Here is a 72,089-nt window from a genome sequence, read left to right as displayed (position 1 = left end):
TTTGATCGCTTGCTATTGCACTTTTTGTGATGTAAGGTGACCAAAAATGTTTTTTTTTTTCACCGTTTTTATAAAAAATAAAATTGTTCACCTGAGGGGTTAGGTCATGTAATATTTTTATAGATCAGGTTCTTACGGACGAGGCAATACCTTCCTTATATTTTTTATTTACTTAATTTTTACACAATAACAGCATTTAAAAGAAAACAAAAACAATGTTTTAGTGTCTCCATATTCTGAGCCATAGTTTTTTTTATTTTTTGGGTGATTGTCTTAGGTAGGGGCAAATTTTTTGCGGGATGAGGTGACAGTTATATTAGTTCTATTTTGGCAGGCATACACCTTTTTGATTGCTTGGTGTTGTACTTTTAGTGATGTAAGGTGACTAAAATATTGTTTATTTAGCACATTTTTTGTTTTTTTTACGGTTTTCATCTGAGAGGTTAGTTCATGTGATATTTTTATAGAGCCGGTCTAGATGGACGCAGCGATGCCTAACATGACTACTTTTCATTTTTTTCCCTAATTTTTTACAAATTTTTTGTACCTTATTTGAGAAAATGAAGTTGTTGTTGTTTTTTTACTTGAAACTTACATTTTTTTGGGGCGAAAACTTTATTTTTTTAACTTTTCTTCACTTTATTTTTTTAACTTTTCTTCACTTTATTTTTTGTCCCACTTTGGGACTTCAACTTTTGGGGGTCTGATCCCCTTTACAATGCATTCTAATACTTCTGTATTGGAATGCATTGGCTGTATGAGTAATACAGTGTGTATTACTCATACAGCTTCCTGCCTGTGAGATTCAGGGGGCTGGATCTCACAGGCTCTCCACCGGAAGGCAGCCCTAATGCTTAAGGAAGGCATCGGGCTGCCTTCCATGCTATCATGTCCCCGTCACAGCAGTACGGGGACCCGATGGCAGCGCCGATCCCCGCCCGACATCGCACGTGCCTTGGTCAGCGCTGACCGTGGCACATGAAGGGTTAATGCGATGGCATCGGTGATTTCACCAATGCTGGCTCATGCAGCAGGGGTCCGGTTGTCAGTGACTGCTGGACCCCTGCCGCTGATCAGGCGGGCGTAGCTCCTGCACCCGCCCAATCCCCATGAAGTACATGTACGTCATGGGTCTTTAAGTCCTGCAAAGAAATGACGTACATGTACGTCATGGGTCCTTAAGGGGTTAAATGTGTTGTTTATAATGTACTGAATACACTGTTCCTCTTCCATCATATCAACATGCTTATTCTTTGCATATAATGCCTTCGCATATATATTCCCTTTACATATAATGTTTTACAGGGTCAGCTCAGCTGCAGGCCCTCGTATATAATTTTTTAGAGGGTCAGCTCACCAGCAGGCCCCCACCTACAATGTTTTATGGGGTCAGCTCACCAGCAGGCCCTCGCATATAATTTTTTAGAGGGTCAGCTCACCAGCAGGCTCTTACCTACAATGTTTTACAGGGTCAGCTAATTAAATATGAGATTCCAAGAGGGAATAGCGGAAGGGAGCTAAAATGTAACCTTTACTTATAATTAGTAAAATATGATAGGAGCACCAAAACATATAAACAATACTCATAGACACAGACTCCCCATTAAAAGAAAATTTGCTCAAGGTAAAATGGAACTTCCTAGCCAGTTCAGACGTACCCCAAGAACGGCAGACCAGGCATAATTTAAGTTCAGAGTGGCCTGTCAGATGCCTGTCAGATTTTCTTTTAATTGGGAGTCTGTGTCTGAGTATCGTTTGTATGTTTTGGTTCTCCTATCATATTTTACTAATTATAAGTAAAGGTTATATTTTAGCTCCCTTCAGCTATTCCCTCTTGGGATCTCATATTTATAGTCTTGACTCTGGGAGTATAATTGCTATTTATTTTCAGTATAGTTTGACAGCGTCAGCTCACCAGCAGGCCCTCGCATATATTTTTTTACAGGGTCAGCTCACCAGCAGGCCTTTACCTTCAATCTTTTACAGGGTCAGCTCACCTGCAGGCCCGCACCTAAAATCTTATACAGGGTCAGCTCACCTGCAGGCCCGCACCTAAAATCTTTTACAGGGTCAGCTCACCTGCAGACCCACACCTAAAATCTTTAACATGGTCAGCTCACCTGCAGGCCCTCACCTAATTATACTTAATAGGTAATTTGCACACATGCTGCCTTGCTTGGATGTGGTAGCTGTAGCTCTCTCTCCGGAATCGAACCCTGATTCCCTGTTACCCGTGGTCACCATGGTTTGCGTTGAAAATAACCGAAAGTTGATAAGGCAGACATCCGAATAGATTGTCACCATCACGGGAACGTGCGATCGGCCCCAGGTTATCTAGAGTCACCAAAGCGGCAGCAGGCCCTCACCCATAATGTCAGATCAGCAGGCCCTCGCCCATAATGTTTTAGATGGTCAGATCAGTAGGCCCTTGCTCCAAATCTTTTTGAGGGTCATTAGCAGGCCATCAATCATAATATTTCAAGGCTGTGTATGATGCCTTCCTTTATGTGTAACAAAGGGTGTATTGGAGTGGTGGTTCCTTGTAATTTTTGGCAGCCCGTTCACTTAGTGCATAGGCTTTATGAGTGTAGGAGTCCCACTACATGAACAATTGTACCACAATGTGAATAAGGCCCTCCTTTATGTGATATACAGGTTGTATTGGAGTGCCTCTTCCTTGTAATTTTTGGCAGTACTTGCACTTTATATACAAGTAAATATACAGGAAAGAATATTTCCTATCAATTTTTCCTCTAAAATCTATTTTATCTTCGGTTTTGTGCGTATTATTGTCAGTATTTAATAGTAACATACTACTCGGACAACATCGTTCTCAGCAGCGACCTGGGAGCCCAAGATGCATCCAGACATCCTCCCCATGCTGTTCCTGAGCCATATTCTGCGGTTTTCCATCCAATTTCTGATCTTTTCCTATGAACCAGGCACCCTCCCCTCTTTAAAGCAGGGGGTGCCTGGTTTAATGCTCGTGTTCTCCCATTGACTTCCATTATACTCAGGTGCTCGGTAGAGCACCAGAGCATCCTGATGTGTTCTGCCAGAGCACCCAAGCAGTTTGGTGCTCGATCAACACTAATAATAAGATGTCTGGTAAGGTGAACAGAAAAATGTATGGTAAAGTCCTGGAAGGGGTGTATATCACACCTAGCTTCCAACTGGGTGAGGTAAATAAAATCCAGAAGTTTAAAATGGTCTCAGCAATGTGTAGGTTGCTGAGACAGTTCTGTTAAATTTATGGGCTGGATTATATTGGACTTTGAGAAGGTAGGATTGGTAGAGGGACCTCCCCAGTCCACCCCATTTCGGGACAGATTTTCCCCTAGCCTGAGGGATCCCAGCTGAAGCCAGCTGGGATCATCAAGGGAAAATAAAGCACAGTCCAGGCTGTCAGTCGAGAAGAGTGAGGCCTGGAGAAAGTCTGGGAAGCTGGCTGCCCTTCTGGCTAGAGAAGCCGAGTTCCCTGTGTGAACTGTGTTCAATAGGTGAGTTAGGAACTTAACTGTATCAACCAGAGCCCAGACGGGCAGGTGTTTATTTTGGTTTTTGTTTTGTGGTGCTGGACCTTCAGCATACCCAGTGAAATATAACTGAGGTGCCTGTATTGCTGGAGTGTGATAAATAAAGCAACATTTGGACTTTAACCCTGTGGTCTGCAAGAGAATCTGTCATCGATGCTCCCTACATGAGAGTGTAACCCCTTACAATAGGCAATTAGATAACATAAGACAATTACAACTGTTAAAACCTAAACCATACCCATTAAAAATGACAGGCAGTTCAAAAGATATTACTATCATGTAGTAGCGATCCTGGTCAGAGGAGAAAAAAGTAAGTCATAAAAAATCATAAAAAAGAGGTAAATCTGTTACCTTCATTCAATCCTAACGGTGTGATGGTATGCAACAGGAATATTGAAGATGGTATGCAACAGGGTATTAAACCATACGCGTTTCGGGGTTCTTTGAATGACCCCTTCCTCAGTGAGGAAGGGGTCATTCAAAGAACCCCGAAACGCGTATGGTTTAATACCCTGTACCGGCATGCTGGAAAAATAGCTCCCCTGGACTTTTAAGAACTCATCAGCTGTAACTAAGAGCGACGAACACCGGAGGAATCCTAATAAAGCCACGGACATTGCTTCGGTGAGTAGGATATCCAGGTGACACCGCGCTCACAGCGAATTTCCACAGATCCGGACGTAGGAGAAAAAATGACTACTGGCCAGGTAAAACTTAGCAACAGAGTTGCTCAAATCGGTGGGACGCCACCGCTGTGCAAATTCAGCATTATCGAAACCAAAGAAGCGCTTATAAGACTCTGCTATTAATTACGGTTTTTCTGCGTTTTCCTTGTTTTCTGAAACCCAACGACTTCAGTATCTACAAGCCACATATGTCCAACGCTGCTTTATATCAATTAATGCATATGTCTATTGCTGCTATCTAGTGCACATGTCCTATATTGCTGCTATTACGGTTTAAAGTGTTTTATAGTGTTTTATTAGTGATTTTTATTGGGGAATTTTATTGTTATATTTTACTGTCTTTGTGGGAATAAATATCCTTATCAATTTACTCCATACTTGAGTGCCTGGTTTATCCTATATCATTTCTCAGTATTTAACTAATGCTTCACGAACGTCTCTCCATCTTGTGTTGAATCCAGTGATGAATCGTATGTCTTCCTTCTCATCTTTTTTCTCCTTTTTGTGGAGTAAGTCTAATCTTCTGGATCTGCTGGCTCTCTATATCCCGCTTCTATTGATCATGTGCTGTAGCCCCTCTCATAGAATCTCTGGCGGAATTTCTCAGCCTGAAATTCAATGGCTCGTTCAGTTGAATAAATTCTCCTCACTCTCAAGAACTGACCACCAGAATACTATTAATAAGATTACCTGGGTGGGCTGACTTTGCATGTAATAGAGCATTCACTGAAGTATGTCTTCTATAAAAATTTGTCATAATCCGACCATCACCATCGACATGAAAGCACACATCCAAGAAATCCAAGCAGGTCCAACTTGTCTTGTAGGTTAGTGTTATATTATATACTTTCAATCAGGGTGGATTTGATTTAAATCAAACCGATTTAAATCACGATTTAAATCACTAGTCAGTAAGGCTTGATTTAAATCATATTTTTTTACATAAGGATTCATATTTGGACAATTTTTCTGTTGTACTTAGGAAGGAGAAAAATAATCATTAACTTAATAATAACAATTTAAATAGGATTTATTCAACTGAAACAATAACATTACAGCATGTTATTTGCTTAAAGAGGACCTTTCACCAATTTTTACACTGTGAACGAAGTATACAGACATGTAGAGCGGCACCCGGGGATCTCACTGCACTTACTATTATCTCCGGGCGCCGCTCCGTTCTCCTGCTATTCCCTCTGGTATCTCCGCTCACTAAGTTATAGTAGGCGGAGTCTGCCCTTGTTCTTCTGTAGCGCTGGCCAATCGCATTGCAGAGCTCACAGCCTGGGAGAAAATAACCTCCCAGGCTGTGAGCTCTGCGCTGCGATTGGCCAGCGCTAGAGCAGAACAAGGGCAGACTCGGCCTAATATAACTTTGGGACTGAAATCTCTGCCTACTATAACTTAGTGAGCAGAGATACCGGAAGGGAATAGCAGGAGAACGGAGCGGCGCCTGGGGATAATAGTAAATGCAGTGAGATCCCCGGGCGCCGCTCTACATGTCTGTATACTTAGTTCACAGTGTAAAAATCGGTGAAAGGTCCTCTTTAAACATCCACGTTTGTTAACTAATTTGGTTGAAGAAAATATATATATATATGTTAAGAAACTTAGACTGTCAGCCCAGCCTACACAAGAAAAGCTTAATAATGTCATCTGTAGCTCACTCGCCATCTTCATCTTCTTCTTTGTTCATAATCTGGAAAAGAAAAACAAGCTTTCCTGCTTTATCGGGACCCAAACAATTTCTCAATTTAGAATGAACGAGTCCAAAGAAAGAGAATATTCTTTCAACACCCGCAGAAGAAGCTACTGCTGTTAAAAGTGAAATCATTACTTGAACAGTCTCTAAATCCAATTGCTTAAGTGACTTCCACCAGTTCACTGGTGTGACTTTCTTTAAAACATCTTCAGCAAACATATATTTCTATTCACTGAACTTTAAACTTAGCACTGAAGGGGTTGATTCTGTATTTATAGGTTTATAGTTAGGATTAAGATCTTTTTCTCAACTCTTTTCATGTTATAAATTCAGTTTTGAGAACTCCAAAATTAAACCAAGCATCTGTGATAATATCTTGTAGGCAGAGAAACTACCCAGTAATCTTACAAAAACCTCTGGAAGAGCATGACATTGTGAATGGATTAATGGAATTTAACAAAAAATTAAACATATACAGCCTTATTCTACATAATTAAAAAAGTAATCTTTATTTCATAATGAAATAACCTTTGGATGGTAATATATTTTCCTCAAAAAGCATTTTATATAATAAAATCTGATTTAAATCGAAAAAATCTGATTTAAATTAAAAAAATACGATTTAAATAAAAAAATACGATTTAAATAAAAAAATCGGATTTTTTCGATTTTTTAAAAAAATTCATTGATTTTTATCCACCCTGCTTTCAATAAAGTTGTTGTATGAACGACCCAAACTCCCCTTCTGTGCCCTGCCAAATGATCAAAAGGTCATCAATATAACGTCCCCAATATTGTACTTTATTAGCCATTGGCAGGGGATCCGTCTGTAGGATCTCCTTCTCCCACAGCCCCAGGGACATATTAGCATATGAGGGCGCACATGACACCTCCATTGTGGCTCCCTGGAGCTAAAGGAAGAAAGACTAAGATCAAGTAGAGACATAATAAACGTAGGTTTGTTGTTATCCATGTTGGTAGTCTGTAAGAAGAAATTTGCAGCCTTCAAGCATCATGATATCTGATTAAAGTATACAGTGACTCTACATCACACGTTGTGATAATCATATCAGGTTTGAGATTAATCTCCTCCACTTTCTTCAGTATATCTGTAGTGTCATTTGGATATGATGGAAGACCGTTCACTATAGGATCTAAGAAATACTCAACATATTTGCAGATTGGATCATTCAAACCATTGATGCCTGATAGTATCGGCCTCCCTGGGGGTTGTTTAATATTTGTATGTACCTTTGGAAGAAACTACAATGTAGGGGTTACTGGATGTTCCAACATTAAGTATGAGTATTGTTTTGTAGATATTATACCCTCATAAACTCCTTGACAGAGGATGAGATCAAGTTTTTTAGTAAATTTCACTGTCGGGTTGAAGGTAAAAATTTTTTATAGCAGTTTGAACCATTTAATTGCCTCCATGTCTTCTTTTCGTACATATCTGGTGACTTTCCTAAGATTCTAATAACAAGATCCTCTAAATTTCCGGCATTATCCCTATTCCCAAGTATCAAACTATTTGTCTGATTGGTGTGTGGGGAACTGTATAGGATCCCTGATACAGTAGTAAATGATAACTGTACATTAGGAGGGAGAAGGGGACTTAAGGAAATGAAGGCTTGAGCAGATGTAGTGATAAAATCTGCGGCTAAAGGGAGCAATATTGTTATATGGCCTAGGTCAATGTACGAAAAGAAGGCCTGGAGGCAATTAAATTGTTAAAACTGCTATAAAAATTGACTTTCAACCCTACAGCGAAATTTACTAAACAACTTGATCTCATCCTATGTCAAGGAGTTTATGAGGGTATAATGTCTACAAATCAATACTCATACTTAATGTTGGAACATCCAGTAACCCCTACCCTGTACTTTCTTTCAAAGGTACAAAAAAATATTGAACAACCCCCAGGGAGGTCAATAGCATCAGGCATCAATGGTTTGAATGATCCAATCTGCAAATATGTTGAGTATTTCTTACATGCTTTAGTGGAGGGTCTTTCATCATATCTAAAGGACACTACGGATATACTGAAGAAAGTGGAGGACAGCCAACTTGAACCTGATATGATTATCACAACATGTAATGTAGAGTCACTGTATACCGCAATCAGATATTATGATGCTTGAAGGCTGCAAATTTCTTCTTACAGGCTATCAACATGGATAACAACAAACGTAAGTTTATTATGTCTCTACTTGAATTTGTCCTGACTCATAAATTCTTTGTTTGGGGGGGTCTTTCTTCCTGCAGCTCCAGGGAACCGCAATGGGGGCGTCATGTGCGCCCTCATATGCTAAATTGTTCCTGAGGCTGTGGGAGAGGGAGATCCTCCAGACGGATCCCCTGCCAATGGCTAATACAATACTGGGGGTGTTATATTGATGACCTTTTTATCATTTGGCAGGGCACAGAATGGGAGTTTGGGTCGTTAATACAACAACTTAATTGAAATTATATGAATATTAACCTTACCTACAAGAAAAGTCGGACCTGATTGGATTTCTTGGATGTGTGCTTTCATGTTGACGGTGGTGGTCGGATTATGACCGATCTTTATAGAAAATATACTTTAGTGAATGCTCTATTACATGCGAATATTACAAGAAAATTTAGACTGGCATATTCTTATTCATGATCATAGTCATGGGTGCACATGTTCGTGAAGCATTAGGTAAATACTGGGAAATACAGAGGACTGATCCACAATTGGGTAAAATAATATCACCCTATCCATCGATTACCTATTGGAGAGGAAAAAATTTGAGAGAACATCTAGTCAAAAGCTTTTATGTTATCAAGAAACCTGGGATGTTTAACACAAAGGGTGCCCCTAGGGGGAGTAAAGAATGCTGCAAATGTGTCGTATGTACCAATATAGAAACATAGAAACATAGAATGTGTCGGCAGATAAGAACCATTTGGCCCATCTAGTCTGCCCAATATACTGAATACTATGGATAGCCCCTGGCCCTATCTTATATGAAGGATGGCCTTATGCCTATCCCATGCATGCTTAAACTCCTCCACTGTATTTGCAGCTACCACTTCTGCAGGAAGGCTATTCCATGCATCCACTACTCTCTCAGTAAAGTAATACTTCCGGGTATTACTTTTAAACCTTTGCCCCTCTAATTTAAAACTATGTCCTCTTGTAGCAGTTTTTCTTCTTTTAAATATTCTCTCCTCTTTTATCTTGTTGATTCCCTTTATGCATTTAAAAGTTTCTATCATATCCCCTCTGTCTCATCTTTCTTCCAAGCTATACATGTTAAGGTCCTTTAATCTTTCCTGGTAAGTTTTATCCTGCAATTCATGTACCAGTTTTGTAGCTCGTCTCTGAACTCTCTCCAAAGTATCAATATCCTTCTGGAGATATGGTCTCCAGTACTGAGCACAATACTCCAAATGAGGTCTCACTAGTGCTCTGTAGAGCGGCATGAGCACCTCCCTCTTTCTACTGGTAATGCCTCTCCCTATACCCCCAAGAATTCTGCTAGCATTTCCTACTGTTCTATGACATTGTCTGCCTACCTTTAAGTCTTCTGAAATAATGATCCCTAAATCCCTTTCCTCAGATACTGAGGTTAGGACTGTATCACTGATTTTATATTCTGCTCTTGGGTTTTTACGCCCCAGGTGCATTATCTTGCACTTATCAACATAAAATTTTAGTTGCCAGATTTTTAACCATTCCTCTAGTTTTCTTCTTTTCCATTTGGTGTATCCCTCCAGGAACATCAACCCTGTTACAAATCTTTGTGTCATCACTAAAAAGACACACCTTACCATTGAAGTCTTCTGTAATTTCACTGATAAAGATATTAAACAATATGGGTCCCAGAACAGATCCCTGAGGTACCCCACTGGTAACAAGACTCTGGTCTAAATATACTCCATTGACTACAACCCTCTGTTGCCTGCCCCTCAGCCACTGCCTAATCCATTCAACAATATGGGAGTCCAAGCCCAAAGACTGCAATTTATTGATAAGCCTTCTATGTGGGACAGTATCAAAAGCCTTACTACAGTCTAGATAAGCGATGCCTACTGCACCTCCGCCATCTATTATTTTAATCACCCAATCAAAAAAATCAATAAGGGACTTTATTTTAGATGTTCCACAATCCTCTTCTTAAGTATGGTTTCCATTAATTTCCCAACTACTGATGTCAGGCTTACTGGTCTATAGTTGCCCGATTCCTCCCTACTACCTTTCTTGTGAATGGGCACAATATTTTCCAATCTTCTGGGACGTCTCCTGTTGCCAGTGATTGGTTAAATAAATCTGTTATGGTTTTGCTAGTTCACCACTGAGCTCTTTTAGTTTCAAAAATCATTTATTTGAAGTTTTGTGATTCGAGAAAGAAAAATTACAGTAGATTAGTACAATACAAATCAATACCGCATTAGGAAGCATTAGCAGTATGTTTTGTCAGAAAAAAACTAACAATAAACACAACTCGGATCAATCATTACCAGAGAAAGACAAGTACAATGAGCGACTGTACATTCTTGCAATCATCATGTTATAGCGTGAAGGTGTATCTAAGGTCCACAGAAAAAGTGGATGACAGCCACGGTTCCCAAACCTTCTCAAAAATAGTTATCATATCCGACCTGATTGCTGTGAGTCCTTTCACAAAGGAGCAACTTGTTAACCCTATCTCTAACCGCTTGTCTGCTAAGTGAGGGTGTGCGCAATTTGAAAGCGATGTGAATTCTCGCAGCTAGCAAGATAAATTGCGACAATTTGAAATTGGGCATGGATAACCCTGAGGGCTTGTCACCTAATAGGCAATGGGGGATCGTAGCAGAAAAGCTACAGCCTAAGGCAGTGGCGATTAGTGAACAGGTCTGATCCCAGAAACGCTTCACCACAGGGCAGCTCCACCAAATGTGTAGCATCGTACCATCCGCATCACATCCCCTAAAACATTTCGGAGAAACCTCAGGATACATAAGATGTAGTCTGGTCGGTACCATGTATGTCCTATGCAGGATTTTTATAGAGGTTTCTGCCAGCGTAACTTGCCAGGAACCCTTCGTAAGCGTTTGTGACCGTTGGAACCATGTGGGGACAGAGGATTCTAATCCCATGTCATTTTCCCAAGCCAACATATAAGGAAGTTTTACCCCTTCTGGATGAACATCAAGAAATCCATATATTCTAGAAAGTAGACCCTGCTTATATAGGGAATACGTGATCATTCTTTCAAAATGGGCAAAATCTAGCTTTTGGGCTGGCCCAACCAATGACCTTAGAAAGGAGAAAATCCTGTTAACATTAAAATGTTCTCCTACAAGAGGAGAATGTTTCCCCAAAAAGTCGCCCTTGGATTCTAGAACACCCCTACGAAGGAATTTATGTAGAGAGCATAGGTTCTTCCACCAGTGGAAGGACGGGAAATGAAAACCCGGGCGAAACAACGGATTACCAAAAACCGGGGTCAGCGGAGATGGCACGGATTGTAGCTTATATTTGAAGCGCACTGACCTCCAGAGTATCAATGAGTTATGCGATAGGAGGGATGTGGTGCGGATGGTCGACGGCAGGGAGGGAACCATCCATATCAAGGCTGTCCAAGTATAGGGTACCATGTTAGTTGTCTCTAGATAGACCCATAGTGGCTGTTTTTTCTTATCTAAGTGTGTTAGAAATAGTTGGGCCAGTCTTGCTGCTCTGTAATATTTCAAGAAGTCTGGGATAGATAAAACCCCCTGGGACTTGTGTTTACACATAGTGGACTTAGAGATACGTGGTCTTTTGTTAGCCCATATGAACTTCATAACGTCCCTCTGTAGGGATTTTAGGTCAGCCGAGGGTACTGGAACTGGGAGGGTCCTAAACAGGTACAGAAGTCTTGGAAGAACTACCATTTTAATTATATGGATTCTGCCAACCCATGAAACCGGTAATGAGGCCCAGGATTTCAAATCTTGTCTAATTTTACTGTACATTGAGCGGAAGTTAAATTTGTAGACTAGCTCAGTTTTGGTCGGCAATAGCGTCCCTATATAGGAAATGTATTGTGGCTTATGCTGGAGGGGAAAATTACATAACTGCTGATCTTTCTGCTGGGGGGAACATTGCAGAGACCCGAGACTTCCGAAAAGGTTTTTAGCAGCTGCATCAAATTGGGGAGGGACACTGTGGGATTAGTGACGGACATCAACAAGTCATCAGCAAATAGGCTCAGTTTGTACTCTGTCCCACCTACAGTCAATCCATTGATGTCAGGGTTGCTCCTAATATGGATGGCCAAGGGCTCCATTGCCATAGCAACACCACTGAGCTCTTTTAATAGCTTTGGGTGTATCCCATCAGGCCCCTGTGACTTATTTGTATTAATTTTAGACAGCTGACTTAGAACCTCTTCCTCTGTAAAGACACATGCATCAAAAGATTCATTAGTCTTCTTTCCTAACTGAGGTCCTTCTCCTTCATTTTCCTTTGTAAAAAATGAACAGAAGTATTCATTGAGGCAGTCGGCTAGTTCTTTATCTTCTTCTATATACCTTCCTTCTTTTGTTTTTAATTTGGTAATTCCTTGTTTTAGTTTCCTTTTTTCATTTATGTATCTGAAGAATGCCTTATCGCCTTTTTTCCCTGACTGAGCTAATTTCTCTTCTGCCTGTGCTTTAGAAGCTCTTATAACTTGTTTGGCCTCTCTCTGCCTAATCTTATAAATTTGCCTGTCATCCTTTTTTTTTTTTTAAATATAATTCCTAAATGCTATCTTTTTGTTTTTAAGGATTTTGGCCACTTCTGCTGAGTACCACAGTGGTCTCTTCCTTGTTTTGCTTTTACTGACAAGCCTAATGCAATTTTCTGTTGCCTTCAATAGTGCCACTTTTAAGTAGTCCCATTTCTCCTGGACTCCAATGAAACTGTTCCAATCTGATAGGGACTCGTGTACCACTAATCTAATTTTAGAAAAGTCAGTTTTTCTAAAATCTAAAACTTGTTTTTGTGTGGTGTGACTCAGTCACTGTACTTATAGTAAACCACACTGACTGGTGATCACTAGATCCCAAGCTTTCCCCTACAGTAATATCAGATACCAAATTTCCATTTGTGAATACTAAATCTAAAATGGCCTCCTTCCGGGTTGGCTCCTCCACTACTTGCTGTAGAGATAATTCCAGTAGGAAATTTATAATATCAATGTGGGGGGTTCAATCCGCACAACCCTATGCAGGTGCACATTGCTATGGCGAAATACAGATACAAACGCAAAAACACAAATGCAATCGCACTCTGCAAACCAGCACTCTGCCCTGCCTCTATGCTGGATGTTGAATGAGGCATTGGTGTACATTTTGGCCAAAGCATAATAAGCCACTCACCACGTCAAGGTCACCTCCATGAGTGGTCCCTAACACTAGTTCCTACCTGTTATGGGCCATGACAGCCACACAAAGTCCAGGGAGTGCAGGTACAGCACGCACGCCAAGCACACTCTGCTTTTAACCCCGTCCGGTGCCATTATAGCTTTCATCGGATCCAGGGATGCAAGTACCAACATGCACGCTGAGCCCACTATACAGGGAGTACAGAATTATTAGGCAAATGAGTATTTTGACCACATCATCCTCTTTATGCATGTTGTCTTACTCCAAGCTGTATAGGCTTGAAAGCCTACTACCAATTAAGCATATTAGGTGATGTGCATCTCTGTAATGAGAAGGGGTGTGGTCTAATGACATCAACACCCTATATCAGGTGTGCATATTTATCAGGCAACTTCCTTTCCTTTGGCAAAATGGGTCAAAAGAAGGACTTGACAAGCTCAGAAAAGTCCAAAATAGTGAGATATATTGCAGAGGGATGCAGCACTCTTAAAATTGCAAAGCTTCTGAAGCGTGATCATCGAACAATCAAGCGTTTCATTCAAAATAGTGAACAGGGTCGCAAGAAGCGTGTGGAAAAACCAAGGCGCAAAATAACTGCCCATGAACTGAGAAAAGTCAAGCGTGCAGCTGCCAAGATGCCACTTGCCACCAGTTTGGCCATATTTCAGAGCTGCAACATCACTGGAGTGCCCAAAAGCACAAGGTGTGCAATACTCAGAGACATGGCCAAGGTAAGAAAGGCTGAAAGACGACCACCACTGAACAAGACACACAAGCTGAAACGTCATGACTGGGCCAAGAAATATCTCAAGACTGATTTTTCTAAGGTTTTATGGACTGATGAAATGAGAGTGAGTCTTGATGGGCCAGATGGATGGGCCCGTGGCTGGATTGGTAAAGGGCAGAGAGCTCCAGTCCGACTCAGACGCCAGCAAGGTGGAGGTGGAGTACTGGTTTGGGCTGGTATCATCAAAGATGAGCTTGTGGGGCCTTTTCGGGTTGAGGATGGAGTCAAGCTCAACTCCCAGTCCTACTGCCAGTTTCTGGAAGACAACTTCTTCAAGCAGTGGTACAGGAAGAAGTCTGCATCCTTCAAGAAAAACATGATTTTCATGCAGGACAATGCTCCATCACACGCGTCCAAGTACTCCACAGCGTGGCTGGCAAGAAAGGGTATAAAAGAAGAGAATCTAATGACATGGCCTCCTTGTTCACCTGATCTGAACCCCATTGAGAACCTGTGGTCCATCATCAAATGTGAGATTTACAAGGAGGGAAAACAGTACACCTCTCTGAACAGTGTCTGGGAGGCTGTGGTTGCTGCTGCACGCAATGTTGATGGTGAACAGATCAAAACACTGACAGAATCCATGGATGGCAGGCTTTTGAATGTCCTTTCAAAGAAAGGTGGCTATATTGGTCACTGATTTGTTTTTGTTTTGTTTTTGAATGTCAAAAATGTATATTTGTGAATGTTGAGATGTTATATTGGTTTCACTGGTAAAAATAAATAATTGAAATGGGTATATATTTGTTTTTTGTTAAGTTGCCTAATAAATATGCACAGTAATAGTCACCTGCACACACAGATATCCCCCTAAAATAGCTAAAACTAAAAACAAACTAAAAACTACTTCCAAAAATATTCAGCTTTGATATTAATGAGTTTTTTGGGTTCATTGAGAACATGGTTGTTGTTCAATAATAAAATTAATCCTCAAAAATACAACTTGCCTTATAATTCTGCACTCCCTGTATACTTCTCCTGGAGCCAAATGGCTACTGGTAGTTGCTATATAAGCAGACTCAGTTTTTTAATGACTTTAAAACCAGCCTCCAGGGAAGACTAACTGGTCAGGTGTGCATGACTGCTTGGAGATCGCCACGCCTGCAATATATACTACAAAGAAAAAAATGTGGGGGGTTCAGTCCGCACAACCCTATGCAGGTGCACATTGCTATGGCGAAATACAGATACAAATGCAAAAACACAAATGCAATCGCACTCTGCAAAACAGCCCTCTGCCCTGCCTCTATGCTGGATGTTGAATGAGGCATTGGTGTACATTTTGGCCAAAGCTTAATAAGCCACTCACCACGTCAAGGTCGCCTCCATGAGTGGTCCCTAACACTAGTTCCTACCTGTTATGGGCCATGACAGCCACACAAAGTCCAGGGAGCGCAGGTACAGCACGCACACCAAGCACACTCTGCTTTAGATTTAGAATATCTGTACTCCTGGCAGAACTAGCTATTTTGGTTTTCCAGTTTACATCTGGAAGATTGAAGTCTCCCATAATGATAACTTCCCCCTTCAATGTCATTTTAGCTATTTCCTCAACTAGTAGATCATCTAATTCTTTGACTTGGCTAGGTGGTCTATATATCATACCTACACGAGTTACCTTATGATTATCAAGCTGCAAGGTAACCCAAACTGACTCTAAATTGTTCTCGCTAACTTGGATCAAATTAGATTTAATGCTATCTTTGACATACAGGGCCACCCCTCCCCCCTTCTTGCCTTCTCTGTCTTTCCTGTATAGAGAGAACCCTGGTATTGATATATCCCAGTCATTACTCCCCTTGAACCACGTCTCAGTAACAGCCACTACATCTATATTCTCAGATGCCATTATAGCCTCAAGTTCATTGATCTTATTCCCTAAACTGCGAGCATTTGTAGACAAGACTCTGAGCTTGTCATTTCTTAACCTTTGTGCTACTGGCATTTTCTAGCATTGTTCCGGGGGCAGTCGGACAGGGCTGAATATTTTGGGGACTCCTCATGTAGGAAACAATATAAAATCACACATTCAATAACTTGTACAACCATTGGAGTTATGTATTAGGCTGTATGGCCATGTGGCTTGATTTATATAGGGATGACATTGCCTCAATTAAAAAGGGGAATTAGAGAACATACACTGGCAATACAAGCTGCCAAGGATTTGGAAGATACAGAGGGCTTACAATTACAAACCATCCCAAGACATTTTAAAGAGAAACATAACTCTGATGGTTCTCTTCTTCAATTTAGGGGTATTGACCATGTGATAGCTTCCCCTAGAGGTGGTAACTGGGAAAAACTTCTCTGCCAAAATGAAACACGATGGATATTCCTGTTGCATACCATCACACCGTTAGGATTGAATGAAGGTAACAGCTTTGCCTCTTTTTAATGATTTTTTTAATGACTTTTTGTTTTTCCTCCTCTGACCAGGATCGCTACTACATGATAGTAATATCTTGTTAACTGCCTGTCATTTTTAATGGGTATGGTTTAGGTTTTAACAGTTGTAATTGTCTTATGTTGCCTGATTGCCTATCTTATTATCATTTCAGAACAAATTTCCCTCCGTATTCAATGAAGATCATCATATGGGATGACTGTGGAAGATACTGACCCATAGACGCATTGGCAATAAGGAATTCAAGGATCTTGATGGCATCCAATTTTGTACTCATATAATTCTTACTCCTTTTTTATAAGGTGCTAAGACATGTAATTGTGATAGCTGTAAGGTGATGGAAAACATCTGGCATTTTTTTATTATATTTATATCGGGCTGCCACAAAAAATTGGGGCATATACCCAATTTAAATCATTATAGGGGATGATGGTGCAATAGATTGAGATATAGATGCATAGGCCGGATGATCATATGGTGAATGGTAGTTTTCAGCCTAATTTTTATGAATTTTTTTGTTTAATCTATTTATGTGTGGATATATTGTACAGTGATGGTTGATAACTTATGGGAATATTCTTAAAATATATCTGTAGTATGTTGTCTGTTGATATTAGAGACAAAGGAGTCATGCTCCCATGTAGCACGTCGTTCACGGGCAAACTAAAGTATATTTAGTATGGTCATCAAACGGTTTTTGAATGATAAATTTTTTCACATGAACTCATTTTTTGCATGGTTTGACACATTTTTCACTTGAGCACTCCTTGCATTTTTGCACTTTTTACTTTCTTTCACTAATGAGTGATGGATGACAATTACAGGGCTGGATTTGGTTATCATGTTTTTTTTTCATTCTCACATTTTGAATCATGGGCAAAATTTTTAGGATCATGTACCCCTTGTCTAAATTCACGTATGAATTATTTATGTGTATTTCTTATAGATAATATGTGATGGTAGTCTGGCAGATTTGTATTTTTATATATTTGCATTAGTGAGGGGCCATGGATAGGCATTTTTTCATACAAAGCCATATTATGTAATGAGTATAAACTATACTGAAATCAAAAAAAGGGGAGCAGGAACATTATAAAACTTAGCTTTTAATTATACTAGGTAAAAACTCCCATAAACTGGTAGAAAGGAACCCCTTACAAACATAAACAGACAAACAGGTGCAGGACCTAAAAAATTGTGCTCCGCGACAGTCAATCAGCGACACACTAGATTAGGTTCCACCTCACCCTGATCTAGGATACTTTATAAGGCCCTACAGAGAATTCTCAAGAGGCTAAACTGGATACCTGATCAGGGCAATGGTAAAATACATATAATAAATTGGCCGCAAAGTATTCACGTGTCTCAACGCGTTTCATCAAATGAACATATCAGGAGAACAATTTGTTCATACTGAAAAACCCCATGAATCATCAGGGGACACGGGGCTGACTACTGACTGCCATCTGGATACTGACGACTGATAACAGTCCGCATGCCCCAGTGATGCCGATACGCCCGTACGTCACTGAGGCTGCGCCTAGTGATGGCAGTACTGGCGCTTCTCCGGCCACTTGTACTTGCCCTTTGCAGGTTCGGGCTGCACCACTGTTGACCTTATCACGTGATGTGGTGGGGTGAGGCAGGCTGACAGCACTCCATGCGCACGTGCATGGGCCGGCCTCCTTCCCCTTCCTTTAAATATCATTAGCTCGCCAAAAAACGCTGCCAGACTAGTGCATGATAGTGGGACATGGCCATGTTCCATGCCCACTTCCCTGGACATTGCCACACACCCCGCCAGAAGTACTGTAAGTACTTTTCCTCTCTTGTTATCTAGTGCACGCCGTGCAGGATCGGTTTCCTGATTGGGTCAGTCCCTGTATTTTTATGTATGTTTCAGGTGATACTTTGGAGCAACGCCATACGCCTCGCTGCAGTTATAACCAGATTAGCTTTATTCTGCGGAGTTGTGCCATATGCCTCCTTCCAGCAGTTAGGCAGTCAGTAGTCAGTCCAATTTTAAGCCCCGTGTCCCCTGACGATTCATGGGGTTTTTCAGTATGAACAGATTGTTTTCCTAATATGTTCATTTGATGAAACGCGTTGAGCCTCGTGAATATTTTGCGGCCAATTTATTATATGTATTTTACCATTGCCCTGATCAGGTATCCAGTTTAGCCTCTTGAGAATTCCCTGTAGGGCCTTATAGGGATCCTAGATCAGGGTGAAGTTCCGGATAGGGCCCCGTATTAGGAGGTTACTAGGGCTTGATAGGTCAAGTAGGGTGCAACAGGGACAGATTTCTCTCCCTGAGGCCTCCCTACTGCCAAGACTGATCATATGAGTACTTGATGCCTACATTATCCTTTTCCATCTGGACATCTGGTATCTAAAGCCCGCAAGCCTGAAGTGACCGCTTTCTCTACTGACACTCCGCGCTTTGTGAATAGTGAGGTTCTGTACCGAAACTGGTAAGACCATTCCTTGTTTCGATAAAGCGTCCTGCTTGACACAGTATTATTTTACGGGATCCGGATGTAGGGACCCAACCTAGTGTGTGACCTTGATTTACCACTGCGGAACACAGATCTGGAGTATTGCTTCTTGTTAGACCCAGTACTAGTGTTTGGGTCTCTTACGTTGGAACCTAATCTAGTGTGTCACTGATTGACTGTCGCGAAGCACAATTTTTTAGGTCCTGCACTTGTTTGTCTGTTTATGTTTTTAAGGGGTTCCTCTCTCCCGGTTTATGGGAGTTTTTACCTAGTATAATTAAAAGCTAAGTTTTATTATGTTACTGCTCCCTTTTTTTTTTTTTTTTTTTTGTAAATTACACTTTTGAGCAGTACCCAGGGAGAGGTGCGAACACACTATTCTCTCCTGGAGGGACAGCCCTTCTTTAATATAAACTATACTTGCCATCATGTTATTTATTTGATATGGGCACCGCACCCTTTCTAAAGATGGCGGACATCTCTTCATGGGTGTGGGAATTGTTGTTATTATACTTCAATCTCCGCCCTCTGATATGTATGTGTCATATGGGTTTTATAACAATCAAATTCTGTGTTATTGGACTCTGGAGAGATGCAACTCATAGTTATATGGCCGTTTATCTATTGCTCTCCTGTTATTTAGATCGGAGATTAGATCAGCTTGATATGGGCATATTGCCCTATTCAAAGATGGAGCCCGTTTGACTATGGAGTTGGAACCGCTATTACAGTATGTCTAATGCGGTGCGGTAATTGATTCTCCTCCCCCTATTGGTGCGCATGCGCAGGGTCGGGAGAATGTTGGCGGATTAGTTCGGTGGCTGCCGCAAGATTTGGCCAATATAGGCTTGGCCTCTCATGGTTAAACTCACGATACTTTGCGATATCTCGCTGCCATCACACAAGACGCCACCTGCGTTAAACAGTACCCATTGTCTTTACAACACAGGTCAATATCTGATGGCTAACTGAGTAGAAGGGAACAACTGGATGGAATGGGGTATATAGGTAGGGGTAACAATCAGTCTGAGACGTCCCCAGAGTAAGCACAGCGAAACGTACGTTGGGGTTCATTTGTCCCCCCAGCTCCTTGTATGTATGTCTTACCTTTTTTTCAGTGCCTGTCTATTACTATACTTAGTATGCTATGTGGCCTCTACTCTAGGTCCTCTTTAGGACCAAGATAGATGTAGGTTACCCCCATTACTGTGATATACAGTGCCTTGCAAAAGTATTCACCCCCTTGACTTTTTTCGTATTTTGTTACATTACAGCCTTAAGTTCAATAATTTGTTAATCTGAATTTTATGTGATGGATCAAAACACAATAGTCTAAGTTGGTGAAGTGAAATGAGAAAAATATATAAATAAAATTATTGTTTAGAAATAGAAAACAGAAAATTTGCATGTGCGTATGTATTCACCCCCTTTGTTAGGAAGCCCATAAACAGCCATGGTGCAACAAATTGCCTTCAGAAGTCACATAATTAGTGAAATGATGTCCACCTGTGAGCAATCTAAGTGTCACATGATCTGTCATTACATATACACACCTTTTTTGAAAGGCCCCAGAGGCTGCAACACCTAAGCAAGAAGCATCACTAACCAAACACTGCCATGAAGACCAAGGCATTTTCCAAACAAGTAAGGGACAATGTTGTTGAGAAGTACAAGTCAGGGTTAGGTTGTAAAAAAAAATCCAAATCTTTGATGATCCCCAGGAGCACCATCAAATCTATCATAACCAAAGAGAAAGAACATGGCACAACAGCAAACCTGCCAAGAGACGGCCGCCCACCAAAACTCACGGATCGGGCAAGGAGGGCATTAATGAGAGAGGCATCAAAGAGACCTAAGGTAACCCTGGAGGAGCTGCAGAGTTCCACAGCAGAGACTGGTGTATCTGTACATAGGACGACAATAAGCCGTACGCTCTATAGAGTTGGGCTTTATGGCAGAGTGGCCAGAAGAAAGCCATTTCTTTCAGCTAAAAACAAAAAGGCATGTTGTGAGTTTGCGAAAAGGCACGTGGGTGACTCCCAAAATGTATGGAGGAAGGTGCTCTGGTCTGATGAGACTAAAATTAAACTTTTGGCCATCAAAGAAAACGCTATGTCTTGCGCAAACCCAACACATCACATCACCCAAATAACACCATCCCCACAGTGAAACATGGTTGTGGCAGCATCATGCTGTGGGGATGTTTTTCAGCAGCCAGGACTGGGAAACTGGTCAGAATTGAGGGGAAGATGGATGGTGCTAAATATAGGGATATTGTTGATCAAAACCTGTACCACTCTGTGCGTGATTTGAGGCTAGGACGGAGGTTCACCTTCCAGCAGGACAATGACCCCAAACACACTGCTAAAGCAACACTTAAGTGGTTTAAGGAGAAATATGTAAATTTGTTGGAATGGCCTAGTCAAAGCCCAGATCTCAATCCTATTGAAAATCTGTGGTTAGACTTAAAGACTGCTGTTCACAAGTGCAAACCATCCAACTTGAAGGAGCTGGAGCAGTTCTGCAAGGAGTAATGGGCAAAAATCCCAGTGGTAAGATGTGGCAAGCTCATAGAGACTTATCCAAAGAGACTTGGAGCTGTAATTGCCGCAAAAAGTGGCTCTACAAAGTATTGACTTTAGGGGGGTGAATAGTTATGCACATTGACTTTTTCTGTTATTTTGTCCTATTTGTTGTTTGCTTCACAATAAAATAAAAAAATCTTCAAAGTTGTGGGCATGTTCTGTAAATTAAATGATGCAAATCCTCAAACAATCCATGTTAATGTGAGGCAACAAAATACAAAAAAAAAGTCAAGGGGGGGGGGGGTGAATACTTTTTCAAGGCACTGTATATTTGTATGTGTTATACATTAGGGTATGTACCTTAATATCATGAATTTGTAGACAGGATACTTATAATGGTGGGGTATTTTATGTATACCTCAGCAGTGGGGACTTTATCTCCAACTACAGTAATGATATATTGATAAGTAGGTGACATATGAGGATCTCGAGACTCGGGGGTATCACTCTCTCAGCATCTATCTGCATAGATTTTATTATGGATTTTAGATATTTCTATGCTGTATGTCTTTGAATGAGACACATTAAAGATGTTTTTGTATTACATATGTGGGGTTTGTAATTTGGTACAAAAGTCAGCAGCTGGACCTTTTGACTTTAGAGATAAGGATCACGACAACAGGTGAGTTGTATAAACCTACACAATCACACGCCATCATCACTGTCTCACCCTCCCATTTTCACTGTCTCGTCCGCCCATCATCACTGTCTCACCCTCCCATTTTCACTGTCTCGTCCGCCTATCATCACTGTCTCACCCTCCCACTTTTTCAGGAATGTGGACTAAGTAAGTTAGTTCACTATCACTTTCACACCAGTGTGTGGCTGTCTGGCTGGAAGGTTCATACGCGGCCATAAAGGTTAGTTGTCACCGGTCAGGATTATTTTCTAGGCAAGAGGTGTGTGAACAGGGGTGAGGTGCTGTTTCTGTAGACTGTGCTCAGACCAGTGTAGGGTGACATGGAGCGTGTATGTATTAGAGGGAGTGCTGCAGGTTATACAGTGTATAGACCTGGAGCCCTATTTGGGTGAGTAATATCCCTCCCACCACAGACTCTGGCACTGACCTGTGTGTATAATGGGACCTAGAAACTTCGCTGAATGGAAGAGTGAGGACATAAGTACAGTATGTCAGTGCCTCCACCAGGTTAGAGCCTCTGGATTACAGGGAGGATCTCTTCCTGGGACTTACATATGAAGTATAGTTAGCACTGCAGCCTTAACAAGGATTACTGTACTAATCTCACAATCTGAAAAATGCATATAGATACCACATAAGGTAATAGCAGTAACTTTATAAGGGTAAGAATGATAATAGTACATGCAGTATACTGAGAACGCAGCCAGCAGTATTGCAATAACCAGAGATCCTGCAACAATCTTAAATCATATACCCGGGTATATATATATATAACTGTAAAGCAGAGCAGCACTCCAAAATTACAGTAAAAAATAATGTGTTTATTCACCCATAAGTGACATTTCGGCTCCAACATGAAGCCTTTCTCAAGCAATGTGAACAATGCAAAATTAAAGGGGTTGGCCACTCTCCATGTATTTTCAGCAACTGTGTGGGAGGCAGGGAAAAAAGAAAATTCCTAATATATGTCTTTAAGAAGATATGCCTATATATGCCCCAGTCCGTCCATGGCTGCACGAGACATGGAGAAGCTCTGTCCATGACTACTGTGTAAATGCGCATGCCCAGTCAGCACCTGTGTGAAGTTGGCAACCCATGTTCTTAAATTTCAAAAATAAATACACTCGTTTGTGCTGCGTTTGTGCTGGTTTGTGCTGCAAAAATGAACGTTTGCGCCGCTTTGGTTTCCGAGATATTGCGCGCTTGATTTGCTGAAACCCCACCCACTTTCCACCCCATGTTTTTTAAATTTCAAAAAGAAATACACCATTCGTTTGTGCTGGTTTGTGCTGTAAAAATTAACGTTTGCGCCGCTTTGGTTTCCGAGATATTGCGCGCTTGATTTGCTGAAACCCCGCCCACTTTCCACCCCATGTTTTAAAATTTCAAAAAGAAATACACCATTCGTTTGTGCTGGTTTGTGCCGCAAAAATGAACGTTTGCGCCGCTTTGGTTTCCAAGATATTGCCACTTGATTTGCTGAAACCCCGCCCACTTTCCACCCCATGTTTTTAAATTTCAAAAATAAATACACCGTTCGTTTGTGCTGCGTTTGTGCTTGTGTTACAGGTATTTTGTGTGCCTGGGGCAAGGTCCCTGTGGTAATCGTGACGCCAGTGCCTTTGGACGGTGGCACGCCGTTTGGTGGTTGGAATGATGGAGGTACACAAGTATACAGTGAACCAAACGTAACTTTACTGAACAATTCAACTTTGTACAGCAGGTAGGAGTACAGTCTTTGTATTACAGTTCCACAAGGGGGCTTATCCACACGATGGCAGGTAATAGTCATGCAAGATACGCAGAGGGTAAATTCACAAGCACTCAGCAGCAGGTTGTACCTTTCCTCAGAATCAATGTACACTGTCCTTTCTAGAACTCCTGCTCTGGCTTTATATCTCCCAAGGCCCGGATGCCTAAAAGGGTGGCTTAAATCCTTGGTTACTTTCTTCCTCAGGTATTAGATTCTTGCTGCACTTTTTAGTGTAATCTGCCCATCAGGGTTACTTAGCTTACCCTGGGTCGCCTTCCCCTATAAGGTGGATAACTGCGGGTTTTCTCCCAGGAGGTTGGGTCCTGCAACTGGGGTGTCTCTACTGAGCTAATCCTAGCCTCAGGAGCTTCAGGTGGACGAAGTGACTCCTCTAGTCCCCTAGAATGAACTAACACTTCCCTGCCTGGGCCTTCCTATATAAAACTAGGGCTCTCTAGCTCCCTCTAACGTCTGGGAGGCTAAACTACACCCTGACAGGCCTGACACCCAGATAATACAGGGAAAACAAACGCATGATATTTAATGCAATGGAACACATTAACCTGTGCAGTGCCCACCTTTACCTAGTAGGACACTACATACCCCCACGCTATAACGTTGCCCGTCCTCGGCGCAACATGGAGGATCCGCCCATCTGGAACGCAACCTGAAAGACAGGCGAGAACATGCATATAACAGTATTCACCACATTTAACAACATAACAGTGGGCAATATGGATCACTGAAAGGAGTGGTGACAAGGGGCGTCGTTCTCTTCTCTCAGGATAGTGTGAGGGAACAGGGGCGCTGACCTGGCACAGCGTATCAATAAACCAGGATAGTCCATATAAAAGTAAATAAACATAAGTCCTTGGAGGCTCAAAGAACAACATGAGTCCGTACCCAGGCTTGTAATGGTTAAACAGGGGTTTCCCGTGAGGGGCTACCTGGGCCCATAACGTAGTCCACAAACCTCACAGGTCGGTGCCCCCTGGTAGAACGGGTAGACCTCCTTTCATAAGGTCCCACACAAGTTTCCCGCTAACACCCAGAGTGGGGGGACATTCTGGGGGTTGAATACGGGAATCTCGCCCCTCGTACACACGAAACTTGTAAGTGCACCCTGAGGTACTCTCACAAAGTTTGTACAGCTTCACGCCATACCTCGCCAGCTTAGAGGGAACATACTGGCGGATAATGAGTCTCCCCTTGAAAGCAATGAGAGACTCATCAACCGCGACTTCCCTTCCAGGTACATAAACCTGCACAAATTTGGCCCCAAAGTGATCGATGACTGACCTGATTTGGTACAGGCGGTAATAGGCAGGATCACCTTGGGGGGGACATGCTGCATTATCTGCATAATTGTAAAGTGGGGTCTGGTATAGGACGTCCCCACTCCAGTAATGCCCGACACTAGGTTTCTTGACTAGGCCCATATGCAGCACGAGGCCCCAAAACGTTCTCATCTTGGCTACACAGACCGGAGTCCAGCCACCGGGCCTAGCCAAAAAGGAGCCCGGATGTTGAGCAATGAACTGTGGGGCGTACAGGTTCGCCTGCTCCAACATCAGATTCTCAAAGGGGTCACTGAAAAAAAGACTAAAGTAGTCGCATTCAGTGAAGCCCACTGTGGAAATCTGGATTCCTGGTTGGCCTACAAAATCAGGAATCACGGGCTCAAAACGCTCTGGGGTATACCAGACACGTTCACCGGTAGGGGGCTCCGCTGGTCTTAACTGGTGGGCCGGAAAACTAGTACGAGCCCCAGAGCTTCTCGTACTAGTGTGGGCCACAGGGTCCCTAGCATGGCGGTCTCCTTGCTCCACCTGGCGGCGTCTCCGCCGCCTTGGGGTCTCATCATCATTGCTAGATGATGAGGAGGACGCGGATGACAAAAGGAAAGTGGGGTTATCCTCGTCCTCACTGGGGCTCTCGGACTCGGAGGCAAGCTGGGCATATGCCGCCTAGAACATCCGGCAGGCCATAGGGGAGTGTGTGTGTGTGATAAACTTTATTTGGTGTGCGTGTGTGTGGGGGGATGGGTGTTCGGGAACTTACCCTAAACCTTACAGACAAAAAAAATAAAAAAAGGCCCAAAAATGTGATTTTTTTTTTAAAATTCAAACTCGCTGATCAACCGTCCGAAGTTGATCAGCGGTGGGGCGTGCGATGCGCTAACAGTGACGCTAAGAGTCCCGGCCACAGTCAGCGTATGCAAAAAAATATATAAAATATGCTTGTGCCCCAAAAAAAAGTTGTGAAAGGGGGCGGGAGGGGGGCAAGTTGCAGCACACCTGGGGGGTCTAGAGTCAGGGTTAAAAACATGGAGTGGAAAGTGGGAGGGGTTTCATCAAATCAAGAACGCAATATCTCGGAAACCAAAGCGGCGCAAACGTTCATTTTTGCAGCACAAACCAGCACAAACGCAGCACAAACGAACGGTGTATTTCTTTATGAAATTTAAAAACATGGGGTGGAAAGTGGGCGGGGTTTCAGCAAATCAAGTGGCAATATCTCGGAAACCAAAGCGGCGCAAACGTTCATTTTTGCGGCACAAACCAGCACAAGCTAATGGTGTATTTATTTTTGAAATTTAAAAACATGGGGTGGAAAGTGGGCGGGGTTTCAGCAAATCGAGCGCAATATCTCGGAAACCAAAGCGGCGCAAACATTAATTTTTGCTGCACAAACCAGCACAAACGAATGGTGTATTTATTTTTGAAATTTAAAAACATGGGGTGGAAAGTAGGCGGGGTTTCAGCAAATCAAGCGCTCAATATCTCGGAAACGAAAGCTGCGCAAATGTTAATTTTTGCAGCACAAACCAGCACAAACGCAGCACAAACGAATGGTGTATTTATTTTTGAAATTTAAGAACATGGGGTGGAAAGTGGGCGGGGTTTCAGCAAATCGAGCTCAATATCTCGGAAACCAAAGCGGCGCAAACGTAAATTTTTGCAGCACAAACCAGCACAAACGCAGCACAAACGAATGGTGTATTTATTTTTGAAATTTAAGAACATGGGGTGGAAAATGGGCGGGGCTTCATAAAAATCTAACGCGCAATATCTCAGGAACCGAACCGGCACAAACGTTCATTTTTGCGGCACAAACCAGCACAAACGCAGCACAAACGAATGGTGTATTTCTTTTTGAAATTTAAAAACATGGGGTGGAAAGTGGGCGGGTTTCAGCAAATCAAATGCGCAATATTTCGGAAACCAAAGCTGCGCAAATGTTAATTTTTGCAGCACAAACGCAGCACAAACGAACGGTGTATTTCTTTTAGAAATTTAAGAACATGGGGTGGAAAGTGGGCGGGGTTTCAGCAAATCGAGCGCAATATCTTGGAAACCAAAGCGGCGCAAACGTTAATTTTTGCTGCACAAACCAGCACAAACAAATGGTGTATTTCTTTTTGAAATTTAAAAACGCGGGGTGGAAAGTGAGCGGGGTTTCAGCAAATCAAGCGCGCAATATTTAGGAAACCAAAGCGGCGCAAACGTTCATTTTTGCAGCACAAACGAATGGTGTGTTTCTTTTTGAAATTTAGGAACATGGGGTGGAAAGTGGGCGGGGTTTCAGCAAATCAAGCGCAATATCTCTAAATCCAAAGCGGCGCAAACGTTAATTTTTGCAGCACAAACGCAGCACAAACGAATGGTGTATTTCTTTTTGAAATTTAAGAACATGGGGTGGAAAATGGGCGGGGCTTCATAAAAATCTAACGCGCAATATCTCAGGAACCGAACTGGCACAAACGTTCATTTTTGCGGCACAAACCAGCACAAACGCAGCACAAACGAATGGTGTATTTATTTTTGAAATTTAAGAACATGGGGTGGAAAATGGGCGGGGTTTCAGAAAATCAAGCACGCAATATCTCGGAAACCAAAGCGGCGCAAACGTTAATTTTTGCAGCACAAACGCAGCACAAACGAATGGTGTATTTCGTTTTGAAATTTAAGAACATGGGGTGGAAAGTGGGCGGGGCTTCATAAAAATCTAACGCGCTATATCTCAGGAACCGAACCGGCACAAACGTTCATTTTTGCGGCACAAACCAGCACAAACGAATAGTGTATTTCTTTTTGAAATTTAAGAACATGGGGTGCCAACTTCACACAGGTCCAGTCAGCCCCTGCCACAGGCGCGGTCCCTGCTCCTACTCTGCTTGTTTCTGTCAGACTTCTGAGCGGGAACCAGGCGGATCCCCTGTGAGGTAGAGGAACTGTGCCAGTACCGTCCTACCTACTAGTGATGGGAAGTTCGGATCTTTCAGATGAATCGGTTCATTTGAATTAGCTCATTCAAATGAACCGATTCATGAATCGGATCTTCGGTTCACTTGCTGAGTCACTGACTGCTGAGCTGACTCGCAAGTGAACCGAAGACTCTAGGTGGTGCGCATGCGCGGATGCTATCGATTCGATTCACTTGCTGACTCAGTCGGCTCTTGGTACATTGTCTGACTGAGTGAGTCAGGAAGAGTGATTATACTTATAGTGATAGTGAAGGGATTCAAGGGAAGCGGACGCCGGACAGGAGGACTCAGGAGCTGTCATGTGTGGTGTGACTGTGCATTGTTGTCTGTTGTGCATGCAATGCATTGTCACCCACAGTGACAGCAGTCCAACCAAGTGAATGCACAGGGAAAACTGTATGTGCTAAGCTGATAACAGTATTACAATAACACTGGCTGATAATAAAATAGTCCCCACAATCATCACTCAGGAAAATAAGGCTACTTTCACACTTGCAGCAGGACGGATCCGACAGGCTGTTCACTATGTCGGATCCGTCCTGCCGCTATTTCGCCGTGCCGCCGCTCCGTCCCCATTGACTATAATGGGGACAATGGCAGCGCTGTACGGCAGTGCACGGCGAAAGGCCGCCGGACTAAAAGTCCTGCATGTCAGACTTTTTAGTCCGGCGGCCTTTAGCCGCGAACTGCCGAACTGCGCCGGAGCGCCGCCCCGTCCCTATTATAGTCAATGGGGACAGAGCGGTGGTACAGCGAAACAGCGGAAGGACGGGGGACTGTGTAATATTGTGTGCAGGGGGGCCGAGTAATATTGTATGGTGGGGACTATGTCGTATTGTGTGCAGGGGGCCGAGTAATATTGTATGGGGGACGACGACTGAGTAGTATTGTCTGCAGGGGGGCCGAGTAATATTGTATGGGGGGGACTGTGTAGTATTGTCTGCAGGGGGGCCGAATAATATTTTATGGGGGGGGGACTGTGTAGTATAGTGTGCAGGGGGGCCGAGTAATATTGTATGGTGGGGACTATGTAGTATTGTATGAGGGGGGACTGTGTAATATTGTATGCGGGGGGGGGGGGGGGCGAGTAATATTTTGTGTAATTTTGTATGCATGGGGGGGGGGGTGCAGTGTAATTTTGTATGCAGAGGGGGGTGCAGTGTGATTTTGTATGCAGAGGTGAGGTGCAGTGTGATTTTGTATGGGGGTGTGTGCAGTGTGATTTTGTATGGGGGTGTGTGCAGTGTGATTTTGTATGCGGGGGTGGTGCAGTGTGATTTTGTATTCAGAGGGGGGTGCAGTGTGATTTTGTATGGGGGAGGTGCAGTGTGATTTTGTATGCGGGGGGAGGTGCAGTGTGATTTTGTATGCGGGGGGTGCAGTGTGATTTTGTATGCGGGGGAGGTGCAGTGTGATTTTGTATGCGGGGGGGGGTGCATTGTGATTTTGTATGCGGGGAGGGTGCAGTGTGATTTTGCATGCGGGGGAGGTGCAGTGCAATTTTGTATGTGGGGGAGATGCAGTGTGATTTTGTATGCGGGGGGAGATGCAGTGTGATTTTGTATGCGGGGGGGTGCATTGTGATTTTGTATGCCGGGAGGGTGCAGTGCAATTTTGCATGCGGGGGAAGTGCAGTGTGATTTTGCATGCGGGGGGAGGTGCAGTGTGATTTTGCATGCGGGGGGAGGTGCAGTGTGATTTTGCATGCGGGGGGAGGTGCAGTGTGATTTTGTATGGGGGTGTGTGCAGTGTGATTTTGTATGCGGGGGAGGTGCAGTGTGATTTTGCATGCGGGGGTGCAGTGTGATTTTGTATGCGGGGGGAGGCGCGGTGTGATTTTGTATGCGGGGGGAGGTGCGGTGTGATTTTGTATGCGGGGGGAGGTGCGGTGTGATTTTGTATGCGGGGATGGTGCAGTGTGATTTTGTATGCGGGGGGAAGTGCAGTGTGATTTTGTATGCGGGGGGAAGTGCGGTGTGATTTTGCATGCTGGGGGAGGTGCGGTGTGATTTTGCATGCGGGGGGAAGTGCAGTGTGATTTTGTATGCGGGGGGAGGTGCAGTGTGATTTTGTATGCGGGGGAGGTGCAGTGTGATTTTGTATGCGGGGGGAGGTGCAGTGTGATTTTGTATGCGGGGGGAGGTGCAGTGTGATTTTGTATACGGGGGAGATGCAGTGTGATTTTGTATACGGGGGAGGTGCAGTGTGATTTTGTATACGGGGGAGGTGCAGTGTGATTTTGTATGCGGGGGATAGGGTGGCCAGACGTCCGGTTTTAGGGACAGTCCGGTTTTCAGGCTCCCTGTCCTCCGTCCGGTGCAGTGCCTGGAAGGACACAGGGATGTCCTCTTTTTCAGTAGCTCACATCTCAGACAGCAGCATTGTGCTGTCTGAGCGTGAGCTGCAGCAACTGACCGAGGCTTCTCTCACCCCCAGTCAGTCACTAGAGCCGCAGATATGGCTCCCTGTGGATGACTGAGGGAGAGAGAAGAGCCCCAGCTGCCCCGTTTACCTTCCATTCACAAAGTTCTTCCCTCTGCTCCCCCGTGTTTTTTTCCCCAGCCGATGGTAGGGGCGTGGCTTCACTGGCATGGGGGGGGGGCGTGGTTTGGGTCATTGTGGGAGTGGTTTGGGCATTGTGGGTGTGGTTTGGGCCAGTCCGGCTTTCTAGGGTGAAGCCAGTGGCCACCCTAGCGGGGGAGTGCAGAACCGGGGGGGGGGGGGGGGTGCAGAACTGAACTCTGTTTCGGTCCAGTCTAGTATCTCTGAACCGAAGCCGAGTTCAGTTTCAAGTTTTAAAGTGTTTTTCCTCTTTAGAAATCAACTACCTCAGTTATTCAATGAAGTCTTGCGCAACTTCGTGAATAACTTACTTCGGCTCCGCAGAGCCCATACATTCTAATACTGTACGGAGACGAATCACTGTACAGTATTACTCCTAAGTTTTGAACGAAGTGACTTCGGATGAAGCCTCCAACGCTCACTGCCCTCGACACTAACAATGGCCTAACAGACGCGCACATTACACTGCCCTGCGGATCATTGGGGAGCAGCGTTTACTGCTACAAGGGGACTCCCTGTACAATGTTTTAACCCCTTCCTGACCACCCAATGTAAATATACCTTGGTGGGTGGTTATTTAAATACGGCGAGCACCATAGCTGCCGTACATAGTCCATGTACGTCATATTTTGACAGGACTTAAAGAACCATGACATACTGTACATGTACTTCATGAGGTCTGTGGGTCTCTGGGGGAAGATCGGGGTGGAATCGCTGCACCATCCATGGCTGCTCTTACTAGCAGGCCCGGCCATGCCAGGAAAGAGCAGCATGGTGCCGATCCACCCCCTTGCAGCTCCAAGCGCTGCAATTGGCTGATCAATGTGTTGGTCACAGAAAGCCCAGGAAGCTGTCAGCAGTTGCGGGGAGGTTCAGGTGGAGGTCAGGGGATGGTGGATGTTGCTGTTCTGGTCAGCACCGGTCACATCCTAGGTGAGGCAAGGGACACCAGTGTTTTGGGTCCCCTGCCAGCGATGGGATTCGCTGGAACAACGCTCCAGCCAATGGCAGCGCTATAGCTGCACAGGAAGAGGCTGAACTTCCCTGCCTGCAGCCATTCTAGCTGGTGACTGCATGCAGAGGTTCTGTTCTGCTGTGGCTTGCTGGGACTTGTGCTGTACCACCACTACAAATTTAACCCTTTTGCTGCTGAAAATAACAACATCTGGAATAGCTTCACAGATTTTTTGTCATTTGCAGCTGTTCTAGATCCCTTGTCCCTTTCCACCCCTGTCCCCCTTCCCCATCCTTTTTTTGCTGACACAATTTGGTCCGTGCACTATTCTTGGTATTTTAATTTTTTACAATTTTCCAGCTCTGCATCACTTTTTCTGCGTGCGAGCTGTGACCTGCAAGTGCTTTTCAGTGCGTACCTGCCTGATCAGCACCTGAGGATTATTTGTGCTGATTTTTTTGCCAATTTTAAAAAAAAACATTAATGAGAAATAGAACAGGTGTTCCTAATAATTCTTTAGGTGAGTGTATATATATATAAATAGTTTTCCAAAGAAGAGGCAGCACTGCAATGAGCAGTTGAAACGTTGCACAGCGGAATAAAGCGGGTCGTTTTCACCTTTACCTTGGAGTGCTGCCTCTTCTTTGGAAAACTATATATATATATATACACTCACCTAAAGAATTATTAGGAACACCTGTTCTATTTCTCATTAATGCGATTATCTCGTCAACCAATCACATGGCAGTTGCTTCAATGCATTTAGGGTTGTGGTCCTGGTCAAGACAATCTCCTGAACTCCAAACTGAATGTCAGAATGGGAAAGATAGGTGATTTAAGCAATTTTGAGCGTGGCATGGTTGTTGGTGCAAGATGGGCCGGACTGAGTATTTCACAATCTGCTCAGTTACTGGGATTTTCACGCACAACCATTTCTAGGGTTTACAAAGAATGGTGTGAAAAGGGAAAAACATCCAGTATGCGGCAGTCCTGTGGGCGAAAATGCCTTGTTGATGATAGAGGTCAGAGTAGAATGGGCTGACTGATTCAAGCTGATAGAAGAGCAACGTTGACTGAAATAACCACTCTTTACAACCGAGGTATGCAGCAAAGCATTTGTGAAGCCACAACATGCACAACCTTGAGGCGGATGGGCTACAACAGCAGAAGACCCCACCGGGTACCACTCATCTCCACCACAAATAGGAAAAAGAGGATACAATTTGCACAAGCAAAACTCAGAGTCCGAATTTGGCGTAAACAAAATGAGAACATGTATCCATCATGCCTTGTTACCACTGTGCAGGCTGGTGGTGGTGGTGTAATGGTGTGGGGGATGTTTTCTGGGCACACTTTAAAGGGATGCAATCAGTCCAACTACAAGACAGCTGAGAGAGGCTAACGAGATGAGGAACTGAAAACCAAAACAAAGAAAGCTCAGGGAAGAGGTTCTGAAAGGCATCTGTCAGAGCTTCTCAGATGTCTGGTTGTGACAGTACCCCTCCCTCTACGAGTGGACTCCGGACACTCAGAGCCCACCTTCTCAGGATGGGACCTATGGAAAGCCCTGATGAGACAAGTGGCCTTAATGTCCGTCACTGGGACCCAAATCCTCTCCTCAGGACCATAACCCTCCCAATGAACGAGGTACTGGAGAGAACCGTGGACAACACGAGAATCCACAATCCTAGAGATCTGAAATTCAAGATTACCATCAACCATAATCGGAGGAGGAGGAGGCAAAGGCAAGGGTACAATGGGTTGAACATAAGGTTTTAATAAGGATTTATGAAAAACATTATGGATCTTCCAAGTCTGAGGAAGATCAAGACGGTAGGCAACAGGATTGATGACAGACTTTGTAAGGCCCAATAAACTTAGGACCCAACTTCCAGGAGGGAACCTTCAATTTGATATTCTTGGTAGACAACCACACCAGATCACCAACATTCAGGTCCGGACCAGGCACACGTCTCTTATCTGCCACACGGTTATATCTCTCACTCATGCTCTTCAGATTATCCTGAATCTTTTGCCAAATAGAAGACAAAGACGAGGAGAATCTGTCCTCATCAGGTAAACCAGAAGACCCCTCTCCCGAGAAAGTCCCAAACTGCGGATGAAACCCATATGCACCAAAAAATTGTGACTTATCAGAGGACTCCTGACGACGGTTATTTAAAGCAAACTCAGCAAGGGACAAAAAAGAACACCAATCCTCCTGATTCTCCGCCACAAAACAGCGCAGATATGTCTCCAGATTCTGATTGACGCGCTCTGTCTGGCCATTCGACTGCGGGTGGAAAGCAGAAGAGAATGACAACCGAACCCCCAAGCAAGAACAGAAAGCCTTCCAGAATCTGGAAACAAACTGCGTGCCCCTATCAGAGACTATGTCTGAAGGAATTCCATGCAATTTGACAATGTGATCAATAAATGCCTGCGCCAGCGTCTTAGCATTGGGCAAACCAGGAAAAGGGATGAAATGCACCATTTTGCTAAAACGGTCCACCACCACCAGAATCACAGTCTTCCCCGAGGAACGAGGCAGGTTCGTTATGAAGTCCATGGACAGATGTGTCCAAGGACGGGAAGAAATGGGTAAGGGAAGGAGAGGACCTGATGGCCGTGAATGAGGGACTTTGGCACGAGCGCAAGTCTCGCAGGCTGCCACAAAACCCTCAACCGAATTACGAAGCGCAGGCCACCAGAATCTCAGAGCGATCAGATCCACTGTGGCTCTTGCCCCATGGTGCCCAGCAAGGACAGTATCGTGGTGTTCCTTAAAAAATCTTGTGTCTTAAAGCGAGAGGCACAAACAACCTCCCAGGAGGACAAAGATCAGGAGCCTCTGACTGGGCTACCTGCACCTCTGCCTCCAATTCAGGATAAAGAGCAGAGACCACCACACCTTCAGCCAAAATGGGACCCGGGTCTTCAAAATTCCCACCTCCCGGAAAACAACGTGACAGGGCTTCTGCCTTCACATTCTTAACCCCAGGGCGGAATGTGACAACAAAATTAAACCTTGAAAAGAACAAAGACCATCTGGCCTGTCTCGGGTTCAGACGCTTGGCTGACTCCAAGTAGACCAGATTTTTATGGTCAGTAAACACTGTAATAGGGTGTCTGGCTCCCTCTAGCCAATGGCGCCATTCCTCAAAAGCCAACTTGATGGCCAACAACTCCCTATCTCCCACATCGTAATTTCTCTCTGCGGAGGAGAGTTTCTTCGAGAAAAAGGCACACGGTCGCCATTTGGCAGGAGAGGAACCCTGAGACAAGACCGCACCCACACCCACCTCAGAAGCATCAACCTCAACTATGAAGGGTAGAGAAATATCAGGTTGTACTAAGATGGGAGCGGAAGCAAAACTCTCCTTGATATTAGAAAAGGCCTTACGCGCCTCTACCGACCAGGAAGAAAAATCTACCCCCTTTCTGGTCATATCAGTGAGTGGTTTAACAACAGAGGAATAATTCAAAATAAACTTCCTGTAATAATTGGCAAAGCCCAAAAAACGCATCAGCGCCTTCTGATTCTCAGGAAGCTCCCACTCAAGTACAGCGCGCACCTTCTCGGGGTTCATGCGAAAACCAGAAGTGGAGAGAAGAAACCCCAGAAATTGAATTTCTGGAACCGCAAACACACATTTTTCCAGTTTCGCGTATAATTTATTCTCCCGCAGGATGAGCAAGACCTGACGTAAGTGTTCCTTATGAGTTTTAAAATCAGGAGAAAAAATCTAAATGTCATCCAAATACACTAATACAAATTTTCCCATTAAATGATAAAAAATGCTGTTCATGAAATGCTGAAAAACGGCTGGGGCATTCATCAAACCAAAAGGCATAACCAAATTCTCAAAATGGCCCTCAGGGGTATTGAAGGCCCCTCTTAGATCTAATTTGGAAAAGACTTTAGCCCCAACAATCTGGTTAAACAGGTCCGGGATCAGAGGAAGCGGATAAGGGTCACGAATAGTGATACTGTTCAGCTCCCTGAAATCCAGACAAGGTCTTAAAGAACCATCTTTTTTCTTAACAAAGAAAAAACCAGCGGCAACAGGTGACTTCAAGGGTCGTATGTGTCCTTTTCTCAGACTCTCTGAGATATAAGCACGCATAGCGACCCTTTCAGATTGGGAAAGATTGTATAAACTAGATTTAGGCAGCTTGGCGCCTGGGATGAGATTAATAGGACAATTGTACTCCCTGTGCGGGGGCAAATCCTGAACTCCACTCTCAGAGAAGACATCCGAAAATTCAGAGAGAAAAGGTGGTACAGTCTTAGTAGAAACCTCAGAAACCGATGTCGTGAGGCAATTCTCTCTGCAAAAGTGACTCCAACCATTTATTTGCCTCGCTTGCCAATCAATGGTGGGGTTATGTTTAGTGAGCCAGGGTAGCCCCAACACAAGAGGAGTAGGTAATCCGCTAAGGACGAAACATGACACATCCTCAACATGAGCATCACTCACAATTAAACAAATATTGTGAACTATGCCCTTTAATGATTTCTGAGAAAGTGGAGCGGAATCAATAGCAAAAACAGGAATATCCTTTCCCAAAGTGCATACCTGGAAACCATGAGTTATTGCAAAATGATTATCAATGAGATTGACCGCTGCTCCACTATTTACAAAAATCTCACAAAAAATGTTCTTGCTCTCTAGCGCCACCCTGGCAGGCAGGACAAAACTGTCATGGAACCATGAACCAGACGTACAACAAGAGATAAGTGGAAAATAAGAAGGTTTTATTGAAGAGCAAGCCGTAGCAAAGTCCGAACGGATGGCTAAACCGAAGCAGGGTCTTGCGGAGACAGAGGTCAGGAACCAGAAGGGTAGTCAGACGAAGCCAGGAACAGGAACCAACGGGGTAGTCAGACGAAGCCGGAATCAGGAACCAACGGGGTAGTCAGACGAAGCCGGAATCAGGAACCAACGGGGTAGTCAGACGAGGCCAGGATCAGGAACCAGAAGCAGCAGCAGTCTTGGAAGCATGTGAACACAGGAGGACCAAGCAAGGAACTGAAGCCACAGACCTCCTATATATATGAGCTAGGCATCCAGCTCCTCCCAGTGGGAAGGAGGAGCCGCAGGGTGGGAGGCTACAAGAAAACCCAGAAACCAAGATGGCCGCCAGCACATGTCAAACGAAGGGAACAGCAAGGAGGTAAGACCATGACAGTACCTCCCCCTCAAGGGCCCCTCCTCCGCGGAGTACGGAACGGTTTCTGAGGGAAGCGTGCGTGGAAGGCTCGGAGCAAGACAGGAGCATGGACATCTGCGGAGGGAACCCAGGAACGCTCCTCTGGACCATAACCACGCCAATGGACCAAAAACTGCACCCGGCCGCGGACCAGGCGTGAGTCCAGGATATTGCTCACCTCATACTCCTCACGATTGCCCACTTGGACCGGACGAGGCCGAGGAATCGAGGAAGTGAAACGATTACACACCAGTGGCTTCAACAGGGAGACATGAAACACGTTGGAGATCCGCATGCCAGGAGGAAGCGCAAGGGCATAGGCTACCGGGTTTACCCTGCGAAGCACTCGGAAGGGACCAACAAAGCGAGGCGCCAGCTTGGGAGTGGGCACTCGAAGGTTGAGGTTGCGGGTGGACAACCATACGCGGTCTCCGACCTGGTAGGAAGGAGCGGGCGCTCGTCTGCGATCAGCCTAGAGTTTCTGGTGCTGCGCAGAGGCCTCAAGGGACCTCTGGATCTGTACCCAAGAAGCACGTAGGACGGAAAGGTGATCCTCCACAGCCGGAATATCCTGGGGAGAGAATACCTCCGGTAACACGGCAGGTTGGAACCCATAATTGGCCATGAAGGGAGACGTCCCAGAGGAAGAGTTCACCGCCGTGTTCCTGGCAAACTCAGCCCAAGGCAGGAGGTCGACCCAATTGTCTTGGTGATCGGAGACATAGCAACGAAGGAATTGCTCCAAGGCCTGATTGGATCGTTCTGCGGCCCCATTGGACTGAGGGTGGTAGGCCGAGGAGAAAGAGAGATGAATCCCCAACTGGGAGCAAAAGGCGCGCCAGAACCTGGACACAAACTGACTCCCCCGATCCGACACAATCTCGCCCTGGCAAAAATCGAGGCCAACTCTTGTGCAGAGGGTAACTTCTTGAGAGGAACACAGTGGCACATTTTGGAAAACCGATCCACAATCATGAGAATGACCGTATGGCCTCGGGATGCAGGGAGGTCCACAATGAAATCCATCCCCAGGTGTGACCATGGACGCTCCCCGGTGGCTATGGGTTTCAAAAGGCCCAACGGAAGGTGCCGAGGGGACTTACTCTGGGCACAAACGGAGCATGCCGCTACATATGCGGCGATGTCGGAACTTAGAGAAGGCCACCAGAACAGACGTGAAACCGCCCAGGACAGCTGATTCTTTCCAGGGTGCCCCGCGGCCTTGGAGTTATGGTAGGTTCGCAACAACCGAGTGCGCAACTCCTCAGGCACAAAACATCTGCCGTTGGGTCTCCCAGAGGGAGCACCAGATTGAGCCGCCAAAATCTGCTCACCCAGAGGAGAAGTCAGGCTGGTGCGAATAGCGGCCAGGATCTGATTCGGGGGTATGACCGTAGTCGGAATCGACTCCTCCCCGGACAGCTCGGAGTACTGCCGTGATAAGGCATCCGCTCTGATGTTCTTGGAGCCGGGTAGGTAGGAGACCACGTAATTAAAACGTGACAAGAACAGAGCCCATCTGGCCTGACGTGGTGTCAATCTCTTCGCCTCAGAGAGGTAGGTCAGATTCTTGTGGTCCGTCAGGATGAGAACCGGAACCACCGAGCCCTCGAGCAAGTGCCTCCATTCTTTAAGGGCCTGCACGATGGCCAATAACTCCCTGTCACCAATCTGATAGTTGCACTCCGCGGAAGACAGTTTCCGGGAGTAAAACCCACAAGGAAGCAGAGGACCCTCTGGTGTTCTACGCTGAGACAGGAGGGCGCCTACTCCCGTCTCAGACGCGTCCACCTCGAGGACAAAAGGCAACCCAGGGTTGGGATGCGACAGAATCGGAGCCGACACAAAGGCGGACTTTAGAGCCTCAAAAGCTCGGATGGCCTCGAGCGGCCAGACCTGAGGATTACTGCCCTTCCTGGTCAGATCCGTGAGAGGCTTGGCTAGCATGGAAAAGTCCCTGATGAACTTCCGATAATAATTGGCGAAGCCCAAAAAGCGCTGCAGGGCACGAAGCCCACTGGGCTGGGGCCACTGTAAGACAGCCGAAACCTTCTCAGGATCCATGGAGAACCCCTCAGCGGAAATGATGTAACCTAAGAAGGTTACCTGGGATCGGTGAAATTCGCATTTCTCAAGCTTACCGAACAGCTTGTTCTCTCGTAAGCGTTGCAACACTCGTCTGACATCCAGAATGTGGGCCTCCATGGATGCAGAATATACCAAGATGTCATCCAAATAGACCACCACACACTGCTGCAACAGGTCACGGAAAACATCGTTGATGAATTCCTGGAAGACTGCGGGCGCATTGCACAACCCAAAGGGCATAACCAAGGATTCATAATGACCGGTCCTGGTGTTAAACGCGGTCTTCCACTCATCGCCCGCCTTGATCCTTACCAGGTTATATGCCGCCCTCAGGTCGAGTTTGGTAAAGACCGTGGCCCCTTTGAGGCGATCGAACAGCTCGGAAATCAAGGGTATCGGGTAAGCGTTCTTGATCGTGATGCGATTGAGACCCCTGTAATCGATGCAAGGCCTCAACTCGCCGCCCTTCTTTTTCACAAAGAAAAATCCAGCCCCTGCCGGGGACGAGGATTTGCGAATGTGTCCGCGTGAAAGCGCCTCCCTCACGTACTCCTCCATGGCCTCATTCTCCACTACCGACAGTGGATAGACTTTGCCACGAGGAGGAACGGCACCGGATTGTAACTCTATGGCACAATCGTATGGGCGGTGCGGAGGTAGGGCAACCGCGCGCACCTTATCGAATACATCCCGGTACTCTTCGTATTCAGGAGGCAACAGAGAGTCCGAGGAAGTACACAGCAACTTGACAGGCCCATGGATGCAACTAGCCCCACACTGCGGTGACCACGAGAGGATCTCGACCGATCTCCAATCGAAAGTCGGATTATGCTTCTGGAGCCAGGGGTACCCCAAGACCACCGAGTAGTGTGGAGACGAAATAACCTGGAGACAGACCGACTCTCTGTGAACGGCACCAATGGCCATCCCCACTGGAAGGGTCTCATGAGTCACGTGTGGCGGCAGAAGGGGTCTGCCGTCTATCGCCTCAAGAGCCAGTGGGGAACCTCGAGGCTGCAGAGGAATGGAATTGGCGGCAACGAACACTCTATCAATGAACAAACCACCAGCACCAGAGTCCACCAACGCCTGGGTCGTCACCGAGCCCCCGACCCAGGAGAGGACAACCGTGATCAGTGGTTTGTCAACACGGGAAACCGGGGACGAGGAGACTCCACCCAAGATCTGCCCCCGACAGGACCTCAGGTGCGAGCGTTCTCCCGGACGGTTCGGACATGCCAACCGAAAATGCCCACCGAGACCACAGTACATGCATCGGCCCTCGCGTCTCCGGAGTACCCTCTCCCCCTCGGACAGGCGAGCAAACCCCCGCTGCATGGGTTCACCCCCAGACAAGTCATCCCCAGGAGGCGTGGGAGGAGAGGGAGGCACGGGTGGGACAGCAAACGTAGGCGCCAATCTGTTAGGAGACCTCCGCAGGCTCTCCTTAAAGGAAGGTCTCTCCCTGAGTCTGGTGTCAATCAAAATCAGGAAAGAAATAAGAGACTCGAGCTCCACTGGTAGGTCCTTAGCTGCAACCTCATCCTTCAAGGCATCCGAGAGACCATGAGAGAAAGCAGCGACCAGAGCCTCATTATTCCAGCCCACCTCTGCTGCCAGGGTACGAAACTCAATGGCGTATTCAGCTACGGATCGTGAACCCTGTCTGATGGACATAAGGAGCTTCGCAGCAGAGGCAGCACGAGCCGGCACATCGAATACCTTCCGAAGAGAAGCAACAAAACCGGAAAACTCGGCAACCACCGGATTGTTGTTCTCCCATAAAGGGCTGGCCCAGGCCAAGGCCTTGTCTGAGAGCAGCGAGATCAAGAAGCCCACCCTTGATCTCTCAGTAGGAAAGGCATGTGGCAGCAACTCGAAGTAAATGCCCACCTGGTTAATGAAACCTCGGCACTGAGTTGGCTCTCCCCCAAAGCACTGTGGAAGGGGGGCAGAACCGGTCATACCCTGAAACACCACAGGCGCAGCAACAGGTGTCAGGGTAGACTCTGGCGCAACAACCGGGGCGGCAGTAGGAGCGGGCCCAGGAGCGACAACCGACCCATCGGCAACGGAAGCTAAATGAGCCGTGCGTTCAAGCAGGGTTTGCAACTCCACAGCGAACCGACCCAACAGGTGATCCTGCTGATCAAGTCTGGCAACCAGCGTAGGTAGCGAGGGTGGCCCTGTACCGTCAGAATTCATGGCTTGGTCCTAATGTCATGGAACCATGAACCAGACGTACAACAAGAGATAAGTGGAAAATAAGAAGGTTTTATTGAAGAGCAAGCCGTAGCAAAGTCCGAACGGATGGCTAAACCGAAGCAGGGTCTTGCGGAGACAGAGGTCAGGAACCAGAAGGGTAGTCAGACGAAGCCAGGAACAGGAACCAACGGGGTAGTCAGACGAAGCCGGAATCAGGAACCAACGGGGTAGTCAGACGAAGCCGGAATCAGGAACCAACGGGGTAGTCAGACGAGGCCAGGATCAGGAACCAGAAGCAGCAGCAGTCTTGGAAGCATGTGAACACAGGAGGACCAAGCAAGGAACTGAAGCCACAGACCTCCTATATATATGAGCTAGGCATCCAGCTCCTCCCAGTGGGAAGGAGGAGCCGCAGGGTGGGAGGCTACAAGAAAACCCAGAAACCAAGATGGCCGCCAGCACATGTCAAACGAAGGGAACAGCAAGGAGGTAAGACCATGACAAAAACGGGAACTACAATCAAACGGAAAACCTTCAATTTCCGCCTCAACCCTGCCAATAGTAACAGATGGAACATTTTTAAAAGATTTTTTCCTTTTTGTTTCTTTATTACTCCCAGAAAACTGCCTGAATCTCCTAGAGGGACAAACATTTGCCAAATTATTTATACCTCCACAACAAAAACAAACCTTCCCATGCGGGCTGAATCTTCTATTGTCAGAGGCAATCAACCCCAGCTGCATGGGCTCCTGCTCAGAAGGGGCTGACAGCGACTGAGACCCCTGCGCACAGAATGAGACCGCTGCACTGTCCTGGGACTGAGTATGACAGGAAGGAGAGATCTCTCCTCTCTCTCTAAGACGCCTGTCAATACGAAAGGCCTGAGACATAGCAGAGTCCAAGGAGATAGGCCTCTCATGAAGGCAAATGCATCTTTCAATCCCTCTGAAAGACCATGGCAAAATTGACTTCGGAGTGCAGCATCATTCCAACCAGTATCAGCTGCCCATCTCCGAAATTCTGAGCAGTATATCTCTGCAGATTGTTTACCCTGGCATAACAGACGTAGTCTAGACTCAGCCAGAGCAATACGATCCGGATCATCATATATCTGACCCAGGGCTAAAAAGAATTCATCCACTGAACGGAGGGGCCGTGCCCCCACCGGCAGCGAAAAGGCCCACGTCTGAGCGTTACCCCTGAGCAGCGATAAAACGATCCCCACCCTTCGCTCTGGGGCGTCTCTACTTGTATAAGCGTTTAATAGAACAGGTTCTGTAGACATCTATGTGTAATCAGCTGACGACTGTGTAAAAGGAGAGCGCTTATTCTTGGTGCTAACATCGATGAGGAAGGCTGAATTCCTAGTTATTTGGTCAGTTTTGGCCAGGTGACTGCCCAAATAAGTGAAGTGTGCAGTGATTCTAAGAGCGACGCCTGTCATCTGCGTGTCATACGGACTCAGTATTATTTCACTACCTAAGTAGACTCCCTATGTGTGTTACTGCAAGGCACAGTGTTCTACGCCACGATAAAGGCTCTCTGCAGCCAGGAAATATCAATTTTTTAACACGATTTGCCACAAATAAATTGATCGAACCAAATTTTTTCAAAAAATTCGGCAAACCGTCGGAATCAAATTTTTTAGAAATTCGCTCATCTCTAGCCACTTGTGCAGGGTGTGGATGACAAGGGGCCCATTTTGCTCAGGGGCCCACGGGGGTTTCACCTGTACCCCTGTGGGTCAGTCCGAGCCTGATCATACTGCTGGAATTTACTACCAGGCAGAGTAAAAAAACTTTTTGAATTTGAATAATTTTTTAAAAGAATTTTTTGTAGATGGCTTTGAATTGATATCCCCTCTCCACAAGTGCCTCACACTCGCATGGCACCGTATGTCTTCTGGACTGGAAGTCTGCCCAAAGAGACTAAACTGACTGGCTGCTGCCTTGTTAACATCAACCTCTTTACCCAGCACTGCCTACCATTGGCTGCAAGTAAGTAGCTTTATTATTGGTTGTGCACATCGGGCACCAGTAGTCTCCCCCCCCCCTTTGATTGACAGGGCTGGACATCTCGCTCTGTCAATCTCGCGCCTGCACATTGCTCTGAGTACCAGCACATGCATGACATTGACAGGGCCAGGTGAGATGTCCAACCCTGTCTATCAAGGGGGAGGGGGAGCCTCCTGAGCAGCGGTGCCAGCCCGTCTCTCTGCTCAAGAAGTCTCTAGCTGGGTGATTAAAGGATGATTAGTAATTGTAAGCTTGATTATTTTTTTCTGGTCTTAACTTTTTAATTTATTGGGTGCTGTAGCTCTACAAGGGCTTGTTTTTTGGGGGATAAATTGTATATTTTAGTAACACCATGTATCTATTATCTATTAACTCTTATTTTTTTTTATTGTTTGGAGGATAGGATAGGTTGGTATTGGTATAGGATAGAGAGCAGTTTTGCCATTGTTTTTTTCTTTGCAGTTTAAATTTATGACATTCACTGTGTGACTTAAAGGGGTTCTCCAGGAATTAAGAAAATGGAGATACATAAATACTCCTTTATTATAAATATATTCCCAAATACCTTTCATTAGATATAATGGTTTGTTTTGTCTGGGGAACAATCATTAGGAGAAATAAAATAGCCGCTGTCTTATTAGTACACACAAAACCTGTCCTAATCACACAGCAGGACAAGTTACTTCAGGACACTGCGGTAAGGAGCTGCCTCATCCTCCTCTCTGCTCTACTTGTCAGGGATTTTGATGCTGAATACAGATACTAAGATCTTCAGCTGAATGTCTGTAGGAATGGAGGTCATGAGGAGACATAAAATACAGAGAGGATGAGCAGGACAGACTGTGGTAATGGAGACTGCATACAAGAGCTGCTGCTCATTAGCCACATCCCTGTCTCCTCATGAACTCCATTACTACAGAGATTCAACTGAAGATCTGTATTCGGGATTATAATCCCTGACAAATAGGAGAAGAGGGTGAGGCAGCTCTTTAGCTCAGTATTGTGAAGTAACTTGTTCTCCTGTGTGATTAGGACAGGTTTTGTGTGCACTATTAGGATGACGGCCATTTTATTTCCTCTAATGATTGCTACCTAGACAAAACAAGCCAATATAGCTAATGAAAGGTATTTGGGAATATATTTATAATAAAGCAATATTTAAGTATTTTCATTTTCTTAATTCACAGAGAACCCCTTTAACTAGCAGGTTACTTTTATTCTATAGCTCAGTACAATTACGGTGATACCAAATATGTATAGTTTTGTGATTTTTACTACTTTTGCACAATAATTGCAGGTCTCATGCACAAATAAGTATTTTGTCGCCACATTCCTAGAGCCAGAATGTATTCCTTTTTCTGCATGTACGTTGCTTATTTTTTGCATGACAAGATGTAGCTTAGCGGTTCATGGAACGTATTAATAGTTTTTGTTTTTAGGGGGAACACGGCTATTCTAAATATGAATGCAAGAGGTTTTTTTTTACCACTTTCACAAAATAAAACCATTTTTATGGACAAATTGGTAACCTTTATTACTTTTAAAGGGGTTCTTCACCTTTTTAGAGGATGTGTTTAACTCGGAAGACCCCTATCTGTTTAGCTGCCTAGATGCTGTGGTTTTTAGCCCAGCGCTCTGAGCCTGCGCTGCTGGCCCTACACACGGGCACGGGTGCCAGGCCCCCTCTTTCCCTTCTGGTGTTTTGGAAGTTCTGCTTTTCTGTGTTCCGGACTCTGCTTCTTGATTTAATGGATTTTGCTTGTTTGCCACCTGCCTCTGACCTTGGACTTCTATAACGGACTTTGCTTGATCGCTGCCTGCCCTCACTCTAGACTTCCTGACTACATCTTTCTCTATGATCTTTCCGGTATCTCTGACCCTCTGGTCAGCTGCCACTGACTCTGGGACTGCTCTGAAGTGGCCTAATGGCCCAAGCCTATCCTCAGCATCAGAGGCTCTAGTGCAGACCAGGAAGTTACTTAGTCACACCCCTTCAGGGTATAGCCGGTCAGTGGCGCAGTGGGTCCACACTCACTTGCATAACAGAAGTCACTATTGACAGTGGCATCTAGGGAGTTAAATGGCTGGGATAGGATGTTCCCTGCTAAGCAAAACCCCATTAAAAAATAAATAAAAAAATTCATGCCCCTTCATTATAAGATTTCTCTGCTTGGATGATTATCATCCATGTACAGAGGCTATGTCTAATTGTAAGGGAGGGAGACTGCCATAGCAATGTCACACATTACACAATATACACATATTTGACAAAGGTATGCTTGGGAGAATTAAACAATTAATTTTTCAGTAATTATTATTTATTGAGCAAACTACCTTAACATAGCATGAAAAATGTAGGAAAATCAGTTTTCCTAATTCTAAATAAACCCTACAAAATGTATTGATTCATTGAATTCATTTACATCACAATAAAGGCCCCCCTCTACTGTATGTTCCAAAAAAATGGTCAAACATTTTGGGGTAGACTGAGAAACAAAGGTTATGAGTGACTTTTGGTGGCTACTTAGGCAACTGCAGTGCAGGGCCCAGATTTTCAGGGCTGAGCTAGATGTCCAGCCCGGTCAATTAGCAGGCTGATGGGTGCTTCTTCACATGTGGGGGCAGTCCCTGACAGAGAAGAGCTCTTGCTAATGAGACGGTTTGAGTTGCTCATCTCTAAATCAAACAGAACAGCTTGAATAAAGACAGTGGCGTACCGCCAATATAGGCAGGGTACACCACTGCTATGGGGCCCGCGGCACAAGGGGGCCCGGAGCGCACGGAAGGCCCCCTGCAACTGCTCTCATTGCAGGCTCAGCTTGAAGCCCCCCCCGCCCCGAACTTTTACTGACTCTGTGCGCTCCCTAGAACCCAGCCTGGCTGCGTGGTGCGCCTGCACAGCACCACACATTGGGCCAATCAGCATTAGGAGTGTGCAAAGATCCTGCTGCTGATTGGCCCATCGTATCGCAGGCAGCAGGTGCGCACCCAGTGTGGAAGAAGTTGGGAGAGACTTGTGGTGCCCGCCTGCCTCGCCAGTGTCGCCAGCCAAACTGTCATCCCGCAGCCAGTCTGGACCTGTGCCACTGCCAGCCCACCCACACAGTAAGACTGCCCCAGCCCCCAGTCACTATCATTTTAATTTAATTTCTGTACAAATAACAGTCTCTCTTACTGGCACTGGCGTAATTAGAAATGACTGGGCCCCACAGGAAATTTTTTAATGGGCCCCCCCAGTTGTCCAGCACCTCTGTCCGGCAGAGACCCTTGATTTTTTCCGTAATACAGTCCAATTATCGTCCAATAGACAATGTCAAAATATCATACTACAGTATACATATATTTCCATTACTTGTCTATTGGACGATAATTGGACTGTATTAGGGAAGAAGTCAAGTGTCTCTGCCGGTCAGAGGTGCTGGATAACTGGGGGGACCCATTCAAAAATTTGCTGTGGGGCCTGTTCAAAAATTTCCTGTGAGGCCCAGTCATTTCTAATTACACCAGTGTCCCTAACGTTTTTGGTAGGTTATGTATACATTTCTTTATTGGCTAGGAGCCAGGGCAGGAGGTGGGGAGGTGGGATGGGCCAGCCTAGAAGGCAGGGTTAGGGGGCCCAATTCAGATTCTTATGTACATCCCTGTATGAAGAGATTCATGTGTGATAATTCTAACTTAACTTCTCTTGTGATCTAGCTTCTTCAGGTATAGCAAAGATGTCTTCTACATCACAGAAACACAGAGACTTTGTGGCAGAGCCCATGGGAGAGAAGCCAGTGAAGGCTCTTCCTGGCATTGGTGACGTACTGGGAGGAAAGCTTGCTGATAAGGGCTTTGACAAGGTAAGCTTTTGATATACTGAATTTTTCACCCCATAAGACACACTTTTCCCCCCTGAAAGTGTGTGTGTGTGTGTGTGGGGGGGGGGGGGGAAATGCCCCTGCATCTTTGCATCTTATGGGCCAATGTTGACATTTTTACTCTGCTAACACTGATATATCGCCGGCTGCGATGTATTAGCAGGGAGAAAGGAGGGGCTGGAGGCCCTCGCGGTGGGGCCCGGTGCAGTCACTGTACTCTAATACACCGGGCCTCGCACACACCAGTATTTATACGTAAACTGTAGGCAATTGATATGTATACTGTAAGCAATCCATATTGTAAGAGTTAGGTAGCGGGGTGGTCCATGAGCGCGCTCTCTTGAGCACAGATTCCAGGCAACCTCAGTTTTCCATCAACTGTCCATATTTATTGCCAGCTGGTGGTACATAAAATAAACATACACAAACAAAATTCTATGCCTGTCCGGCTCTGACAAAATAGCTGCATTTGCCTTTGGCTGGTTGATAATTGGAGGAGATTTTAATTTAACTCTGAATCCGCTACTGGATTCTTCATCCAAGAGGTCAGCTATTTCGTTCAGGGCACTGAAGTCCCTGCAGACATGTTTTCGGGATATTCATGTCTTAGATATATGGCGGTCAATTCATGGAGATAGGAGGGATTATACTTTCTATTCAACCCCTCATAGATCTTATCAGAGATTGGACTATTTTATGATCCAGGAGAATTGTCTAACTTTAGTTCAGTCTGCTACAATAGATTGCATAACGATGTCTGACCATGCGATGGTTCACTGTGCTATACAGCTCCCTAGTCTGAGAGAGAGAGAGAGAGAGAGTGGTCATGAAGATTAAATCATACGTTACTGGACACTCTATCGCAGTTAGATGCTATTTCTCAGAAACTGCAGGAGTACTTTGATGTTAATGTGAATACTGCAACTACACCTGCCATTACGTGAGAGGCACATAAAGTGGTCATACGTGGGGAATTTATAGCCTTGGGCTCACACGTTAAGAGGGAACGAACAAAACAGCTGACAGAGTTACTGACCCGTATTTTCCAGTTAGAAAGATCACATAAAAAAATCTTTGGCAATAAGGGATCACGAGACATTAGTGGTGCTTAGGCAGGAACTTAAGTCTTTGCTTAATATTAAGGCTGCTAAAGCGTTTCTAATAGTGAAGCATAAGCATTACATTTATGGGAACAGAGGCAGCAAAGTCTTATCTGCTATGACCAAAAAACTAGTAGAGCAAACCTTTATTAAGCAAATGATGACTCAAGAGGGTACGATTACCACGGACGCCTTAGAGATTTCTAAGGTATTTACTGCATATTACCACGATTTATATAACTTACGAAAAGACGAATCTAGTGAAGCGATACGGATCAGACAAGAAAAGACACCATCCTATTTGCAGGAACTAAAGCTACCAGTGCTGTCAACAGCAGAGAAGGAGAGTTTAATTGCCCCAATATCGCTAGAGGAAGTTAAGAAGGTCCTGAAATTAATCCCCAAAGGGAAGAGCCCAGGACCTGATGGTCTGACTGTAGCTTACTACAAAAAATTTCTCCCAATACTAGGCCCTCATATTGTCTCTCTCTTTAATTCCCTATTGAGCGGCACTCCACTGCCCAAGCAGTCTTTAGAAGCTCACATCACGGTTTTGCCGAAACCTGGCAAGGACCCAAATCTACCATCTAGCTACAGACCAATTTCTCTACTCAACGCTGACGTCAAACTATGGGCAAAAGTTTTGGCTTTCAGAGCCTCTTCTTTACTTAAAAGTTTGATCTCCTGATGCTGAAAAGGCGTTGGCAGCCACTCTTCACAAGTTTGGTTTTCCTCCTCAATTTGTGACCGCTGTGCTGTCCCGGTACTCCTCTCCCACATCGAAAATTCGCATAAATGGCAACCTCACCACTCCCTTTGACATCAGGAATGGGACCCGACAAGGTTGCCCGTTATCGCCTACTCTATTTATTTTATGTTTAGAAACTTTTCTTCAGACCATTAGACAGGATAAAGATATACAAGGACTTAGTATTGGTCCCCAAATGCATACAGTGGTGGCCGATGACATGCTTTTATTGCTCTCTAAACCTAGGGTAGCTTTTCCTGCACTTCTTAGGCAGTTAGAGAGTTTTGGGGCTTTGTCTAACTTCAAAATAAACTTAGCCAAATGTGTAGCTTTAGGTGTCAACACCCCACAATCGACCATAGCCCATCTTAAAGCAAACTACCCCTTCCAATGGAGGACAGACAATATTAACTACCTTGGTGTCCAGATAACCAAAAACCCAGATCAACTCTTCTCCCAGAACTACCCTAAGCTACTAGATGATATTAAACAACAACTGAAAGATCTATAAATACCCTTCTTAACATGGTTAGGGAGGAAAAATGTAATTAAAACCTACGTTTTACCTAAACTACTGTATCTGATGCAGACACTACCAGTAGCATTACCCCATCAGTTTCTAGTGCAGGTTAGGAAATTTTTTTACTCTTTTGTCTGGAATCAAGCCAAACCCAGAATTGCATACAGGAGACTGGTGCTACCTAAACACAAAGGTGGTTTTGGACTGCCGGATGTAAATGGATACTATATAGCGATTCAAATGAGGCTACATTCGGAGATAATAAATCCTAAAATTGATAAACTGGGCTGTCAGATAGCGAGGAAACAGCTAGGGCCCAAAGGGCTAGCCTTATTATGGGATATAGGTGGGAAACCTCCATATATAGAAGGTATCCCCATTTCGCTGAAAGGTATGGTTAATTCCTGGTTCAAATTATCTAAATTCCTGCACCCCACCAGCTTCATATCACCTCTTACTCCCATTAGATTTTTGCCTTACTTATTTAACGCAGACTTTAGGGATGACATGGGATTATGGGCAGCTTTAGAGGATGTGGCAGTAGGTGACCTGTTGGTAAACCGTCAAATTCCCAATTTGTCATCTTTGAAGGCCACTTTTGGAAGGGTTCCCTGGACCTTGACACATCACTCGCAATTCAACAAAATATGCATGCAATATTTAAACAACACCTCTAGCAATTATACCCCCACTTGGTATGATGCGATTTGGAGTCAGACAGTGAGCAGTAAAGGCGCAATCTCCCGATTTTATAATAAAATTTTGGAAATTGGTCCAGATACCAAACCTCAGTTTGTTGAGCAATGGGCTAAAGAGATGGATCTTACTATTGACGAAGACACCTAAGAGAGAATACTTGCCCATTCCCATGGTTACTCACGTTGCATAAAAATTCAGAATTCTTTTAAAGTTATTACGAGATGGTACAAGACACCCGATAAGTTACATATCATTTCACCCTCATTTCCTGCGGATTGCTGGAGATGTGGTGAAGCTAGAGGGACAATGTTCCATATATGGTGGTCCTGCCCATCAATAAAGAGTTTCTGGGACATGGTGTCTAATAAGGTGCAAAGTATCTGCAAAATTAACTCGCCTATCACCCCATCTGTAGCTATTCTCAATCTGCCTGATTGTAATTACAGATTAGCAGCACACTCACTGCCGGCACAATTGATTGAAGCTGCTAAACTGCTGATACCAAAATATTGGTTATCCAAGGAGATATCTAGTTTGCGAGAGTGGATGTGCAAGGTCCAGGAGTTATGCCAACTAGAGGAATTAACTAGCTGGGAATCCTTATCCCATGATAAGTTCTTAATGACCTGGGGCAAATGGAAGGAGTGGTATAAATCTGTCTCTGTTGGAGAGTAGAGGGAAAATTTCATATATATCCTCTGCAGTATTATAGGTGTTCTGGCTATGCATCCTGGTTATTCGGGATGGAATTGGCCTATATAAGTTAATCAGAGATTTTTCTATGTGACAGGCAGTATGTATTTCATTAGATGCACATTATTGAGCCGTGTACTAGAGACAAATGTGAATTCTAGCTTGCGTGTGCCTAGATCTGCGTTTTATATTTTTGTCTACTGTAGCATACCCTTGCATGTATCTTTGTAAGTGAATCATGTGACCAGCTGTGTTTATTATGGAGCAGTTATTGTTCTTAATTACTATCTTTTAATATTGTCTTACTATTGGCTGACAATTGAAATAAAATAAAGATTTGACAAAAAAAAAAATGAGGACACTTGGAACTTCACATTGAACAAGAATTCTCAAGTTTTATTATTGGAACTTGGTGAAGTGTCTAGCCTCAAGACATGAAACACGTTGCTTTTAGTCCTGCTGTAATTGTCCTCCTTTACACATCATGAGGGTATAGTTATATAATTTCAGCTGTATGTTGTTTGTTGGGAGTGACCTATTATTATATGTAGGAGGGGTTTATAATAAAGGGTGGGGCCTCGATTTTTGTGTGACACCATTAATCTGCCTGGACTGCCCCTAACCAAAATTTTTGGGTGCTCCCCTGTTGTATTGTATATGGATTGGATTTGCCATAATGCAATTTTTTTTAAAGAATCTGTGGCAGAAATCCAAGTCTAAGGTTGCCTTCACACGCGGCAGATTTTCTGGCAGAAAGTTCCACGACTAAAAAATCTGTTCCATTTTATGTTGCAGATTCTATCAGGATGTAGGTGTGTAGAGTATTCTCCTAAATTTATGAACATGGCCATTAGCACCTAACAGTTTTGCCCGAGTTGCCGGAGGAAATAATTTTTTATTTTTATTTTGAATATATAGTAAATTTAGAATGATCACATTTGTACTGAACCACAGAATAAAGCTATCATATTTGTTATACCACACAGTGAACGCCGTAACAATAAATTCCACAAATGTTAAAATTGCAGTTTTTTTAATCTTTCCCCCTAAAAGGAAAATAATAAAAGTTTTTTAATACACTATGTGTACTCCAAAATGGTTCCTAAAAAAAAAAAAAACTCATCCTGTAAAATCAAGAATTTTATTTAGAAGGCTGCTGAACACAGAGGGATAAATGTTACTGGGGGCATATTGCTAGGTTATGCCCCCAATGTCTGATAGGTGCAGGTCCCACCTCTGGGACCCGTACCTATATCGAGAACAGAGCCTTGAAAGTCACGGAGGGCACACCGCGCATGCATGGCCGCCCTCCATTAATTTCTATGGGGCTGCCGAAAATAGCTCTAAAATGGAGCCCTCAAAGAGAAGAACAGTGGACCATGCATGTTCAGCTGCCCTCCATTCATTTTTATGGGACCGCTGCAAATAGCCTAGCGCTGGCTCAGCTATTTCCATGTGCTCCATAGACGTGAATGAAGCAGTGGCTTCGCTTGCGCAGTTTACTTCCCATTCGTTTCTATAGGACTTCCTAAAATAAAGTGCCTATAAAGTTTTACGGATAGGGGCCAGTCCCAGAGGTGGGCATGAGCTATGATATAACTTGAGTTATGTTATCGTGTCAGTCTACACTTTACCTAAATACACCATTTCTTTATTTTCTAGGCCTATACTGTCTTGGGTCAGTTTCTCGTGAAGAAGAAAAATGAAAAGCAATTTACAGATTGGTTGAAGGGCATCTGTGGCGCTGATAAAAAACAGGCAGGTGATTGTTTTTGCAGTCTGAAAGAATGGTGTAATTCTTTCTTGTAAGAATATTGCCTTCCCAAGTCCAGCCTCTGAAGTTCAAGAACAGCATGCTACCTGCAATATCCAACTATGAGCAAGCAAGACATCTTGGTTCATTAAATTGCCACCAGGTGTACAAAAAAGACGACGTGCATCTGGTCACAACAGCTCAATGTATTCTTAAAGCTTCAAGACTTTTCATAATTGTAATGTCTCTTTATTCTGACAAAAATATTTATTTTAATGTATCCAAAGGTGACTTAAGAATAGCCCATTGCTGCTTTATATAAAACATAAATAAATCACAGCGTAATGGCATTTACCATGCAGTAAAAGTAACGTGATCCTTTTATAGATCAGGTAATTATGGATGCGGCGATACCAGACATGTTTAGTGTTTTTTTATTTTGAACCAATTATATGTGTGGATATAGGAAAAAGGTTACATTATTTTTTTTTACCTTTTTTTTTTTTTACCCTTTTTTTTTTTTACCCTTTTTTTTTTTTACCCTTTTTTTTTTTTACCCAGACCCACTTGGTTCTTGAAGATCCAGTGGGTCTGATGCATCTACAATACACTGCAGTACACTGTATAGTGTACTGCAATGTAATTGTATTTACACTTAGCCTGATCAGGCTCCTGATTTAACATACAGCTACCATGCGGATGGCCATCTTGAACTGGGTGGGGGTTTGAGATGGGGTTGGGGGCATGTTCCCCACACTAACCATTCAAGCATCAGGCTGCTACCACAGCAGAGCAGTGGCCCGATGGTTAGCCCCTTCCATACAGACATCCCTAAGGGCCACAGCATAGAAGGCTTTATGTCTGCAGTTTCAAGCAGAGTGTCAGCTTTATGTTACAGCTGACACTCTGCACCGCTCTGCCATCTTGAAGTTGGAACAGATATTGGGTCAAAATTAGGCAGTCACAACTGAAACGTCAATACATGGCGTCTCATGACAAGCCAGCTTTTGAAAAAAAAAATTAAGAAGACAAACATAAAGGTGCCAGCGCCACTCTCTACACAATCAGGGTGGAAAAAGTATTAGTGGCCCAAGAGACCAAGACAACAGGCCTCCGAGTGGAAAGGTGAAGCATCCACACAGTACAGTAAAATACAGTGATGGTGATAGTGATGTAATAAAGATACTTTGGCTATACCAAATGAGTCAATATGAATTGTATATAGGTACAGTCAGGTCCATAAATATTGGGACACCGACACAATTCGAACATTTTTGGCTCTATACACCACCACAATGGATTTGAAATAAAACAAACAAGATGTGCTTTAACTTCAGTCAGCTTTAATTTGAGGGTATTTACATCCAAATCAGGTGAACGGTGTAGGAATAACAGTTTGCACATGTGCCTCCCACTTGTTGAGGGACCAAATGTAATGGGACAGAATAATAATCATAAATCAAACTTTCACTTTTTAATACTTGGTTGCAAATACTTTGCAGTCAATTACAGCCTGAAGTCTGGAAAGCACAGACATCACCAGATGCTGGGTTTCATCCCTGGTGAAGCTCTGCCAGGCCTCCACTGCAACTGTCTTCTGTTTCTGCTTGTTTTTGGGGCATTTTCCCTTCAGTTTTGTCTTCAGCAAGTGAAATGCATGCTCAATCAGATTCAGGTCAGGTGATTGACTTGGTCATTGCATAATATTCAACTTCTTTCCCTTAAAAAACTCTTTGGTTGCTTTTGCAGTATGCTTTGGGTCATTGTCCATCTGCACTGTAAAGCGCCGTCCAATGAGTTCTGAAGCATTTGGCTGAATATGAGCAGATAATATTGCCCGAAAAACTTCAGAATTCATCCTGCTGCTTTTGTCAGCAGTCACATCATCAATAAATACAAGAGAACCAGTTTGATTGGCAGTCATACATGCCCACGCCATGACACTACCACCACCATGCTTCACTGAAGAGGTGGTATGCTTAGGATCATGAGCAGTTCCTTTCCTTCTCCATACTCTTCTCTTCGCATCACTCTGGTACAAGTTGATCTTGGTCTCATCTGTCCATAGGATGTTTTTCCAGAACTGTGAAGGCTTTTTTAGATGTCGTTTGGCAAACTCTAATCTGGCCTTCCTGTTTTTGAGGCTTACCAATGGTTTACATCTTGTGGTGAAGTCTTCTCTTGATTGTTGACTTTGATACACATACACCTAACTCCTGGAGAGTGTTCCTGATCTGGCCAACTGCTGTGAAGGGTGTTTTCTTCACCAGGGAAATAATTCTTTGATCATCCACCACAGTTGTTTTCCGTGGTCTTCCGGGTCTTTTAGTGTTGCTGTGCTCACCGATGTGTTCCTTCTTTTTAAGAATGTTCCAAACAGTTGTTTTGGTCACGCCTAATGTTTTTGAGATCTCTCTGATGGGTTTGTTCTGTTTTTTCAGCCTAATGATGGCTTGCTTCACTGATAGTGACAGCTCTTTGGATCTCATCTTGAGAGTTGACAGCAACAAATTCCAAATGCAAATAGCACACTTGAAATTAACTCTGGACCTTTTATCTGTTCATTGTAATTGGAATAACGAGGTAATAACAAACACCTGGCCATGGAACAGCTTAGAAGCCAATTGTCCCATTACTTTTGGTCCCTTAACAAGTGGGAGGTATATATGAAAACTGTTGTAATTCCTACATCGTTCATCTGATTCGGATGTAAATCCCCTCAAATTAAAGCTGACAGTCTGCAGTTAAAGCACATCTTGTTTGTTTCATTTAAAAATCCATTGTGGTGGTGTATAGAGCCAAAAATGTTAGAATTGTGTTGATGTCCCAATATTTATGGACCTGACTGTAATTAAACAATCATTAATATTAAATTAAAAACGTGTAACACGTACTTATAATGATAAGTAAAAACAATCCAGAGTATAACCCTGGTTAACTCACTTCACAGGGGGGTTTGCCACCAGGACAAAGCTCAAGACACCTGGGGCATGACCCCCCAGCCAGGATCGCCTGTAGTATATTGTAGATTGACGTCAGCGCTCCAGTCGTACCATGAAGGTGATAAATGGCACGTGGGTCAGCAACTTCTTCATCAATCGCTTTATTGCAAGAATATGCGGCTCAACGCATTTCATCAGGAGCAAGGATAATAGGAAATAAGGCTGATGCTTGCAATAAAGCGATTGATGAAGAAGTTGCTGACCCACGTGCTGTTTATCACCTTCAAGAGAGACCTATAATCCAACACTGAGATTGATAAGCTATAACATTTTTTTTTATTGAAATACATGATTAAAAACATTCAATAGGAGATGAAACAAATCAATATCAAAAGTGCGGTACAACCCTGGGAGAAATTGGTAAAAGGTGTGACATAAAACAGAGCCTGGAGAGAGAATATAGAGATCAATCTAAAGGTTAGGCATCTAATTGATATAGTACAAGAGATGCCATAAATGTAAAGTGCAAGTTCAGACCACAGATAAGCAGCAAGGAAAATCACGGCTCTGCCCTACTACATAGCTCGTAAATACATCAATAAAGTAGACATCTAATCAATAAAGTGCAAAAGTGCCATAATGAAATGCATGTGAAAGCCACATATAAATGGCAAGAATCATGGCACTATCCTGCAAAGGCTCATCAGTAATATATATTGTAAACTCAATGTAAATGTAGATAGTCACATACTGTAAATCAAAGTAATAACTCCACAGGAAGACCGCACACCCCCTTCAAGGTACGACTGGAGCACAGAGAAATATCAAAAGTTTTGATTGGGGGTGTTAAAGTGCGAAAACCCTTACCAATTACAAAAATTAGGAGGGAGCAGATCTTACATATCACTCTGTCTGTCCTCAAGAGATGGAGTCAATGAAAAGTCCATGGGCCAGTGTAAATCCCATCTCCTGCAGTGAGGAGAAAGAGCATGCTATGCAAGAGCTTCCCTTTTCTTTGTTCTAGAGATTAATGAGGGTCTCAGACCCTTGCCAAACAAAACTTTAGCTATGTCTCTATGAAAACTCAGTTTTGCTGAATGTCTGCTGACAATCTACAAACTGTATGGGGGAGACACTATTGTAGTAACAGTAATTAACCTCCCCATTGTAAGCCGCGTACCGGGGTGGGATCCCCAGGATACAACAAAGTCACGAACGAGGAAAGCAACTCCAACACCAGCTTTTGCCAAAACAGTTTTACTAACACGTCATAATAAACACAACCACAAATGCTGACAACATAGAATAAATTTACATACACCCAGCCCAAAGGCGGAGACCCTTGTGTTGCACAGCACGGCACCCTCTGATGGATGCCAGCGGCAATTTTGTGGCGATTTACTTACTGGCGGGCATAACTAAAACTGCCTCGCTGTACCTATTATTACCCTGAACAAAACACAAACAATTGTTTGGATGCTTAGCATATGCTGACCTGCGGTGCTACACAACAGTTTACAATCTTACCGTGCTCTATATTATTCCCTCTCCCATAACTAGTACGGTAGCATGTGCCTGATTGTTACTCCTGAGAAAAACGCTGAACTGGACAGAGCTCGAGGGGGTGTTTAGGGGTGTTTAACAGATCTCAAATGTGTAATGTCCCTTTTAGTAATGGAGTCCTTGCATTACCAGTAGCAACACTTTAGACCTAACACAAGCAGAGACCCTAACTAGCTAACTAAAGGCCTGGTCTCAGTCTCTAGGCGACAATGCTACAATGAGTGAGTTGCGTGCACGATCTTACCTACCCGGGTCTGCTCTTTATCCACTGATGACTCTGAACCAAGCAACCAGTCTCTCCAGCAAACATGAGGTCCTGCAGAGTATGCAGCTTTGTTCCTTAGCTGTCAGCCTTCCTAGAAACAATCATCCTTTCCCTGGACAGGATCTTTGTCTTGGACAACGATCAGCTTCACTCAGCTGCAGCTGTGGTCACTAAAGGGGTCCTCTCACTCCTGGATCCATCAGTTTGTCTGCTCACACACAGTTCCTCAGCTCCCAGCTCGATTCTAAGATGGCTGCTGCTCATTCTCCATGCTCTGAAAAACCATACCTCTTATGAATATGGAAATATTTATGCCGTCAGCCAGCTGTGCCTAGAAAACAGCAGCATCTTGTGGCCAAACAGCAGAACGTCAATCCAGAACATTTAATTTAATCTACACACAAACAGTGTTCAAATAATGAAAGCTGTTTCCCCATCTCATATGCCACCCCACTAGAGGTTGTAGTCCTTGTCAACTCTCCCCATACAAACTCATCCTGGGCATAGCGCTGTGGGGGAACACCAGCATTGGGCCTCGTTGACCTACGTAGAGTGATAGGCTCAGAAGCACTAGGGACATCAGGCACATTTAATGGGAAAGGAGCTGCTGACCGCTCAACACTTTCCCTGGGTGGCAGACCTGCCACGGCTGGCACCTCGTGGATACCGGGGCAAGGGCAACCCACCATTCCTACTCCTCCTCTAAGGGAATTTCCTCTGTATTCTGAGCAGGAGCAGGCATCTCCTCCGCGCACACTGGCTCATCAAAATTACAACGCCTCAACATGTTACAATGCAAGTTTCGTGAGGGTCCCCCAGTCCCTATTGGCTCTACCTCATAGACCGGGATGGCAGGGTCTACCCTCCTCTTCACAATGTATGGGACCGCCTCCCACCGCCCATCCATTCTGGGAAGATGGCCGCTTGGCTTTGACCATTACTCGATTACCCGGGGCATACCCATCCCTCTGCACTGGCTACCAAATCAAAATCGAATCCTGATTCAAAATACTGACCTTGTTATATAGGCCTAATGCTCAATTTGCATAGTTTTTTTGCCATTTGAGTCTAAAATTGGTTCTATTCCGATGGAAAAGAAGTCCTGCATGCAGGACTTTTATAGATTCTATCACACGATCAATATTGGGTCAGTTTTTGGCATCAGTATTGGAAAGGCAAAAACAGCAGTGGGTCCAAAACAGAGATAACTAGTGTTGAGCAAGCCTGCTTGGCCAAACACTAGTTTGGCTCAAGCATCGCTATGCTCGGCTGAACACCACGTGTGCTTGAGTCATTGTATTTAAATGTAAATTAGCCTCTATTTCTGAAAAAATTCTGCTGCGATTTGAACTCACAACCTCTTGTACATTAGCAGCAAGGACCTTAAACACTCAACTATAAAGCTGAATGGTAAACTGTGCTAGAAAAACTTCATAGTAGTTTCTCATTTAGTGAGTAGTCCTATTCAGCAGAAGACAGAAATACAAAAGAGTTTATATTTCTGTGCAGGTTAACGTGTAGCTGTATAGTGTAGTGGTTAACATTCTTGCCTCTAAGGTACAAGCTTGGGAGTTCAAAATAGAAATGAGCAGAAATAGAGATTAAACTTATATATATTTTTTTTTTTGTAATTGTAAAAAATGTATGGCACAAAATAAATGTGTAATTACTAAATATATATATATATATATATATATATATATATATATATTTAGATAAAATCATACTTCTGATATATATGAATGCATAATATGTGGGAAACTACTGATGTTTTTAGCCATAATATATTTACATATATTATAAAATATTATATATTATAAATATATAATAACATATGAAACTATATTATGGCTAAAAACTTATATATATAAAAACATTTCTGAAATGTTTCTGCCAGGATTTAAACTCCCAAGCCTGTACTATACACTATACAACTACATGTTAACCTGCACAGAAATATAAAATAACTCTTCTGCTGAATAGGAATACTTACTAAATCAGAAACTACTATGAGGTTTTTCTGACACAATTTAGTGTTCAGCTTTATAGCTGAGTGGATAAGGTCCTTGCTGCTTGTGTGTTCAAATCCCAGCAGAAGCTTTTTAGAAATTAGATTTAAATACAAAGTTGTGTCCCTAAGCACTGACTCCATATATGGAGTTAGAGCAGGGACTCCTAAGCTGAACTAGAGTCCTGACACCTGCCCCTCAGAGGGGGTGCCTTGGGTTCTTCCATCGTGCTTGGTAAAACACCTGAGCATTGCGATGTGTTCTACTTGAGCATACAAGCAGTTTGGTACTAGAGATAACATGTCATGGAAATTTTTTTGGGACTCACTCCTGCTTTTGGCTTCCAAATCATGATGAAATCCTGATGCAAAATACTGCCCATGTGATAGAGGCCTTATGGATGCTCAAGCGACAGGACCCATTTTGTTTTTTGTTATTTTTCTGTTCATCTGATGGATCCGAAGAATAGAACAATAAATGGTGATGTCAACACGGCCCTGTAACAGACCGGTGAGGGTGGCATCAGCATTATGAGTCAAAATAGTGGTCCTGGAACAGAGTGGTGAGGGGGACAACAGCATAAAGAGTCACAATAGTGTCCCCGTAACAGAGTGGTGAGGGTGACAACAGCATGAAGAGTCACAAAAGTGGTGCTGGAAGAGAGTGCGTGTGTGTAGGGGGGGGGGGGGGGGCACAGCAGTGGCAGTAACAGCACAAGATGGTGGCAGATCACAGTAGGAACAGATGGCAGTAGAGGCAGCAGGTGTGTGGCATAAGGCAGGTAAAGCATCAGTATAGTGGTAGCAGAATGTGGGCTAAAGTAACGGGCCATTTGTCACAATGTTCCTGTGTGGCAGCACACTACAGTCTGATCATTACTGCCAGAAAGATCTAGTCTATTGTACCAGGCACCCGTGTCTAGAAATCCTGGTTGATTCCAGGCCTGATTCATCTTTATTAAGGTTAGTCTCCCAAAATTTTGTGTTGAAAGGTGAGTTCTCTTTAAAGTAACTATGCTACCCACCACACTAAACAGCCGCTCTGATGCCCCACTGCTGGCCGGGCAGGAAAGCTTGTCCAGAGCAAACTCGGCCAGTTGCAGCCACATTAAGTTTGGCTGCCAGTAGTCTAGGGGATCTTGGATCTGGGGTGACAGGGTTCAGTCCAAGAATGCCACCACCTGCTGGTTCAGGTTCTGCTCCATGTCCTGCTGCTGGGTGGTTTCTTCAGTAGACAGGTGAAGAAGAGTGCTAATTAGAGACTTGAGTTGAGTTTATCCTCCCTCTCAGCGAATAGAAAAAAGGCCCCCATTTTAGTCTGGTAGCAAGTATCTAACATGAGGGAAAGACAGTAGTCATTCCTCTGCTGAATGGTTACAATATGGCTGTCACTACGCAAGCAACTCAGCATGCATTTGTCCATTTGCACAAGGGAATCAGAGGGACTCCCTGCCTCCATCTCCACTACATACTGCCACTGTTTGGCGGGATCAACTGCCTGGTCTTCCTCATCCCCCTCCGGCTCCTTATTCTCCTGTCCTGTCATTTATGCAGATAAACCACCCATTTCTGTGTACATTGCTTGTGCATTAATGTCCTCCACCACCAGTTCAGCCCCCACAGGGCTCAGGTGGCCTTGAGATGTAGGCACCATGTCTCCTGTCCCCTGGCCAGCCAGCTATATCAGCATCTACTCCAGGACATAAAGGACCTCCTCAAAGAACCTGAGCACGTGGCAGGTGTGACGCATGAGCTGCCACTGGCTAATGTCGCTGTTACACATGTCCACCTGCATCAATAAATCGTTCACCATCTTCCTCTGCTGATATAGTCAGTCCACCATTTCAAGGGTGGAGTTCCAACATGTTGAAACGTCACATATTAGACGATTTTGGGGAATGCTATTCTGCCTTTGCAGGTCAAGGAGGGCGTGTTTTGCAGTTAAGGGTGGCTGAAGTAGATGCAAACTTTTATGGCCATTTTCAAGACGGGTGAAAGACTTCAGGAACCGGGTTGCAACCAGATTAAAGACATGCCTGATGCAGTGCCGATACAATGTTGTTCCTGTTATCGGTGATAATGGTTCCGATCTCCAGTTGGCTAGGAGACAGCCAGGATTCAATTTCTTGGTGCCGAAATCAGCATAGGTGGTATGCTGGAGGACCACTCAGAACAGTGCCTGCAGTGGAGGATGAGGAGGCAGAGGAGGACATTGGTGCCAGAATACCAGCATGAGAAGACGGAGGCGGCATTGTGGTTACCTTGCCAAATTGCTGATGTGCCTGGACAGGAACCACATTTACCCAGAGGGCCATAAAGGACATATAGTATATGATCCCTGACCATAGTTACTGCTTCACATGTTGGCGCTGCCGTGAACTGACACCAGACACCAACAGGCTCAAGGACTGGCCCACCTTCTGCTGTACGTACGTATGCAGGGTTGGTACAGCTTTTTTGGAGAAGTAATGACAGGCTCCAAGATCTGATGTATTTTTAGCATGTCAATTCATGTTACATAGATATAGCAGTCTGCCTGCAGCTACACATTATTGTTTTATTATTATTATTATTAGCATACCAGCTTATGCTATTCAGGCTATAAAAGCAACACTCTACAAAGCCGATACCTATATGGTCTGAACAGGCACCAAGATGTGATGCATTTTTACTGATTACTACTAGCATGTAAATTTATGTTACATAGGTATAACAGTCTGTCTACAGTCACACACTTTGGGGGACATTTATTAAGACCAGCGTTTTAGGCGGCGGTCTTAATAAAGGACCATAGCAAGCGGTGGATCCGCCAAAATTATGTAGAGACGCAGGGCTCTCCATAACTTTGGCGCATCCAGCACCAGTTCGAAATGTAAGACAGCTTCCGAGCTGTCTTACATTGAGACCATTTTCTACACCCACAATTTTAGACCTGGTGTGAGCGGGGCAAAGTCTCAGATACTGGCGCAACTAACTGTTGTTGAGTTTGGTTTTGCTGAAAACGTATGCAAGCTGTCTTGTGCCTTTGGATGACAGCCAATAAACTTGCTATAAGAAATGTGTGTTTTGAAACAATAAACAGACTACTTGATTCAGCCATTTTGACTGTGTCAGTTTTCTCTGTGCGCACATAAAACCTCACTGGATTTGGACCCTGATAATCATAGAGAAAGGGTTAATTGACCCAACAAAAGTTGGCGCCAAATGTGGGGTTTGACTAATAGACTCTTGATCGATGTCCCGAAAAAACCTGGACAAACACTAAGAGGACGTACAGCCTTTCAAAGAGAGCGCTGCAAGGTAAGAGCTTTTATCTTACTTCCACTCTGTGCCTCACTCTGTGTCTGTCTGAATCGGTACATCCTTGAAGTCTAAAGGTCTGTTTACAGTCGAGCCAGATTTGGTAAAGAATCATATATATATACAGTCAGGTCCATAAATATTGGGACATCGACACAATTCTAAAATTTTTGGCTCTATACACCACCACAATGGATTTGAAATAAAACAAACAAGATGTGCTTTACCTGCAGACTGTCAGCTTTGATTTGAGGGTATTCACATCTAAATCAGGTGAACGGTGTAGGAATTACAACAGTTTGCATATGTGCCTCCCACTTGTTAAGGAACCAAAAGTAAAGGGACAGAATAATAATCATAAATCAAACTTTAACTTTTTAATACTTGGCTGCAAATCCTTTGCAGTCAATTACAGCCTGAAGTCTCGAAAAGCATAGACATCACCAGACACTGGGTTTCATCCCTGGTGATGCTCTGCCAGGCCTCTACTGCAACTGTCTTCAGTTCCTGCTTGTTCTTGGGGCATTTCTCTTCAGTTTTTTCTTCAGCACTTCAGCAAGTGAAATGCATGCTCAATCAGATTCAGGTCAGGTGATTGACTTGGCCATTGCATAACATTCCACTTTTTCCCCTTAAAAAACTCTTTGGTTGCTTTTGCAGTATGCTTTGGGTCATTGTCCATCTGTACTGTGAAGCACCGTCCAATGAGTTTTGAAGCATTTGGCTGAATAGGAGCAGGTAATATTGCCCGAAACACTTCAGAATTCATCCTGCTGCTTTTGTCAGCAGTCACATCATCAATAAATACAAGAGAACCAGTTCCATTGGCAGCCATACATGCCCACGCCATGACACTAGCACCACCATGCTTTACTTATGAGATGGTATGCTTAGGATCATGAGCAGTTCCTTTCCTTCTCCATACTCTTCTCTTCCCATCACTCTGGTACAAGTTGATCTTGGTCTCATCTGTCCATAGGATGTTGTTCCAGAACTGTGAAGGCTTTTTTAGATGTCGTTTGGCAAACTCTAATCTGGCCTTCCTGTTTTTGAGGCTCACCAATGGTTTACATCTTGTGGTGAACCTCTGTATTCACTCTGGTGAAGTCTTCTCTTGATTGTTGACTTTCACACGCATACACCTACCTCCTGGAGAGTGTTCTTGATCTGGCCAACTGTTGTGAAAGGTGTTTTTTTCACCAGGGAAAGAATTCTTCGCTCATCCACCACAGTTGTTTTCCGGGTCTTTTGGTGTTGCTGAGCTCACCGGTGCGTTCCTTCTTTTTAAAAATGTTCCAAACAGTTGTTTTGGCCACGCCTAATGTTTTTGCTATCTCTCTGATGGGTTTGTTTTGTTTTTTCAGCCTAATGATGGCTTGCTTCACTGATAGTGACAGTTCTTTGGATCTCATCTTGAGAGTTGACAGCAACAGATTCCAAATGCAAATAGCACACTTGGAATGAACTCTGGACCTTTTATCTGCTCATTGCAATTGTGATAATGAGAGAATAACACACACCTGGCCATGGAACAGCTGAGAAGCCATTTGTCCCATTACTTTTGGTTCCTTAACAAGTGGGAGGCACATATGCCAACTGTTGTAATTCCTACACTGTTCACCTGATTTGGATGTAAATACCCTCAAATTAAAGCTAACAGTCTGCAGTTAAAGCACATCTTGTTTGTTTTATTTCAAATCCATTGTGGTGGTGTATAGAGCCAAAAATGTTAGAATTGCGTCGGTGTCCCAATATTTATGGACCTGACTGTATATATATATATATATATATACAGTACAGACCAAAAGTTTGAACACACCTTCTCATTCAAAGAGTCTTCTTCATTTTCATGACTATGGAAATTGTAGATCACACTGAAGGCATCAAAACTATGAATTAACACATGTGGAATTATATACATGACAAAAAAGTGTGAAACAACTGAAAATATGTCATATTCTAGGTTCTTCAAAGTAGCAACCTTTTGCTTTGATTACTGCTTTGCACACTCTTGGCATTCTCTTGATGAGCTTCAAGAGGTAGTCCCCAGGGGGGCGGAGCCTAACCGCTGAACAAGACGGAGGCTTGAGCAGGAGCTCTCTCCCATCAAACCCACATTACACAGCTTTTGCACACCTTAAACTGATCCAAAATGGGCAAAACCGTTAGAGACAGATCTAGAGATGCCCCTGATACCCCAAGATCCAAGAAAAATCAAGGGGATATGGACAGGTTCTTCAGTAAGAAGTCGGCATTATCACCGGCCCGTGCGGCTAAGATGGCGGCCCGCCGCATAGAGAAAGAAGCTGAGCGGGAGTCTGACCAGGAAGATGGAGATGCTGAATATACAGGCACTCCGGAGGAGGAAACAGCTCAGACGGACACCGATATGCTCACCAAAGCCTTCTTCAAGGAAACACTATCCCTTGCTTTGGCTCCTCTGCTTCAGGAGGTACGTGATCTGCGACATGATATGCGTGCCCTGGGGAATCGGGTCGAACAGCTAGAGACCCGACAAGACCACATAGTGTCGCATAGCGCCAGCATAATTACGGCATTAGAAGCACAAGTCTCCTCTCTCAACTCTGCCTTCCTCATGATAGAGGACCAAGAGAACAGGAGCCGTCGTAAGAACATAAGGATAAAGGGGATGGACGAATCTATTACTCCAGATAATCTGGAAGCTGCTGCTAAAACTCTGTTTGCTGAGCTGCTGGGAGATAACAGGGCTGCAAAGATCGTGATTGAAAGAATACATCGCTCCCTGCGCCCTATACCTAAGGAGGGTGAAGCCCCCAGAGATGTGATCTGCGGTCTTTTAAGTTACAGAGATACAGCGGCCATTTTGCAAGCAGCCCGCAAGAGCTCAGACCTTACAATTGGGGATTCAGCCGTCCTGCTGTTCCAGGATATCGCATCATCTACACTAACGAAACGCAGGATTCTAAAACCTTTGACCGACCACTTGAGAAGCAACAAGCTTTTGTATAAATGGTTGTACCCGTTCGGCGTCACATTCGCCAGAAACGGTCGCCGCTGTGCGATACGCACTCCGCAGGATCTACCCCAGGCCTGGAAGATCCTAGATATTCCTCCTATTAGAGTGGATAACTGGCTTGCAGTGGACATCTCAGTTCCCAAACTTCCACACCTGCTAACCCAAGAGACCTGGTCCACCCCGTCCAAATCAAGGTCATCCAACAGCAGTAAGCCTCTGGGGAAAAGAGATCTTTCCTGACTTTAATCGGTCCAAAGATATGTTATCTACAGAGCCTATGTGTCTGAGACTTTGGGGGTCAGGTCGCAGCTCTGCTGGCTACAGGCGATTTCTTCCAATAGTGTCACAGGTTATCATTGTTATGTCTGTAAGTTAATAGGATCCTGTTATATATATATATCAGCAGTAGATCTGATCGTACCTTACGCTGCTTCATGTTATATGGCTTGTTATGCATCTCTATAGGTGTGCATTCCTTTAGCTACCTAGATCGTTAGCTTTAATAATAATTTAAGTATTCATATACTTTAAGGTTGTAATTTTCTAGTTATGAGTAATGTGGGTTCTGATGAATCGGGTTAGGATACATCTCGGTCCCTATATGTCCCACTGCAACCCACTTCAGTGGCGCTTTCCCACTAGTTGCCTATCCCTTTGTCCACTTTCCTATACACCCAGTTTACTCCCCCCATTGGTACTTAGCTTCTTGAATTCTGGTATAATTGCACTCAGCATATTTACATGGTGCGCTTCCATCTTGTTCTGCAACCCCTCTACACAATTTGGATCAGACTTATTTGAATCAACAGTAGTCTCACCTCTCTGCACAATTAGCTTATTATCATTACCTTATATACTCCTTATGACAGACTTAAACGTCACTACATTTAATGTCAGAGGTTGCAATACACCCCAGAAGCGATCTCAAATTCTCACTCTCCTAAAGAAAAATAGGAGTGACATATGCTTTCTCCAGGAGACCCACTTTAAAACTAATAAAATACCTAACGTTCCAAAAGTGGGATATCCGCAGTGGTTTCACAGCACATATGGATCTGCCTCCAGGGGAGTTAGCATTGCCATTAGCAAGAATGTCCCATTCGCTTTAACTGTTGCTCAACAAGACCCTGAAGGCAGATTCTTATTTATCAAAGGGAAAATCGGTCACTTGGTAGTAACCCTTGCTTGTCTTTACGCACCAAATGTCAAGCAATATAATTGGCTTAAGAGAACCCTCTCCAAATTAAACGATTTCGCAGAGGGGATTAAAATAATTGGTGGTGACTTAAATGTCTCCCTGAACCCCCAATTAGATTCGTCACTAGGTAGCTCCACCAAATCTCAGAAAACACTCGGTGGAATTCATAAGCTTCTCCACAACCTACATCTAACAGATACCTGGAGGTCGCTCAACCCCTTAGTGAAAGATTATTCCTTTTACTCAGCGGTCCACCAGTCTTACCAAAGACTTGACTATATTTTCTTGTCCAATTCCCACCTAACTATGCTGAAAAAGTCGGTTATAGGCCCCATTACTATTTCCGATCATGCCCCAGTTACTTCCTCTATAAATTTTTCCAATCTTCCAGCAAGAGAATGGGTATGGCGTTTAAATGAAACGTTACTAGACACTGATAAAAATGTTGAAGACGTCACCCTTAAACTCTCCTATTACTTTCAAGAGAACAAGCCGCAAGACACATCTCAAACCATTATTTGGGAGGCTCATAAAGCCTTTATTCGGGGAGAATTTATAGCTTTAGGATCCAAGATTAAAAAGGAGAGGCAGAAGAGGCTTGATTCCCTTATACGCCAAATCTCTGTGATTGAATCTATTCAGAAACAATCCAAGAGGTCTGCAGCACTGGAAGAACTTACGCACTTGAGGAGACAATTGAAAGAGCTACTCAATATTAAATGTGCAAAGGCCTACCAATATACAAAATTTAAACAATACATACATGGTGATAAGGGAAACAAGTTTATGTCACATCAGGTTAATCAAAGAAGAGCTGCCCAGTTTGTCTCCTCGATCAAAGCCAGGAACGGTAAACTGGTCTCATCGACAGAAGCCATAGCGGATGAGTTTTGTTCTTTTTATGGGGCCTTGTATAATCTAGATAGCGGGAAGGAAAATACAACACAACACACTACGTCTGATTCAGAGAGAGTGAATTAGATAGACAGCTTTTTGGACTCTTTACATCTCCCCAGAATTAGCCAGGAGGACAGCTCCTCTCTACTTCAACCGATTTCTGAACTGGAAGTGCGGAAAACTATTAAAAGTATGCCCTTGGGCAAGGCCCCAGGACCAGATGGCCTACCCATAGGTTATTATAAGAAATTTTTAAACGTATTATCTCCGCAATTGGTTAAGTGGTGCCAAGCATTATCTATAGGCGGGAGCCTTCCGAAGCAAGCGTTAGAAGCAATAATTACGATTATCCCAAAAGAAGGTAAAGATACAAGGGATTGTGGCAGCTATAGACCCATATCTTTGCTCAACATTGATGTCAAAATCTGGGCCAAAATCCTCGCGACTAGGCTAAGTTCCATAATACCCCGTATTATCAATATAGAACAGGCAGGCTTTGTCAGGGGGAGGGAAGGCAATTCCCAATCTTGTCGACTTATAAATGCGATTTACTGGGCCAGGAAAAACTCTAAGCAATTGGTGTTACTTTGTACCGACGCGGAAAAGGCCTTTGATCGGGTCAGTTGACTTTACACTCAGCGCACTTTGCACAGATTCGGATTTCCTGATCTGTTCACTAAAGCTATTATGTCCTTATATAGGAATCCAAGTGCGAAAGTCAGAGTTAACGGTACCCTGTCCAAATCCTTTGCCATTACCAACGGCACTAGACAGGGTTGCCCCCTCTCACCTACCTTGTTCATAATGGTGATGGAGACGCTACTTCAAGCATTTAGAGACAACCCAGACATCCAAGGTCTGACCCTGCATAAGACTGTACATAAATGCGCAGCTTTTGCGGATGATTTGATGTTATTGATAACGAACCCCAAACAGGCCTTCCCTCACATCTTGGACCTCTTCTCCACTTTTGGCACTCTATCTAATTTTAAAATAAATTACTCAAAATCGGTAGCTATGGGCATAGCTATGACTCCTCATACAATGCACTATCTTAAAACGTCCTTTCCGTTCAAATGGAACGAAAACTCCCTCACCTATCTAGGGATTGAGCTCACGAAAGACCCCTCTAACTTGTTTAGATTAAATTACCTACCCCTACTGACAAAAATTCAAACTCAGCTCCAGTCATTAACATTACCTTGGGTCTCCTGGATTGGACGCAAAAACCTTCTCCAAACATATATTGTCCCAAAACTTGTGTACCTTCTTCAAATGGTTCCCATTTACATCCCTAACTCGTACTTTAAAAGAGTCAGGCAGGTATTAACCTCATTTTTATGGAAAAATAGAAAACCCAGGATAGCATATGACAAATTAATCAGGACTCGTATGAATGGAGGTATGGGTTTGCCTGATATACAGTTTTATTATAAGGCGATTCAGCTGAAACGCTGGTTGCAGGTTTGTGTCCCCAGCTACCGAACACTTGGGGTGGATATAGAGTTGGACCTTATGTCCAGTAAACAACAAGCGGGACTATGGGGAATTGCTACTCCAAGTAATGCTCCCACGGGGTTATCCAAAGGTATATACCTAACCATGCGTAATCTCCAATCCGAATTTCATCTTCTCTCTGATCCCCCTGTTCGCCTACCAGCAAAATTCACTCCTTACCTAGTTAGACCAGATGGTGCCGACATTCCGCAATTTTGGGACAGTCTTAAGGCGGTAGCGTTAACTGATTTGCTACAAATAGTGAAACGAAAGGAAGACACTCTTGCCTTAAGTTCTAAATATATCAAAGGAGGAGATTTCCTGGCAAATCTAGAATTTCTCAATGTGTGTCAGAATCTCTCCACTAAATTTACTAACACTCCTGTTCCAACCTGGTTTGAACAGCTCTTATCTCACGATGACCTCCTGAGGCATAGTGTTTCACTTCTATATAAGCGCTTAATACCTAATAAAGGAAGCAGTGTTCCGGCCTTCATAAGAGCTTGGGAAAACGATCTCAACCGGCTTTTTTCTCCTCAGGAAATTGATATAATTTTCTCGAGATCGCATGGCTTCTCCAGATGCATAAAAGTGCAGGAACACTCTTTTAAAACACTGACCAGGTGGTACAACGACCCACATAAGCTTTTTAGAATGGGCTTCATGGAACATGATACATGCTGGAGGTGTAAGTCCCAGAAAGGCACATTAGGCCATATCATGTGGTCATGTCCTTTGATTCGTTCATATTGGGAACAAATTGAACAGAAAATAAATGACATCTGCGGAACTACAATTGAGTTATCGCCCCACTCAGTTCTTTTATGGTTACCATCCAAAACATGGCAGCCCTCGATTTCAGATCTACCTACCCTTCTAGTCCAAGCAGCAAGGTTGCTGATACCAGTGAATTGGCTTAATACCTCCCCTCCGACATTGAAAAGCTGGTATGACAAAATTGACCAAATTTTCCTGATGGAGGAGCTAGCTAGTTGGGCATCCAGATCACATGCCAAGTTCCATAAGTTGTGGAGTCCATGGAAACTGTTCCGTGATTCTCCAAGCTGCTGAGGGACCTATGACATATGTCTATCAACCTCAACTTGGACTCAAAATATTAACAGTTACTATGTTATCATCTACAATAGGTGCAATGTGCTAGGGGATAGCTTGTAGTGCAATACATGTAGGTTGTATCAGTATATAAGCATGGTCTTCCTGTTCCTTGTCTGGTTTCAGTATAATTTATACCCGCACTTGACATGTCTTATCTACGGATGTTTATCTTTATGAATAATACTTTGTGCTGATGTGCATCAATCTTGTACCTGTGTTCTACAAGTATACATTGAGATTGAAACTTGTACCACTCCCCATGTCCCCCCCCCCTTCTTTCTATCCTTCCCCCTCCCCCCCCCCCCCCAATGTGTTCTTCATTACCTTGTTGTATGTGTTATGACTATTTGGAAAAATTGGTGTGTAAGTCCCCATAATGTCATCAAGATACTGTCTTATAACACTTGTACCCTTACATACTTTTACAATAAAAAGAGACTTGTTAAAAAAAAAAAAAAAAAAAAGAGGTAGTCCCCAGAAATGGTTTTCACTTCACAGATCTGCCCTGTCAGGTTTAATAAGTGTGATTTCTTGCCTTATAAATGGGGTTGGGACCATCAGTTGCGTTGTGGAGAAGTCAGGTGGATACGCAGCTGGTAGTCCCACTGAATAGACTGTTAGAATTTGTAGTATGGCAAGAAAAAAGCAGCTAAGTAAAGAAAAACGAGTGGCCATCATTACTTCAAGAAATTAAGGTCAGTCAGTCCGAAAAATTGGGAAAACTTTGAAAGTGTCCCCAAGTGCAGTCACAAAAACCATCAAGCGCTACAAAGAAACTGGCTCACATGCGGACCGCCCCAGGAAAGGAAGACCAAGAGTCACCTCTGCTGCGGAGGATAAGTTCATCCGAGTCACAAGCCTCAGAAATTGCAGGTTAACAGCAGCTCAGATTAGAGACCAGGTCAATGCCACACAGAGTTCTAGCAGCAGACACATCTCTAGAACAACTGTTAAGAGGAGACTGTGTGAATCAGGCCTTCGTGGTAGAATATCTGCTAGGAAACCACTGCTAAAGACAGGCAACAAGCAGAAGAGACTTGTTTGGGCTAAAAAAACACAAGGAATGGACATTAGACCAGTGGAAATCTGTGCTTTGGTCTGATGAGTCCAAATTTGAGATCTTTGGTTCCAACCACCGTGTCTTTGTGAGACGCCGAAAAGGTGAACGGATGGACTCTACATGCCTGGTTCCCAGGCATTGAGGCGGAGGTGTGATGGTGTGGGGGTGCTTTGCTGGTGACACTGTTGGGAATTTATTCAAAATTGAAGGCATACTGAACCAGCATGGCTACCACAGCATCTTGCAGCGGCATGCTATTCCATCCGGTTTGCGTTTAGTTGGACCATCATTTATTTTTCAACAGGACAATGACCCCAAACACACCTCCAGGCTGTGTAAGGGCTATTTGACCATGAGGGAGAGTGACGGGGTGCTGCGCCAGATGACCTGGCCTCCACAGTCACCGGACCTGAACCCAATCGAGATGGTTTGAGATGAGGTGGACCGCAGAGTAAAGGCAAAAGGGCCAACAAGTGCTAAGAATCTCTGGGAACTCCTTCAAGACTGTTGGAAGACCATTTCAGGTGACTACCTCTTGAAGCGCATCAAGAGAATGCCAAGAGTGTGCAAAGCAGTAATCAAAGCAAAAGGTGGCTACTTTGAA

General features: G+C 44.1%; 1 protein-coding gene across 1 annotated transcript; it reads left to right on the top strand.

Moving 5' to 3' along the window:
• Nucleotides 1–22,348: 22,348 nt before the first annotated feature.
• Nucleotides 22,349–52,995, top strand: LOC122920826 (barrier-to-autointegration factor-like). Its single transcript, XM_044270579.1, has 3 exons — nucleotides 22,349–22,429; nucleotides 46,965–47,110; nucleotides 52,551–52,995. Exons 2-3 carry the CDS (start codon nucleotides 46,985–46,987, stop codon nucleotides 52,695–52,697), a joined length of 273 nt encoding a protein of 90 aa, XP_044126514.1. The 5' UTR covers nucleotides 22,349–22,429; nucleotides 46,965–46,984; the 3' UTR covers nucleotides 52,698–52,995.
• The last annotated feature ends 19,094 nt before the right edge of the window (nucleotides 52,996–72,089 follow it).

Source organism: Bufo gargarizans, chromosome 10 (genome assembly GCF_014858855.1).
Source record: "Bufo gargarizans isolate SCDJY-AF-19 chromosome 10, ASM1485885v1, whole genome shotgun sequence".
Classification (NCBI taxonomy): Eukaryota; Metazoa; Chordata; class Amphibia; order Anura; family Bufonidae; genus Bufo; species Bufo gargarizans.
This window is presented reverse-complemented; position numbering and strand designations above follow the sequence as displayed.

What these genes read in the sequence shown, in the direction of transcription:
- LOC122920826 (XM_044270579.1), top strand. Translation starts at nt 46,985, where the DNA reads ATGTCTTCTACATCACAGAAACACAGAGACTTTGTGGCAGAGCCCATG. An exon ending in CTGATAAGGGCTTTGACAAG is followed by an intron (nt 47,111 to 52,550) that starts GTAAGCTTTTGA and finishes TTTATTTTCTAG; the next exon opens with GCCTATACTGTCTTGGGTCA.